Below are 72,089 nucleotides of genomic sequence, written 5' to 3' on the forward strand. Positions count from 1 at the left end.
ATCCGGGTACTTTTTGCTTACACTTTTATGAGTAGGCCTATACGTACTTCTCTTGTCTCGTACTATAGGAAAGTGTGCTATTTCGGATGCAGCCAAGCACGTTAGGTCACATGCTGTCTAGGTTCCAGTGAGTTTGTTTTAGACGACTACAAAATATATAATCAATTAATTTTTTATATATATATATATTTAATTGCACATCCAAATGTGTTTTCTAAAGTGTTTGGTCATTTGTATTGCACATTTTGTAAAAAAAAAATATTTAAAGACCAAAAAAATGTGTGGGTCATGGCATGCGTAAATGATAAAGTCCATTTAGGCGATTCATATTTTCTATGTAGCTGACAGGCAGTTTATTAGGATTTTTTCCTGATTTTTAGGTTGATGTTATTAAGTTTTATAGAAGACAGAGAGAAAATGAGCTTTACCTCTTCTAGAAAGTATTTATGAGTGATAAGGATGATAGTAAGAAAGGATAAAGTTGAGGATCAAGGAGTAGAAGCAGAGAGGGTGATGATGGTAGAGATGAAGAATATAAGTCATAGATTTTGTGAAAGTCAGGCATTTGCAGATTTATTATAAAGTTCATACAGTACACGGTTGATAGCGCTGAAGTACATAGTGTGCCATTTAGGACAATGACAACTTAAGACCATTTTCACTACTTTTCAGATAGTAAAAAAATGCATTTAAATGTGTGTGAAGTTTCAGACGATTTGCCAAAAATAATTTACCCTAATAGGACAAATTCAAATACATGTACAATATAAAGTCATTTATTTTTTCTAGCTGTGATTTCTTAATTAGTCCCATAGTGTTTAATTTACTTCACAGGTTACACAAAATTAACGAAGACATTTTTTATGTTATTTTTCTCCACATAGGCTGTTATAATTCCCCATACAGTGCTGCATGTATTTTTACCCAATGGTCGTTTTATGTGTTTATCTTTCTTATTTTTAATTACTTTAAAATAGTCTTGTGTTTTTTTTTATTTTTTATTTTTTTTTTTATTGCACTGTAATTTGTTGACAGACCAACAGTAAAATACAGTCCAATCTCTTGCAATCAATAAAGAAATATGTGTAACTTTGTACTTTTGAAATACGCCATATACTGTAGGAAAAGTGTAGCCTTGTGCCTATCATTGCCATCAAAACCGAAGCCAGTTGACATCAGAAAAATACTGACAGAGTAGGCTACACTGTTTGTGAACAATGAGACAGAGACTGGAGATTCTTATGGCACTGATACATGGTCATTGGCATAAATATTTACTTTTGAGAGATGAACTAAGGATTTTGAGCATGTTACAGACTTTTGCAGATAATCCATTGTGCGGTGTTGTTTGTACAAATTGTTTTAAAAAATGCACTCTCTGGAAGAGTCACTAATAAAAACTGTTGAAAATCAATCAGTTTGCGGTTGCCAGTGGGGGACTAGTTCACCACAGATGTCCGGTTAGAGACATAAAGAAGCAGCATGAAAGTTCTTTGTAGCTTTATTTTCTCCACAATAATCCCATACAGCTTCAATCAAGGTTTAGCACGTAAGTGCAAATGATTACATGCGTAGTTCCATGAGTATGTGTGGTCTAAACAAAACATACAAGATAATAATCAATATAACAGAAACACAATTCAATAACAAGATAAATACATACAATATGATGTAGCAGAAATGCTTCCATGAACCATTAGCAACATCATGTGAATACGTGAACACAAATCAAATCACTACTTCTGTGTGAAGTATCCTTAAACAAGGAATATATAAACAAACACAATCAAACAGTTAACATAAGTTAAATACATAAACCAACTTACTTTCTTAGCATATACGCACACATCAAATGGCAAGAAAGCATCAAGTCCGTTTGCTACATTCACTCTATGCAGAGCCATTTAATATCAAGGCTAATCAATGCCACCTGCTGGAGATGGGCGGAGCCTAGTGTCTTTCCATTGCTGCTTTGACAGCGTGCTCTGACATTGGCTGATTGCTAGAACAAGTCTCACAGACACAAATCCAAATACATTTACAATGGGCCTTTTTAACAGCCGCCCCCAGATTTCTAAAGAATAAAGAAATCTGCCCATTATAAAAAGGTCAAAGTCCAATTTTAGTCTGGAATCCCAGGCAGCTGTATAACCTTAGCCACAGGTCGCACATAAAACTTGTCCTTAATTCTCACTTCAACAGTCCTGACTTTACCATCCACCCCAGGGAATACTTGCGAGATCTGACCAGTGGGCCACAAGGCCCTGGGAAATTGAGGGTCCACAATCATAACTGTAGTTCCAACCTTGATTTCAGGTGACTCTCGCTGCCACTTGCTACGAGTCTGAAGACCAGGCTAATAGAACTTGATAAACCGCTTCCAAAAGTGATCTGCTAGGACTTGGCTGTGACGCCAACGACGTCGACTCAATAGTTCACTTTGAGGGTATATCACTTGAGGAAGGGACGAATCAGGTCGACCCATAAGCAATGAATTAGGAGTAATAGGAATTGGATCAAAGGCATTAGAGGAGGTATACCCAAGGGGTTTAGAATTTAAGATCCCTTCGATCTCAACGAGTGTAGTGAGAAGAGTTTCCTCGGGTATAGGCTGAGTTCCCAGAGTGACTTGTAGAGCTTGTTTCAGGGAACGAATCTCCCGTTCCCAACACCCACCAAAATGTGGGGCATGAGGTGGGTTGAAACGGAAGATAATCTGCTGACCGGCAAGCTGTTCCTTAAGCTCGGGAACTAGTTCATCAAATGCCTGTTGTAACTCCCTTTCCCCTCCTTTAAAATTCGTACCTTGATCACATAAAACTTCCAGAGGCTTCCCACGTCGGGATACAAATCGCCTGAGGGCCATAAGGAAGGAGTCTGTATCAAGTCTGGGAAGGAGGTCGATGTACACCGCACGAGTCGTCATGCACTTGAACAGAATACCCCAGCGCTTCTCATTTCTGCGTCCAATTTTAACTAGATATGGCCCGAAACAGTCAATACCAGTAGAATGAAAGGCGGGTTTGAAGAGACGTAGTCTGGCTGGAGGCAGATCTGCCATTCTGGGTATCTGTGGGTTTTTACGAAACTTCTGACACACTAGACAATCTTTGCGCTGGTAACGTCGGATTGCTTCCCTACCCCGAAGGATCCAGTATTTTCTGCGCATTTCTGCCAGTACTCTCTCAGGTCCTGGGTGAAGCAGCTTGGTATCATAGTCCTTAATGAGAAGGGTAGTGACAGGATGATGGGAATCAAGCACAATAGGATGCATCAACCCAGGCTCAATCTCTTCACAGCGGCGAAGACGACCTCCTACCCTAAGGAGGTGACTTACACAGTCAAGATCAGGGGCCAGGCTAAGAAGCCGGCTGTTGCTATTCAGTTGTTTCCCTGCTGTAAGTTGTGCCATATCAGAAGGAAAACTTTCCCATTGGGCTTGCTGAAGGATAGCTATCTCCGCTTGTTGAAAGTCTTTAGCAGATAGATTCGTCCCATTTTTCTTGAGAGATTCTGTAGTGGCTGTCAGTAATTCTTGAAAAGTCAGAAATTTCCTTGGATCGGGCATGGACAAACAATGTGCAGTATTAGTCAGACCACAGAATGTGGAGTTTCTTAGTTCTTCACTGTCAACAAGAGAGGATGGGGGTGTAACCGGCCACTGATCAGATGAGAGACTAAGGAATGGGGGCCCTGTATTCCAACGACTTTGTGGCCCTAGTTCTGCCAGCCTTTTCCCTCGGGTGATATCATCTGCCGGGTTCCTATCCGAAGGCACATAGCGCCATTCACAGTGGCTGGTAAGGTCCTGAATCTCTGTCACCCTTGTACCAACGAAAACCTTGAATCGACAGGATTCGGATCTAATCCAGGTCAAAACCGTGGTGGCATCAGTCCAAATGAAAACTTGTCGAATAGGCAAAGTCAATTCCTTCTGAAGAGTCTTGGCCACTTGCGCACCTGTCAGGGCCGCACATAGTTCTAGACGAGGGATTGACAGCCGTTTCTTTGGAGCCACTCTGGATCTGGCCACTATGAATGTGATCTCCACTTCTCCCTGCCGGTCTTCTGTTCGAAGATATGCGACCGACCCATAAGCTGACTCAGACGCGTCACAGAAGATATGGATATCTCGCTGGCTGGAAAGAGCATCCTTTGGTGCAGTACAGTAGCATCTGGGTAGGACTATCTTTTGCAAGTCACTGAGTTCCTCTGTCCATCTGTTCCATGCATTCACCAAATCTTCAGGTAACTTGGGATCATCCCAATCTCTTCTTTTATCCCATAATCGCTGCACAATCATCTTTGCACGTGTGGTGTACGGGATGATGTAGCCAAGAGGATCATATTGACTGGCGAGCACTTTATATATATTGCGCATAGTAACTTCTTGGCATTTTACAGCACAGAGCTTATAAGACAAAGTATCATTCTGACAGTTCCACTGCAATCCAAGCACTGATTCACAGTTTGAGGCATTACCCTTGGCAATCCATTGCTCAGCACTGCCCGATCTGGATGCCGCTGGTAAGTGACTGATGGTGGAAGGCGCATTACTGGCCCATTGCCTGAGTTCGAATCCTCCATCTGCTAAGTTACTCTGCAACTGGTCTACCATGAGCCTTGCTTCATCTACAGAAGGCAGACTTTGCAGGTAATTGTCAACATAAAATGCCTTCAGTACAGCATCCTGTAACTTTCCACCTGACTGACAACTTTCCAAGATATGCTTCTGTAAGGCAAAGGCGGCGCAACATGGGCTACTAGTGGTTCCAAAGGGGAGAACTTGCCATTCATAGACTCTGGGCTGCACTTCTCTTTCTTGCTCTCTCCATAAGAAACGGAGAAGGGGTCGATCTTCAGCAAGGAGTCTTATCTGGTGGAACATTCCTTTAATGTCGCTACTGATGGCGATAGAATGTTCTCTAAATCTTAGTAGCACCGCCAGTAAGGAGGAAGTCAGTGTAGGTCCTGGATGCAACAGTTCATTGAGGTTGTTTCCTTGAAACCTGAATGAACAGTTGAAGACCACTCGATGTTTCCCGTTATGTTCAACCATATGGTGTGGGATATACCAACTTACTGGAGTGTCTTCTGCTCCTGACTGTAGTTCAACAATGTAACCTGCCTCCTCCAGTCGTTTAATCTCAGCCCGGTAGATAGCTGCTTGCTCCGGAGACTTACCGAGACGACGCTCTAGGCTTCTTAGATGAGGCATTACTGCTGTCTTAGGTGCATGAAGTGAGGGCATATTTTGAACTCTGAGCAGTGGGGTAGCATATCGCTGAATCCCATCGACTTTAACTCTGACAGTTTTTTGCTCCAGTAGTTTTAATGACTGCTGGTCTTGTACTGATCTAGTACTCATCTTCTCATCCCTCCAAGGAAGGACATCCATCTGCCAGAGTCGTTCAACTTGTTCATGCAGAGTAACAGAAGGTGACAAACTTGTGAACAGACATTGTTGCTCTGTGAGGCGATGATGTAGAGCCTGAACTGGTCCTTGCAAAGTCCACCCCAGGAGAGTTCTAATCACTGCTGGTCCTCCTGGTGGGCCCAAACGAACTGGTTCTACTGGAGTAATTAGATGAGGGTAGTCCGATCCAATGAGCAAAACTGGATGACCAGCTTTAATCTCTTGGAGGGGCAGTCCTTTAAGGTGACGGTACCTTTTCCGTAAAGCCTTAACAGGATGACAGTGCACTCCCAGCCCCAGCTCTGGCGCAGTGAAAGCTCCGCTAATTGGATATACCTTGTCTGGCTGACAGGCTGGTGAAAGGTTGAAGGATACAGCCGCCCCATGCAGGACCTTTAACTCTTGTCTGACTGTGCGCAGGGGTAAGTCCTCCGGCTTACCTCTCAATTTCAGCTGGCTAGCCGCAGTGTGCAGTAAAATGCTCCTTTCGGAGCCATCATCAAGAATGGCGTAAGCTTTCATGGATCGATCTCCATTTCTCAGAATGACTTTACATATTTTCAACAGTACCTTCCTACTTCCTGGGGGCTTGTCAATGAATAACACATCCTTGGCGGCCTCACCCCTGATAGGGTTAGCAGATGGGTCCTCTCCATCTATGGTTTTCTCCCTACCCCGTGCATTAACTTCATGAAGAACAAGTAAGTGACGCCCATTACATGCTTTACAGCGCATCTTAAGATTACACTCTGCTGATCTATGGCCCCGTCCACAGCGCCAACATCTCTTGTTGCCCTTAATCCAATTTTGCCTCTGAAATTTGGAGAGTTGAGAGAAATTGTCGCAGTTATTCAAAGAGTGTTTGTTATTATCACAGTAAGGGCAATAAGGGTTTGCCAGGGTGGTCTTAACTGTGACAAATGATGGAGGTGCTGAAGGGTATTTCTCAGTGCCGAGCAGAACTTCTGTCCCTTTGTGGAATGATTTTACCTTCCTTGGTGGTTCCCAAGATGACTTGAATGAGTACCCTCTACCAGAGTGGCTTGCATATCTTGTGGAATCTTCTTGCACTTGGATTTCATATTCTAACCAGTCTGAGAAGTCAAGGAGGGTAGGAATCTTTATACCTAATGGATAGATGAATCTTCTGAAACTGCTCTGCAGATCATGTGGCAATTTAGTCAGAAGTCTGGACACATGAGATCCACATTTCAATTCTACTTTTCCAGGCTTACCTAATTGTCGCAACATTCCCACCAAGGATCTCACCCTCAGAGCATACATTCGGAAGGTTTTGCTATCTCCAGTGTTGATGCTTGGTCCCTCCATCAATTCCACTATGCGCTGCAACGCCATCTGATGTGGCTGGCCATACTGCTTATTGAGGGCACCCATGGTTTTGGAGTAAGGATGTCTTGAACTGCTGTAAGATTCAGCAATTAGCTGAGCTTCTTCAAGCTTGAGATGTTCTAGCAGAATATGGAATTTGAAGCGCTCTGTGGAATCGATTGGCAGAATGTTTTCCAAAGCAATCTTAAGGCGTGCAAACTCTCTAGGGTTTGGATGAATCAGGTCAGGAATGGTAGGAGTAGGTCCACGATATACTCTTTCAACCGATGAACTTGGAGAGTGGTGATGACTTCTACCCCTTGATGATAGCTCGTACCGTGGCCTGAACGAAGCTTGTGGAGAGGGAGATCGGACATGACTTGTTCGAACCATGTTGACTTCAGGTCTTCCATCTTGACCTCTATTAATCTGTCTGTCAACTGGTGGGCTGGTGTTAGCCTTTTGGTGCCTGGATGAGCGCAGGTGTAGGTTTCTCATGCCATCATCAACAGAAGAGGAATAGCTTTCGTGACTGCTTGAATCCTCTGAGCTTTCCGAACTTTCCGTTGTTCTACTATATTGCAATGCTTCATGAGATGCCTGGGCATGCTTTACATTTGATACCTGCTCAATTCCTCTTGGCCTTCGTGGGGCTGGTACTGGGTTAGGGCGGTCTCGGGTCTTTGACCGACCAGATACAGGAAGTGGAGATAATATCTCAGGAAGTTGCGACTGCTGATTTTTCCAACTTAGCAATTGTTTCACCTCATCTCCTAATTGAGACATCTGTGACGTAAACTTACTGTTGGCCTGCTTAAGATCATCTCTCTCATCATTCAGCTGCTGAACCGTGGCAATCAGGTCTCGGTGGAGTTTCCTTAAATCAGCATTTTCCTCCCGCAGGGCATCCATTTGCTGGTCCCACTGATCCGTTACATACCACTGTTGCGGAAGATGATAATCACTTTGATGTGCTGTTGCCTGTGGGGTGTCCATCCTGACATCCTCGTCGACAGAGGCAGCACAAGAAGATTTATGAGAATAGTTAGGTGGTGATAAGGATCTATGTAGGTTATACCCAGTCAAATCATAATCCTGCAAACGTGCTGGGAAAGATGACTGTCTTCTGGGCCGCACAACAGGGACTTCAGCTGAAATCTGCTTCTCCATAACTGTGGGAAACTCTGGCTCCGGCTCGAAGGACCATAATAAAAACTGTTGAAAATCAATCAGTTTGCGGTTGCCAGTGGGGGACTAGTTCACCACAGATGTCCGGTTAGAGACATGAAGAAGCAGCATGAAAGTTCTTTGTAGCTTTATTTTCTCCACAATAATCCCATACAGCTTCAATCAAGGTTTAGCACGTAAGTGCAAATGATTACATGCGTAGTTCCATGAGTATGTGTGGTCTAAACAAAACATACAAGATAATAATCAATATAACAGAAACACAATTCAATAACAAGATAAATACATACAATATGATGTAGCAGAAATGCTTCCATGAACCATTAGCAACATCATGTGAATACGTGAACACAAATCAAATCACTACTTCTGTGTGAAGTATCCTTAAACAAGGAATATATAAACAAACACAATCAAACAGTTAACATAAGTTAAATACATAAACCAACTTACTTTCTTAGCATATACGCACACATCAAATGGCAAGAAAGCATCAAGTCCGTTTGCTACATTCACTCTATGCAGAGCCATTTAATATCAAGGCTAATCAATGCCACCTGCTGGAGATGGGCGGAGCCTAGTGTCTTTCCATTGCTGCTTTGACAGCGTGCTCTGACATTGGCTGATTGCTAGAACAAGTCTCACAGACACAAATCCAAATACATTTACAATGGGCCTTTTTAACAGTCACTGTGCCTTTAATTTTTTTTTGTGGCCATATAGCGGGGCTTGGAGTCAAAAGGTTGAGAACCACTGCTCTGTGGTTTTGATTGGAAAACCGTAATCAACTCACGCACAATGTAAAAGTGTCCCTCAACACTGTTGGAACAAAACACAGCAACACATACATTTGTAGTCAACAAATCTAAAAGTCCAGACAGAATTAACATCAGTACATAGTCTCCATGACCATGGGATAAAGGGTCTGTTTGCTGGTACGGGGTGTGACCAGAGATGAACGAAGGTGCTGTGATAGTTGTAAGCTCCTTTTGCTCTTGTTAGTCATCTGGCTTTTTGAGTACATCTGGCAAAAGTAAGTGATTGTGGAAAAAAATATTTGCCGGTATTTGGACGAGACCAGGTTGTAAAGGATGGGATTGATCACAGAACTCACATAGAAAAGTACATTTGTCACCATGTAGAAGTAATGGTAGAAATCATAAAGTGCACTGTGGGGGGAAACAAAACCAAGGTTACAAAATTGGCAAATTATTTTAAAAGCAAATATAATTTTTTGCAGATATAGTTATATGCAAATGCAAAACTCACTTTGTCCACTCTGTTACATAGCAGTACATCAGTCGGCGACAGTGATAAGGAAACCAACATAAAACAAAAGCAAAAACAATCCCACCTGATAACAGAGAAAAAAACATATGGCAATGAACTATTGAAACCAAGAAATTAAAGGTTTTACCCCTGACTAAAATGTGTACTCACATGAAATGAAAATGACAATTGGGTAGCAAAACATATACTATAATATTATTAATTATACAACAGTTCTGGCCCTGATATCTGACTGGAGAGTTGATATCCACTTTATTTTGCAACACGGAGGTAAGCTATTTTTGTGAATAGGCCAATATGAGATTTCCAATTCATTAGCCGCTATAGGTAGGCTAACTAGAAGAATAACAAAGAAGTGCACTAAATGGTAAAGCTATTTACGCTACAAAACCAATGTTTATAATTACGACAGTACATTCAAAAGAAATACCAGTTTGCAATATCAAGCAACATAACAAGCTTTTTGTACAGCTAAGATGACACCAGAACTCTCGCACGTTGAAGTTACAAATGGCCGCTCTTAGTGGATAGAGTGCAACAGTGTCTGCCCACTTTTTCAGCAGCCTTGGTTATGAAAGTATTTTTTTCCTTTGGGACTTTTGGATCACAACATTACAAACTCTGATATGAAGAAAAAAGTATTTGAAAATCAGACAAAAAGACAAAGGTAAAAGACAATCCCATGAAGCACTGCAAATTAAAAAGGACAGATTTAATGATTGTGTTTATAGAAAAAAATCTCTGATTGGTTTAAATGAGGAACATATTGAATTTAGGCTTTTTTTTACATAATGATGTTTTATTAACAAAGTTCAAGAGGAGCATGTTCAAATAATTAACCTAAATAACATGGGAGGAGCTCATTCTGTTAATCAACTCAATTAGCATCAGATACAGAAGACTGACCTCTGTTCTAAGACAGTTTTCCAGCATTCCTCCAAGAACCAATGAGGTTTATTCTCATTATGATATGACGCTTTTCCACTGCATGGTATAGTACGGCACAGTTCGGTACGGCACACTTTGGCGCTTTTCCACTGCATGGTACGGTACGGCTCGGTTCGGTTCACTTTGTGGCGCTTTTCCACTGCATGGTACGGTACGGCTCGGTTCGGTTCACTTTGTGGCGCTTTTCCACTGCATGGTACGATGCGGTATGGCTCGCTTCGGCTCGCTTTAAATGGTACCACCTCTGTTGAGGTAACAAGCATACCGTACCGATACTAAAATGTGACTTGAAAACACTGCAGATCACTGATTGGTCAGACTGAATCGTCACTACCAGCGTCATTGTATTTGTGACGCGAGACATCAAACCCGCTAGATTTAAATAGCCAGTAACAGCCACCGCTGTAGCACCTGTTTTTAAACTACTTTCTTGACGAAAAAAAAAGAAATCCCCTCGATAGGCTTAGGCTCCATTGTTCCTGTTTTGTGCGTTTAAAATGTGGCGCGTTTACGATGATCATGTGGCGCGTTTACGATGATCTGGTCATGGCAGTAATGGCGGCGCAATTATAACGATCAGTCTATAATCCCACCCACTTTGAAGCGGTATTAACTGCAGTGGAAAAGCAAACCGAGCTAAAGCGAACCGAGCCACGCCGTGCCTTGCCGTGCCGTGCCGAACCGAGCCGAACCGTACCATGCAGTGGAAAAGCGCCATTACGCAGCACGTTTGAGCTTCAGCAAGAACCAATGGGGTTTATTTTCGTGTGTTACGCAGCAAGTTTGAGCTTCTGCAAGAACCAATGACATTTATTCTCATGTGTTACACAGCACGTTTGATTTTCACCAAGAACCAATGAGGTTTATTCTCGTGTGTTACGCAGCACGTTTCAGCATCCGCAAGAACCAATGAGGTTCATTCTCTTGTGTTACGCAGCACATTTGAATTTCCGCAAGAGGTTTGTTCTCGCGCATCAAGCAGGTTCGGTTGAGCTTATTTTTTAATGTTCGCTGATCATTTATGTGAATTATATGTGAATAAATGCCTAAATTCAATCTGTTCATCATACAAAGCAATTGAGTCTCTTCAGAAAAGTTTGACTAAACCGCTCAATTCATATCATTTTTTTAGCAATCTCTTTATGTAGCCTTAAAGTGTCAGTTGCATAGGGGTCTATGGTGGGATAAAAAGCTCGCCGATTTCATCAAAAAGATCTTCTTGTGTTCCAAAGATGAATGAAAGCATGCTTCAAAACAAGCATAAAAGGTATTGAGAGCATCAGGAAGAGATGGATTGGCAATTCAGTGTCTCTACTGCTGTAGTCTGTGATGGCCTTGATGCCCGCCCACATGCTCTGGGGTAGAAAAAATGACCCTGTATCTTTACAGCAAATGCAGCTTTGGCTTTTTTAATGCCTGCTGTCAATTTACCGCTCTGAGCGTGACTGCATCACCAGACCTGAACGCAGAGTCCCAGGCTCTCAGAAGAGATCTGACCTCAGGATTCAGCCAAGGTTTCTGGTGGAGGTAACATCATTCACACACTTACTAATATAGCTGGTGACAGATGATGCATATTCATCCAAATACATGTCCCAGAGTTCGTTGTTGCTTCCTTGAAAATCTGCCAGTCAGTATAAGCAAGGCAATCCTGGAATACAGATGCAGCATCATGCTGCCACACAGTAATTGTCCTTTGTGTTGGTTTCATTGTCTTCAGCACAAGGCTTTAGGAAGGGACAAGCACAATGAAAATATGATCAGAGAGTCTGAGGTGGGGGCGGGGGAGCGGGGGTAGCTCTGTATAACTCCGCATCTGTTTGTGTACACCTGGTGTGTTATCTCCTCGGGTCACGACGGTGACATGCTGGTAAAACCCAGGTGTTGTATCCGTCAAATTGACGTTATAAAAGTCTCCCACAATCACAAAAAATGCCTCAAGGTGTTTATTTTGGAAAGAGCAGATGCTATCATGTACCTCGCTGAACACCAGTGTTGGTCAAGTTACTTGAAAATAGTAATTAGTTACTGATTACTGATTACTTCTCCAAGAAAGTAATCCAGTTACTTTACTGATTACTTATTTTCAAAAGTAATTAGTTACTTTACTAGTTACTTTACTAGTTACTTAAAAACATGATGCACAACCTGAATATGCTATAAAAGCAGACCTTTCAGCCTAATTCTATTCTTTCTGCATATTCCATCATCTAAAATTGAATCAAATTAAACATTCTCTTTTTTAAAACTTGTTTAATTAGTTTCAATATTTTAACTTTATGCACATTGCATCAACCAAAAATTTAATTAAATGCAACAGTCTCAGACTTGAAGAAAAATGTTGAACATTTAACCAATTTCTGCAGTCCACCATATTTTAACGAAATACACAAAGTCCTTCTTCTGTTAACTTATATTTCTGCATATTCCAGCATATAAAATGCCAATATTTTTTTGTAAAATCCTCTATTCGATTAGATTAAAATAAAATACAGCAATAAACTAATTAAAATGAAAGTCTCTCATTACTGTATTCCAAATTATTAACAGTTACGTCTTTTAACATTAAAGAGCAGATTCGTTTTGTTTTTGTAAATAGTCAGACATGTTTTTACCATTTCATTGAGTTTTCCTTTGTAGAAAGCTTTTGTTTAAAGTGAATTTCGTTTTGTATAAATTGTATCTTAATTTTAATAAATATTGCATCAACCAATTGCATGTAGCCTATTTAATAAATAAAAAGCAAATATAGCAGACAATATAATAACCGTGACATTGAGGCGGTAGCGCGCCGCGTTCACTTGCATTGCATTGTTAAAAGCCTTTCTTTAAAGTGAATTTCGTTTTGTATAAATTCAATTCTTTTAGTAACTTATTTTAATAAATGTTTCATCAACCATTTGCATGTATTTAACGAATACAAGGCAAATATAGCAGACAATAACCGTGACATGGAGGAGCCGGCGCGCCACGTTCACTTTCACTTTCATTGTTAACTAGAGCGCGCACCTCATAAATGAATGAAACTCAGCGTAGGCCTATGTCTCATGATACATTAGCATTAAATATCTTTGCTGCATCCTTTCTAGAACAGACTAGGGCTTTCTCGCGGCTCGCATCAGCATTTACGGATGATGAGTTTTGTGATGCGGTTGCGGATTAAATAAATAATACCCCATTCGCGCAGCTCTATCGATAACAACATTGAACACTAGGCTACACAAATAGTATTTTTTTATTTTATTTAGGCGATTAATTTTCCATAGTGACATATGGTGCCGGATCCAATAAAAAAGGTTCAGTATCCAACGTCGGGCGTGTTCCGGCTCAAATTAAGCCACGACTCACGAGACAGTCTAACGAAACAAAATCACAGTAACGCAGTAACGCAGCCTCCTTACGGGGAAGTAACAGTAATCTAATTACTGTTTTTGCAATTGTAATCCCTTACTTTACTCGTTACTTGAAAAAAGTAATGGGATTACAGTAACGCGTTACTTCTAACGCGTTACTGCCCATCACTGCTGAACACCTCTAGCTTTAGCGTTTAGTGGAATGCAGACAGCTACAATATACACCGCAGTATACCTCTGTGTTAAATAGTGTGGCCGGCATTTGATAAATGTTCAACTGCTTCAGAGCAGTGGCTGCTAATGATAGATTAATTACCAACCGTTGTTGAGAAATACTCAGAGTTTTTTCCCGATAGATAATTCTGATCGGCTCTGAAAAGCATGCCCTTAATCTGAAAGGCTGAGTCCGGTATGTTGCTGTTCAGCAACGTTTCATTCAGTAAAAGTACACAGCAGTTCCTCATCTTCTGGTGTACACTCATATGCATCCGCAATAAGTCAGTTTTATTGTCCAGTGCATGAACTTTGGCTAGAAAGAGTATTGGAATCGCTGGTCTGTTGCGGTTAGCTTTTAGCTTAGCTAGTAGGCCAGCTCAATGGCCCCTCTTTTGCTTCCGTGTGCATCGCTTCCCTTTGCCTCTCAGCCGCTGTGTGTTGCTCCACCATTCCGCTAACCTCAGTAGTCTCAGTAGTCTAACGCCATATTTGGGATTTTTATCAAAGACTTTTATCAAAGACTTTGTCGTGTGCTGATTGCAGCAGCAAAAAAATGTGACAGAACACAGAACGGATTTAAACATAAAATGGACCTACTTGTCCACCTGCTCTGCTTGGAGCAGAAGCATCAGGACTTTTCAGGACTTTTCTGAGAGTGCCTCACCATCTTCCATGATCTCTCCCTGCGTGTGTGTGTGTGTGTGTGTGTGTTTGGACTAGCTTAAATGAGCAGTGTAAGGCATGCCTTAAGATTGGAGTGGGGGCTATTGAATTGTGTATCTGCGTTCACCGTCAGCCTCGCTGAGGAGGACATCACCAACCCCACTCTGGACCCAGACCCGCCTCCCACACCTTGCATGGAACCTATGCCAGAGCCAATCGTGGACATGGAGCCTGAGCATGCCACGATGCCTATGACCCAGCTGACATCAAAGCATATCATTACCTCGGAGCCTGAGCCTAACGAAGAATCTGATCAGGTTTGTGAACCGGCAACAACCTCTGTGCTAGTGGGTGTGCTCGTGGAGTATGAGGGAATGGAAGGAAGCCCCACCCACACTCCCGCTGCTGAGTGTCAGCTACATCCAAGTCTCCTGTGTCAATGATGGTCCCACCCAGCTTCCCTCTCCTGCTTCCTCTACCTACAGTAAGCCAGACAGTCCTTCAGCCCTGCCTCTGTTGACTTCCTTCAGTCCCTTGGCAGCTCATCTGTTGGCCCCGCCCTGCAACTTGGATCTACCTCGGGTCTTCCGGTCTCCGTCTCCACCTCAGTCCACCAGCACCCTGACTCCACCTTGGCCACTTGTCACTGCGGCTCCACATTGGCCACCAAGACCTACGGTGTTGCCCGGTCTCTGTGTCTCCTCGGCTCCACCTGGGTCTCCAAATCTCCTTGCTCCACCATGGGTAGTCAGATCGCTGACTTCACCCTTTACCGGTTCCTCCTTGGGCCTTCATCTTGGCTGTACTCTAAGTCATCATTTGGATCCTCCCTCCATCTCCTCCCTGGCTCCTCCCTCCATTATCTCCACCATGCTGTTCCCCTATGCAAGCTCCTCCCATCTTCTGTCTGTTTCTGACTCTGCGCCCTCCTCCAGAGCCCCCACCCTCCCTCCGCTGGACTATGTTATTAGTTTTGGCTCGAGTAAGCACCTTCTTGGGGAGCAGGCAGCAGGAGATACCAGGGCCACCAGACACAAAACCTTGAGCTACTAACAAACATCAGACACTTTCAGTTAAAGAGTAGTTAAACTCTATAATTACTAAACATTTAGGTAAAGTCATGTATTTATTTTACTTACGTAGGACTTTGACGCTATGGCGTAGGGAACGCTCACGGTTTGTCTCTGTTGTGACATCTGAAGGCGTTGAACAGTGTAAGTCATGATGGGTCATTCTCTGGAGCTTATGTCCAATCAGGGCATTCATCACAGCGATCACCAGCATTGGCACAACAAAAGAGAGAAGGGCATTGACCTGTAAGGAAAAACAATTATAGTGAAATAGGAACTATTCAAAATGTGAGGACGGAAACATTAAGGTTAAGCCATAAAGCCACTCATTAAGAAACCACAATTAGATCCAAATAACCTAGCAAATTACAGACCCATTTCAAATCTTCCATTTATGTCTAAAATACTAGAAAAAGTTGTGTCCGCTCAACTGTGCTCTTTCTTGCAAGAAAACGATATCTATGAAAAATTTCAGTCAGGATTCAGGCCACATCATAGCACAGAAACTGCGCTGGTTAAAATTACAAATGATTTACTTTTAGCTTCTGACCAAGGCTGTATCTCAATACTAGTTTTACTCGATCTTAGTGCTGCGTTCAACACTATAGATCACACAATACTCTTAGATTGACTTGAAAATTACACTGGTGTTCAGGGACAGGCATTAAGCTGGTTTAGATCGTACCTATCAGACCGTTACCATTTTGTCCATTTAAATGGGGAAAAATCAAAGATAACGTCAGTAAATTATGGAGTGCCGCAGGGATCTGTATTAGGCCCTCTGCTATTCTCAATTTATATGCTGCCACTTGGTAATATTATAAGAAAACATGGAATAAGTTTCCACTGTTATGCTGATGACACTCAATTATATATTTCATCAAGACCAGATGATAACACTAAATTATCTAAAATGACAGAGTGCGTTAAAGATATAAAATATTGGATGACGTGTAATTTTCTTCTATTAAATTCAGATAAAACGGAGGTATTACTGATTGGTCCAAAAAACTGCCCACAAAACCTCTTACAATACAACCTTAATCTAGATGGATGTCCTGTTACTTTATCCTCTACAGTAAAAGACCTGGGTGTTATACTAGACCGCAACTTGTCTTTTGAAAATCATATTTCAAATGTCACAAGAACAGCCTTTTTCCACCTTAGAAACTTTGCTAAGCTACGTAATATGCTATCAGTTTCTGATGCAGAAAAGTTAGTTCATGCATTCATGACCTCGAGACTAGATTACTGTAATGCTCTATTAGCTGGTTGTCCTGCATCCTCAATAAACAAGCTACAGTTAGTCCAAAATGCAGCTGCTAGAGTTCTTACTAGGTCAAGAAAATATGATCATATAACACCAATTTTATCATCTCTACACTGGTTACCTATTAAGTTCCGTATCAATTAAGTATTGTTACTGACCTATAAAGCCCTAAATGGTTTAGCTCCTGTGTATTTAAGAGATCTTCTATCGCCATATAATCCATCGCGCTCTTTAAGATCGCTAAATTCGAGGCTTCTGGTCGTACCTAGGATAACTAAGTCCACTAAAGGAGGGAGGGCGTTTTCACATCTAGCTCCTAAACTCTGGAATAGCCTTCCTGATATTGTACGAGGTTCAGACTCGCTCTCCCAGTTTAAAACTAGATTAAAGACGCATCTCTTTAGCCAAGCATTCACATGATGCATCTCATACCTTTTATACTACAGTTAAATCAGATCAAATGCATTCATATTATGAACAGCAGCTACGCTAATTATTTCCCATCTGCCTTTTTTGTTGTTATCTCGGGACGCCAAATAGAGTTCGTCAGCTCCAGTTATGTATCCAGCCTCTCATGGAGACTTCAGATGCCCCAACGCCTGTGAGACGACTCGACGCCTGTGAAGAGACGACCCAACGCCGGCGATATGTTATGCCCTAAATTTTATGATTAACTAACTGTATTTTTGTATGTATATTTTTGAAATGCATTTTCTGTAAAGCTGCTTTGAAACAATATGTATTGTGAAAAGCGCTATACAAATAAACTTGAATTGAATTGAATTGAATAAAGATTATTTCCCAAGGGAGATAAATCCTTTCCCTGGCCCTAATAGTTTCTACACACCTGAACCAAAGTAAAACAAAAAACCTATCTATGGTTTGGTCAATTAGTGCAGTCTCATTTTGCTCTATTTTGTCTGCTTGGCTCTTTACTGTGTCTGATTTGATTGATTGATTGATTGATTGATTCATTCATTGATTGATTCATTGATTCATTCATTCATTCATTCATTCATTCATTCATTCGCTCTGAGGTTTAAGGTTTCCTCTTATACTTCCTCCCTCCCTATACAAATACAGGGTGATTTACTGTAGAGCATTTTTAGCAGCTAGTATTCTGAAATGAGCTTGCATGTGAAAAATATATGTTCAGTATACACATATGTTGTTATATCTAAAGAGACATTTTAATAGAGCTGCTTTTTTTTTTTTTTTTTTGCTCAGCAGATTCAATTCAAGCTGTTTAAGTTAAATCCCAAGTGACAGTTTTGAGGGCTCATGGTACTGTCTTTGGCATGCCATGCAGCAGCCTTCTATGTATCACTAACTCTCTCAGACATTATGGTCATGTTAACTACTTTATACTCGGGGCTTTACTGGATCATCTGTCATTGTAGACTTGATCAGATAAATCAAACCTGACATATAGACAAATGGCAAAGAGATCAATTGAAATCTACTATGTTTAATGTAAATAAATAATAACATATCTGCCTCCAAGTAAAAGGCTAAACTGTAATTAAAAAATATATATTTCTAATTATTTATGTTGCCATTATTTGTTATGATAGCAGCACTCAAGCTGACATAAGTTATAACTCAACAAAACCTCATGTTCTCCAGCATGATTTGAGAGAGATCTAGGGCCACTTGCGCTTTAGTAGAATCAATAACATTTGACCATCTGTACAAAAGAGTTCACATGACAAGTGTTACAAATTTGTTTAATTGCAAATAATGCAAAATCCTAAATATTTATTCTTTATTTAATATTATTCTGAATAATATTATTCTGAACTGTTCAGTTTATTTCTAGGTTTAAATGAAAAATAAATTCCATATTTTATCATTGTATTGATTGACCATATTACTTTCATGGCATTTACATGGCACTCCAGGTACCAAGATGTAAAAAAATCTGATATTGCCAATAGCTACAATGGACTACAAATGTACAGTTAGACCCCCATGAAAGTAATTGTATCAGACTGCTAATAATCTTTCTACTGTATTGTTCGTGCCATTTAAAGTAGCACCGACACAAATGTAATGAACTAATATGGGCCATTCAGGGTGAAATAGCTTTATGCCCACCTGTAGAACAGTTTTGGCGGTGTTGTTGGAGGCTACGGTGGTGCAGATGCTCTCTTCACCTACGTAAATTTGCCCCATTGTCAAAAGCATCGGTGAGGCGAGAATGAGCGACGCGCACCAGAGCGCGCAGATGAGTCTCCTTGTGCGCCCGCGGGACATCTGACTCTTGGCTTTGAACGGGTGGCACAGCGCCATGTAACGCTCCACGCTCAGACTCACAATGTTGAACGCCGTCGCGTACGAGCAGCCGTCCCGCAGAAAGTAATAGCCCCTGCAAGCCACCTCACCGAAAGCCCACGGATGGTGAACCCAGATGAAGTTGTACAGCTCCACCGGCATACACAGCACCAGAATGAGCAGGTCCGACACCGCGAGACTGGCGAGGTGATAATGGACGGTCCCTTGGAGATGTTTGATGGATCTCCTCTGGAGGGATATGTAGAGGGTCATGGTGTTGCCGATTAAACCGACTGCAAACAGCACAGCGTAGATCAACGTCACGAGCACTTTGGAATAAATATCCGTGTTCACATCCAAATCATCCACCGGCGGGGAATCTGTCCGGTTGTCCAGAACACGATTAGTCCAAAGTTTTGTCATCAGATTCGTTTCATTTGATGTCATTTCTCAAACCGCTTGGCATAAAACACTGAATAATTGCGTCCGTTTTGAATGTGAAGCTGCGATGAGCATCACTGCTTTATATGGAATAGGGGCGCGCGGGACTCCCTCGCCTGCTGACGTGTGAATAAAAAAAAAACATGTTTATTATTTACCTATTATGACACTCAACGACATAACACACATTTAAAATCGTTTTACTAATGTCAGTGCATATAACTAAATATTTAACCAAGTGGATTTTTTGTTCAATGCACAAGTGATTTACAAAATACTTATATTTTATAATTATAATTTATACAATAACATTTAAATAATAATCATTATTAAATCTTAATATAAATATTAATTATATATAAAAATATATTAAATATTCTGTTAAATTATAAAACATTAAACAAATCAGTAAATACATAGGCTATATTAACTTAGTAATAATAAAAAAAATTAGTATTTAATTATTAGGCTATAATAATTTTATTTTACAGAACAGTATAATAATACTAATATTTATGGATGTTGCATTCAATGTTAAACCATAAAGCTCTAGAGCTTAAAAGAAGACCTTAAAGCTTATTTTTCTTTGATGACTGATCAAAATCTCAATACCTGTGCACATAGTGTGTGACAACATGCCTTGCTATAGGTCATCGTGTTAAACCAACTGTATCTTTCTGAGCAATAATTATGGAAATGTTCTAAAAAATAAAATTGCAGACGATTTTATAGAATGTAGTGTACAGAATTAGCCATATAAGAAAAAATATTGGTCAAAAAAGTGTAACAGCTCCTCCAGTAATGTTGACAATATAGGCATAAAACACGTTCAGTGATTTCGTTACACAGTTACCCACTGATCTATGCATGTGGGGCATCTTGTCTTGCTGCCTCCTCCATGTGTCATGTGATTCTTTTGCATAGGGATATTGTTACTGCCAATAGGACTGCACCTCTGGCATTAAACCCGTCTGAAACTGTACGCTTGACTAGACAAACCATGTGCTGATGGTGTAAAAGAGTTTCTTTGAGATTTGAATCAACGCAGCATTTTCACGTTCAAAACTGGGCTTAAATTATTTAACACCAGTGGTGTTGCTTAACTTCAGGGCTTGCCAAAGACAATTTCAGTTTCTCCTTGTCTACATTTAAACAACCACCCTATTCTGCTCTTTTTTCAGTTGCATTTCTAATACTCAGCTGACAAATAAGTATTGTTTTTTATGCACTGAGCTTGTAGTATGACTACAGGCTGCAGACTTAAGCATGCACATCACACATAATATTATTTTCAACTCAAATTTGACTAATTTAGAGGAATATTCCAGGTTCAATACAAGTTTAGCTCAGCACTTGTGACATGTTGACTACCGTCGATTGCTACTGGTAGTGCTATTGGTAGTTAAAAGAGATGGAACATCTCATAAAATAAGATATTTTGAGAAATATCTATAATGACAGTCCATTGACCATTGACTGTCATTCTATACACAAATTTTAGACTTATATAACTTTTTTATTTATTTATTTATTATATATATATTTTATGTTCCATCGATGAAATAGTAGTTTTTATGACAGATTTCTTTTGGGGTGAACAATTTTTTTGTGTGTGGCTAAATACAATTAATGAAATACATTAATTGGTTGAGAGATAAAGTACAGGAAAACATTTGAGGATTTGCTGTGGCTTGTCATGGGGAAAAAAAACTTTGTTACAAGTACAGCTGTATGCAATGCATGCATCAATGATGTTGTAAAGGTTATTTAGCTGAAGTAAACGTGTTATGAGAAATCTGTCAGAAATTGTCAAGTGTAACAGATAGACATAATATATAATTGCATAATAAAGGACAAGAGATCAGGAGAAATGAGAAATGTAAGTTTATTTTCCTGGTTTCTATTGTTTATCTTTTATCTTGATTCAGTTTGTATTTCTGTTCTTGTCTTGAAACCACACATTATGAACTCCCTGCTCATCTGCTATGTTCTTCCTGCTTCAATGGATTAATAAAGTGGTCAAATGGAATTGTACTACTGGACTCTGTTCTTACAGACACCCCTGCTGGAATCAAGCCAGACATTTCCTCTTTAAGCCTAACCTCCCTTTCACAGACAGACGGATAAATAGACACATTACTGATGAAAGGCTGAAAGAACCTCATATACTTTGATCTCCTGAGATACGTACAATAGAGAGACACTCTCAAAAAAGCTGTCACTGGGGCTGCACCCTTTCAAAAGCTACACCTTTTTACCTAAAGAGTGCTTATTTGTACCGTAAATGATCAGTGTAGTAGAGTCTAGAGGTACAAATCGTACATATTATAACCTTTTTAATGGGTACGGTCCCAGTGACAGTGACAGTGCACATACAGGCATCTGTCTTAGCCACAGAGTGAAGATGAGGGAAAGCTTCTTTACCTTCTATCTTTCCTTGCGTTTGTTTCCTCTCCCCCACTTCCTTCCCTTTATTCTTCCTATCCCTCCGTTCACTCAGAATGATTATATAAAAATATAATATTCTGTGTCATGGCAATTGAATTATGTTTGGTATTATTTGAAATGTCTCAGTGCTCACCGGTACCAGTCTCACGTCCATAGAAATAGACCAAAGGTAATACAAGTTAGAGTTTAGAGATACTTAGCATACTGCAGAGCGTGTGCACTTATAGGGTCTCCATCCAAATTACCCTGTTCCTCAATGGGGTGTGAACTCTTCAGGTCTATGATTCTACTGAATGCAAGTTCCAGTTGTTATTTCCAGTGCTGGGTAGTAACTGATTACATGTAATCTGGATTATGTAATAAGACTCCCAAAATTAAGAACTTGTAATTAGATAATTTTAATTTTAAAATACTCGTAATCAGACTACTACGAATTAACGTATTTAATTAATTACTGTACATGATTACATGTTCCCTTTTGATACGGCTCACTCACATTGGGTACATTTCTAATGCTTATGGTAAAAACTTTTCCCAGAATACTGAAGCCTCATTGGTTCACGTCTGTGCACCTGCGCCTCGGGCGGGGACGTCTATTTAAGTTGCACTGAAAGCCATTTTCATCAGAATTTTCTCTTTCAAGTGCGAGGATCATCTCGCTGACTCTGAAGAGAAGAAAGAAGCCTTCTGCTCGGCACCGAGAACAAGCCTCAAGCAGTGGATTTACAGCGCCTTGACAGCTGCAGCTGATTCAGCACTTCTCCCCTGTGGCCATCCGGCGAATATTTAAGAGCACATTTTTTACATCTAAAAGGCTGCACTCATGGAGACCAGCTGCTCTCAGTGCAAGAGCATGAGTCTCACACTGATGCGTTCACTATCTTTTCTTTAAAGATAGTGATTCCGTCTCGCACACTCTCCCGTTTTCTTCCCCTCTCGAGCAAAGACGGAAGAAACAACGAAGCCACGGTGCAGAGCAACGGACTGCAGTGAGCTCACGTCGGCCCAGCGCCCACGTGCCTCACTCTCCTTTCAACGTATCGAATCACCAGTGCTCTTCACCAGTGAAGACTGGCATGCGAGCGGCATGGCTTCTTTTTGTTGACAGTGTGTCTTTGGCTGCTTCTGAGGCAGAGGACTGGCCAAACCTTGACGATTTTCGTGCTTCTCCGTGCCATGGATAAGAGAGGTCCTGACCCGGCAATGACCAAACTGGTGGTCCTCGAGTGGCACCTTTGGTTAAATTTTATGGAGATCAAGGACGCTGACAAGACAGCCCTCCTCAACTCCCCAGTCTCTCCCTCTGGCCTATTTGGTTCTGCAGTGGATGGCTGAGCGTTGTACAGCAGCCCAGAAGTCATCGCAGGTGATACTCTACTTCCTGCCGAAGCGGGTCAGTTCTTCCACCCTACACTAATAATCAAATAAAGCCACTCACTCCAGTTTGCTCGCACATACCTCCACCCCTCTTACCCGCTTCAGGGATGTGATTCACACGTCGGTTTCGTTCAAAGGGAACTGTGGAGGAAGTTTCCATGGCCCATAGTGAGTCAGGCTTTCACAGCCGCTACTTTCTCGTTCCAAAGAAGGATGGCAGCATCATACCCATCCTTGATTTGAGATGTCTGAACTGTGCTCTGATAATATGGCCGTTGAAAATGTAAAAATTAAAACAAATCCTCTTGCTGGTTGATTGTTTTTTATCAGTGGATCAGAAAGATGCATACTTTCATATCCAGATATCATACCCCTCATTACAGACCATTCTTGAGATTTGCGTTCCAGTGGGTGGCTTACCAACCTACAGTCCTACCATTCGGACTGTCCCTAGCTCCGCACTCCGCACTCCGCACTTGCTCCTTAGCCATGTAAGAAAAAATGATGTGGATGTCGAAGATCTCAAAAATGAAGTTTTTTACAGCATAGCAGTGGCAAGGTACACGAAACACCTTGGGTTCACCGGCGTCAGAATGAACCCAGAACATCCAAATCTCAAACCCTTTATTCTGTTACAGTCCACCACTCTCAATGTAAATTAAGTTGCCCCCATTGTAACAGCTGTGGTCTGTATGTTAATGAAGCCGAGACAACCATTCCCATTCCACAATCGACTACCATTTGTTCAGGATGCAATCAACCCAAATGGTCAACTCCCAATGCAAATGAAATCAGAACAGCAAAAGGTCTAGGTGATACAATCCATCTGAAGTGATCACATCTTTGATCTTCTGTCAAAACAGAACGGTCAAATGTTTAAGGTGACAACCTATTTGAAGTCCCTGTAATCAAAATGGTTGTTGGTTGCCCTCTGTGACACTATTTACATATTACTGAGATTGAATGTAATTGTCTCTATATGATAATTAAACTCTTTTAAGTGAAGGAACATTTTGATATATATATATATTGGAGTGGAAGTTGTTGGGAACAGACCATAATTTCTTATAGCCACTTGGAAAGTCTGGGGTTCAGGATCAATCTAAGCAAGAGCTTACTGTCCCCAAGTCAACACATCTCGTTCCAGCCCAAATGCGGGCCTGGATTTTGCAGGAGCGCTTCCAGAAGGAAAGTAGTTGTGACGGAAGCATTCAAGACAGGTTGGGGCGCCCCATGCGATGGCTGGCCAGCCTTCGGCTCCTGGACAGAGCTAATGGCGAACTGGCACATCAACTGCCTAGAGATGATGGCAGTGCTTCTGGCTTAAGAGAGTTCCAGTTAGAGATCAAGGGGTACCATGTCCTAAGGATGCATTAGCCCACAGGTGGCCTTCTCTGCGCCTTTAAGCCTTTCCTCCGGTAGCTCTGCTCCCTCAGGTCATCAGCCGAATCAGGGAGGAAAGATGTTCGATTTTACTTGTGGCACCACTCTGGCAAAACCAAACGTGGTTCCCAGGGATGGTTCAGCTGCTTTCAGCAGCCCCAGGGACCTCCTTTCCCAGGCGGTAGGGTCAATTTGGCATCCCCAACAGAGTTGTGGAGTTACCATCTATAGTCTCTCGACAGGAGCCTTCACGTTTTTCCAGAGAGATCATGAATACGATCTCTGAAGATAGGACACCTTCTACCAGGCACCTATATGCCATATTTTTTTCCAGTTTGTGTTTAGCCCGGGATGTAGACCCTATATCTTATGAAATCACAGTAATACTGACCCCGTCCACGTTCAAGATATATGTGGAAGCTAATGCAGCATACCACGCTCCTATAGCTGGCCAGTTGATTGGGAAAAATTACCTGGTGGTCAAGTTTCTCAGAGGGGCCAGGAAGCTGAACCCAGTTGACTGGGAAAAATTACCTGGTGGTCAATTTTCTCAGAGGAGCCAGGAAGCTGAACCCACCTCACCCCAGCACGGTTCCATCCTTGGACCTGTCCACAGTCCTAAGGACACTCAGAGGCCCTCCGGTTGAGCCATTACCAATGGCCAACCTTTGGCTTCTCTCGCTAAAGACTGCCCTTCTGCTGGCTCTGGCTTGGTGATTTGCAGGCTCTTTCAGTGGAGGAATCCTGCCTCGAGTTTGGGCATAATGACAGCAAGGTTGTCCAAGGCCGAGACAAGGCTATGTGCCCAAGGTGCTTTCCACGCCCTTTAGAGCACAGGTTATAACACTCGCGTCTCTCCCCTCTACTGAGGATGAGCAGACGCCACACCCAATTTGCCCGGTTCGGGCCCTTAGGGTGTACATTGAGCGCTCTAGCCAGTTCCGACAGTCAGAGCAGCTATTTGTCTGCTCGAAGGGGCTGCCAGTCATGAAGTAGAGGCTATCCCATTGGATACAAGTTTTACAAGTCTGGCTTACAAGTCCTTGGACTTGCAGTACCCTATTGGAGTGAGGGCCCACTCTACCAGAGGAATGACCTCTTCTTGGGCTTGGTCTAGTGGAATGTCCATTGCTGACATCTGTGCAGTGGCCAGCTGGTCCTCGCTGTCCATCTTTACAAGACATCCCTGCTCCTCAGGCATGGATTTTGTCTGCTTAACCAGGCCTGGCTTGAGCCCATCGTGTTGGAAAAACGTTTCAAGTTCCCTATCTCTCATGTAGCCTCACATGGGGCCCTTGTCACCAAGCGCCCCGGGCTACAGGCTCACAGGACGGCCTTCCGTTATGCGCTAGAGGCACTGTGCTATTGAATTACGTTCCAATAAGCATCAAAAACTGATGCAATGTGAGTAAACCATTGAAAGGAAACGTTTCAGTTACTAGTGTAACCGTGGTTCCCTGATCACGAGAACGAGCATTGCATGGCTTGCTGTGCTACTACGCGACAGTAGTATTTGCAGCACTGATGAAGATGTTTTCTAAATCTGCTGGTGCTTTTTCTATTTGCATGTGTTTTCTTCAGTTGCTGCATGTTGAGCTCTCTGTACATAAAGGACAAGAAGCTACTCAATGTTAAAGAGAGGGGGTAAAGGGAAATTCTTACCCCTAAATAGACTTTATTCGTTATCTTTGGATTATAGCTCCATACGTCCTTTAGATTTGACCCAGTTGATAAAAAAAACTACCATGCATGCATGGAGAAAAAAGTCATGGTTCAGGGAGAGCACACACAAGTTGTTTAACATGTTTCAACTGTCCCTTTGTGAAAACTGGACTCCTTGTTTACTCCTTAAGTTTTAGAATTTTGAAAATCGTAAAAAGTTATGTAGAAAAAATATGAAACATGTATTTGTTAATATTTGTAGGTCACTAATCAAAATGTTTGCAAAATGTGTGATATATGCGAAGTCATGTGTATGTTAAGGTCAGATTTAATTCTGTCATTAAAGCAAAACTGGGACATGCCAAATACACACCAGGACATTCTAAAATGTATTTTTTTTCAAAGGTTCAAAAATGTAATGCTAATAAAACAAATTGTAATGAAAAGTATTGTTACTAATAGCATACTTAAATGTATTACACCATTACATACTGTTACATGTGTGAGTTTGAGTCAGTATAATGTCAGCCATCCAAACCTCACAACTCTAAGGGCCCTATCTTGCACCCAGCGCAATTGACTTCGAACACCGACGCATGTATCATTCCTATTTTGCACCCGCGCACAGCGGACTTTTCCCTCCACAGACGCATGTCGGTAAATTAGGGAATGAATTTGCGCTCACGGGGGCGGTTCAGCGCAAAGAAGAGGCGTGTTCCGGCGCAAAATTTCCCTGGTGCTATTTTCCAGTTTTAGAAAGCAATTGCGCCACTGACCAGGAAAAAAACTGTCTAAAGACAGTGGCGCGTTGCGCGTTAGTGATATGGTATTTTAAGGGCACGTGCTCTGCCATAATGTGGTGTGTGAACGCGCATCCACTTTGATTCTCTAATAATTATAAACAGACGCAGCAGTTTTCATTTTTGCAAATCATACATTATTACAAGGATAAATATTAACACACGAGGGAAATTATTGTTGTGCCCGTGAAGATGTGAAAAAATCTAGATTAGGCTGTATACATTTACCCAAATTATACGCCTGTTTAACCGTAGCTGATTTGGGTGGGTTTCTCCCATCATCCCCAATGTCACTTCTCTGTGTTATACGGCCCTGACGAGAGCGTCAGTCTCCTCGGCTGTGAACCGCTCCTGGCGTGTGCCTGGCAAATCCGCCGTTATAATAGCGATCCGCCATGGAACAAGCGCGCCGGCTCTTAAAGGGTATGTGAGAGGACGCTCTGATTGGTTTATTTCACGTTATGCCCAAACCACACCTATGAATAATGAAGCTACTTCAGACCAACCCATTTTAGATTTGTGCCAGGCGCAAGAGTCATTTATCCCGCCGGGAAAATAGCAACAGCGCCGGGATCCGCCCACAAAGTTACTTGCGCTTTGCGCTTTGACACTTTAGCGTTTCAGATCGTTAAAATAGGGCCGTAAGTATTACCTGACACCAAGTTAGGGAAGTTTTGAAGGTGCTCTTTATTACAGGTTAAAAACAAGCATTTGTGTTTACATTATTACACTTAAGTGTTAATGCTATATAGCATTTAATTTGATACATATTTAAATTACTCTTTTTATTCTCAAAATTCACATAGTATCTTAAAGGACAAGTTCGGTATTTTACACTTAAAGCCCTGTTTACAGATCGTATCTGATGAAATAGAACGGTTAAGATTAAAATTTGGACACATGCTGCTGTCGCGAGAATTTTAGGTTTATTTAGCTTTTGTGGACCTATTTTGCCAAACGTGTCACACCCGTGATTCTTCCGTTGAGAGCTTGAATAATAGACACTCCAGTGGCGGAGTAATACCGCACCTCACACAGCACATTCAATACAAGTCATGGAGTTGGACAAAAACTACGATAAAACCTGTTGGAAAGCATCTTTTTCAGCGATTTTTTTTGGGACCGTATCAGTGAACACCCCTGACCACTCGGTGAGTTTCACGTCTTTGTAAACGAAAGTTTAATGTGTTTTAGGAAGGAATCTTCCAGTGCACATAGACTGCCATTGTGGGGGTGAGGGGGGAAAGCGAAAATTCTCGCAACAGCAGCATCTATCCAAAGTTTAATCTTAACCGTTCTATTTCATCAGATACGATCTGTAAACAGGGCTTTAAGTGTAAAATACCGAACTTGTCCTTTAATTCAGACTGAACCTCAGAATAGATCTCCATTCTCATACATTTCTCCAAGATTGTGGTAAAAAAAATAGTAAAGGCAACAAACACAGAGTTTAAAAGTTCACATCCTATCCACCTTATTTTGCAACTCAAAATAAGCTATTTTCTGTGATTGTGCAAGACTTAATCGGGATAATTGGTTAATCCGCTTCTAGGTAAATAGAACTATTTGCGCTACAAATCAGTGTGTTTACGATAAAAGGTTAAAATAATGTGATAACAAATAGCCTACAAGTTTGCAATATAAAGCTCTTGTACAGCTAAAATAACTGGAAGCGGATAAGACCGGATGCCTTGCACATTAAAGTAATTAATGGTAGCATCTGCTCTTATGTTAAAAATAAAGTGGGTACACAAAGACTAAAGTCTAAGTCTAAGTCTTACTAATGGTTTGGGTGTAATTCTGAATAGATGTTTGAAAGTATGCGGTAGTGTTCTTTTGTGGTTGGAATATTATGATGTAAGATTTTGGTATAAAATAGCTAAAGAGAATTCCATTTATACTGGATATCTGGGCCATTGCATTCAAAAGGATGATATATTTGCTTTTGAAAGAGTGGGATGCTGTAAAATAAACAATCCATGTTAGATAGTACAAAATGAGACTGAAGGTTATTGATTTGGCCTCATTGTAATTTTTCGGCAGATCTCTTCCCAAGTAGGAAAACAGGAGACACAGGACACCAAGAAACCAACCTAAAAACACAACTATGGTTAATGTTATAGTGTCCCCCCTTTCACAGATGAGCATAATTTGGTCCTTATAAGTCCATGAGTCAGCGATTGGTTTGACAGGAGAGACAGTCATCCATATCACACAAGAAATTAAATGAATGGCAGAAGAAAATGCAATGAAGAGCCACTGTCCATTGTGCTTTACCCAAAGGCTGTGCACCTTAGGGAACTGAGCCGCCATTTTAAAAACACAAATAATTTGAAAGGAACGGACAGTTAAACAGGAAATACACACAGTGAAGAAAAATGCAAATATGGCATTTCTCAGGAGGCAAAGGGCAAATGTGGGTTTTCCAAAGAAAAAGAATGCACTTATGCTAGACAAAATCAAAGACGTCAACATCAGGAAACACATGCTACCACCAGCAGACCTCACCACTGGTGTGTTGAAATTGTAGGAGAAAAGGCCAAATATGGCCATGAGTAAAATAATTATGCATATGGCAGAAACCATGACTGCAATTGAGGGGATTTCTGTGAACTGAAGATAGACAACAGAACGGGTTTTACAAGTTGTGGTGTCTTCATCATACCATTCACTCTCTGCACATGGAAAACAGGTATAGGGGTCCCCTGAAAAAGAGTAAAATTATATAAACGTTTAAAATACCATTTTGCCAAAACCCATAAGCATGTGAAAAGAAATACAGTAGGACCTATACTTAAGCATACTTTAAAAAAAAAAATTAACCTTTAAAAGAATATACGTACAGTTTTTTATTCGCTTTAGTACTTTTCAGGTGTAAATAATAAAAAATATTAGTACAAAAATCCAAACTGTTCACACTGCTAGTCATTCTTTCAAAACAGCTATTCACCTTATTCCTGACGATCTTACTGCGTTTTGAATTATGGGTGGCACTTCCGGTTTGGGGGAACTTCCATTCAAAATGACTGAAACAAATTATTTCAAATCATAATGTTGCCGTAGCTGATCCGTCAGTTTGACTGAATGAGCTGTCAATTTCACCGTGACATTTTATAACAAGAACATCTATGGCAAGTCTTTTCAGTCGCTGCATTCTTTTCCTCATGATTATTTTATGTTTTCGTTTTGAATTCTGCTGTAATAGTATAAAAAAGGACAACATACTGCACATTTGTGGTCTGTTCTCCTGATTTAATGTACGATTTATCCCATTAATAATTTTCTCTTCAAATCCACGTAACTTTACAGGTTTGTTTTCACAGGGAAATATAATTTTATGATTAAAGGGATAGTTCACTTTGAAATTAAATTTTGGTATGTTTTAGCTTACCTCAAGGGCATCCAAGATGTAGGTGTCTTTTTTTCCGCAGTAGTTTCAATTTTGATATTTTTAGGTCAAACCGTTTAGGCAACGTATGTTACATAATGCAGATATATTACTAGAGTGATATTTGACCTGTCCGTTATTTCTGTGGAAAGAATCACGTTTTGGGGTTATTAATGGTCTGTTGAAAGTACCTAGTTGATGCTTTTACACTTTTAAATGTCCTTTTAATGTTCAATGGTTGAAGGGTGAGTAGAATAATGTTATCTCATTGTGACAATTTTAAACGTATTATTACGTTCATAGGCCGAGCTTTTCACTGATTGTTTACAGCTTAACGGAAGTTACACCAATAATTTGACGCAAAGCTTCATGGGGCGTAAGAATAAGGTGGATACATGTTTTCTTTCCAAATATTTGTTTCACAACACAAGATCATTGTAGACTAATATGTAATGAGAACATTTGGTTTCATCACTAGAACAGAACAGTTTCACAACTTTCAAAAAAGTCATTTTTAACAATCAGTTTATTCAGTTGCAAATTATGCAAGTGTTAGCTTATGTCTGTTTCTGGGTTTGAGTTTTGTTTGAGTTGTTAGCCTATTAGTTTTGCACTGTTCCCAGTTCAGTTTCCTTTGTCTCTGACATCTGTTGCCATTGTGTTTGATTTGCCATCATGTGTCTCACCTGTGCCTGTTTCAAGACAACCTTAAGTGAAATGCTTGAGTTTATATAGATTAAAAAGGAATAATTGCTTGCGAATAGATCCAACTTTTTTATTTCCGTTTGTTTGCAACCCCAGCGTGACAGTAAGACACGTTTCAAATCAAACTGGTTGCTGAAGATTTTGCAGTAATACAGTTGTATGAAAAAAAAAATCCATAATGTTCATAATATCTATTCAGTGTGTAATGAAAAGGTGTGAATAAGATGTGGTATGGCCATGCGGTTTAGTGCTATGTAGTTGGTTGCCAATATTGTGAATGCTCTCACTGTACCAGAGTAAGTGAGTGGAGTAGCACCAATTTCCCCTCCTCTTTCTGAACCTTCAATAATTACTCCACATTACTGACATACTCTGCACTGTGGCCAATATATATATATATATATATATATATATATATATATATATATATATATATATATATAGTGACTTTCTATTGCATGTGAAAAGACAGATGCTACAGTTTGAGCTGACTCACAAATGTGCTCGACTACAACAACTCTCCCTCTTCTCAACATGGACTGCATTCCCGGGGGCAGGGTTTATGTAAATTTTAGGGTTGGTGATGTCACTAACCCATGAGTAATGTCGTGTAGTCCATACCAGCCGTTTGTTGTAGTCCTTAAAAAACGGAATTTGCAAAGCGTAAATCCGCCTTACCTTGTGGGTATATAAGGAAGAACGCTGGCAACATGCAGATATGTTTCTTCGCTGAGGAGCCGAGACTGAACTTAGGCGTTTCCAGCGGTACAGCAGAAGTGGCAGGGTGACGTAACGTCTCCGTTCCTTACTCAGGGAACGAGGGTTACATACGGAACCGAGACGCTCCCTTTCGTAGTCACTAAGAGTTACGTTGTGACGACGAATGGGGTTCCTAGTCTAATTACGCCACCTCGGCTGTCTTCCAGTGCCTTGCGTAAGTCTGAGCTCCCTGTCGTGAGACTAGCACGGACAAAGGACTCCTACTTAACACAGGAATATCAAGGTACACTGGGAAGCATATCTCAGTGGAAATATGCAATTATTGCCTGCCCGAAGGGGGGGACTTAAAAATACACATATGACCCGGGAGGGGGATGCATATGGATAAACACTGGGGTGTCCAGCCCGCAGGGTGGAATGTTTCACCCCCAGGGGTGGCAAGGTGGCTTGCCAAGGGAAAGACACATGCTCAGAGAGGCTTACAGTGGAAATACACATGTGGGGGGTCCATGCACACAGCAGCACCTAGCCAAGCGCGAAAGCTGCCGGTGGCATAACTCTGGCGTTGATGTCAACAGTGCTGGAGGAACTCACGGCTTCTCGGGGAAGCTCACCTTAGGAGAATATCGCACATATCCAGTCCGTGGAGTGGAATGGTGAGCAAGCGAAGACACCTGAGCAGGTCCTAGTACTGGCTGGTTGAAGCGAGCACATGGGTAGAAACTGGCTCCACTCGGAGATGATAGAATCTCGTGAATGTGTTGGGTGTCGCCCAGCTTGCAGCTCTGCAGATGTCTGTTAGCGAGGAGCCATGCGCTAGAGCCCAAGAGGAAGCCACACTCCGGGTGGAGTGGGCCTTCACACCAAGGGGGCACGGTCGACCTTGCTGCTGGTATGCCACTATCCAGTTAGACAACCTTTGCTTGGAGAGAGCCTTTCCCTTCAGCTTCCCACCATAACAGACAAAGAGCTGGTCTGAGGTCCTGAAACACTGCGTTCTGTCTACGTAGGCACGGAGGGCACGTACTGGACAGAGCAAAGCTAAGACTGGGTCTGCCTCCTCCGAGGGCAGCGCTTGCAGGTTCACCTCCTGGTCTCAAAGGGGAGTGGTGGGAACCTTGGGCACATATCCAAGCCAGGGTCTCAGGTTCATGTGAGAGTAGGCCGGCCCGAATTCCAGGCACGCTTCGTCAAAGGAAAATGCCTGCAGGTCGTCCCATACCCTCTTAATGGAGGCCAACGCAACCAGGAGCGCTGTCTTCATTGACAGGAACTTAAGCTCCACTGATTGCAGAGCCTCAAAGGGAGCACTCTTCAGGGCAGTTAAAACCACTGAGAGGTCCCAAGAGGGAATGAGAGGAGGGCGAGGAGGATTCAGTCTCCTCGCTCCTCTCAGGAACCTGATGATCAGGTCGTGCTTTCCTACGGACTTACCTTCGACTGCGTCGTGATGTGCGGCGATAGCAGCAACATACACTTTCAGGGTGGAGGGAGACAGCCTTCGCTCCAACCCTTCTTGCAGGAAGGAAAGCACGACACTGATCGGGCAATTTCTGGGGTCTTCTTGGTGAGAAGAGCACCAGTTGGCAAAGAGGTTCCACTTCAACGCATAGGCATGTCTTGAGGACGATGCTCTAGTGGAAGTGATGGTAGTCACCACCGCTGGTGGTAGGGTACTCAAACCTGCCTTGTCCCTTCCAGGAGCCACACGTTGAGGTTCCAAAGATCGGGACGAGGGTGCCATAGGGTGCCCCGTCACTGAGAAAGGAGGTCCTTCCTCAGAGGGGGTCCGTGCAAGGCGGCTCACTGGGGGAAACGCATACTTGCGGAGGCCCCACGGCCAGCTGTGCGCCAGTGCATCCGTGCCGAGCATGCCCTCGGACAGGGAATGAAACAGGTCACAGTGAGACGAGTCGTTGGAGGCAAACAGATCTATCTGTGCGTCCCTGAACTGATCCCAATTCAGCTGAACCATCTGGGGATGGAGTCGCCATTCTCCAGAGAGAGGCTGAAGCCGTCAGAGCTCGTTGGCTGTACAGTTCAGGTCTCCGGGGTGAAGGTCTGACGGCAGGCCGGAGTAACTGGTACTCGGAGCATGCCGTGTTGCCATGCCCACCTCGGGACTCGATCACGAAGCCAAAGCTGAAGCGGTCTCATATGAAGCAATCTGAGCGGCGTTGCTGCGGCTGCGAATGCCATATGCCCCAGGAGCCTCTGAACTAGTTTAAGTGGAAACGCACTCTTGCCCTCGAACTGTCTCAGGCAAGCCAGCAGTGACTGCGCACACTTGCTCGTAAGCTGCGCGCACATGGCGACCGAGTCGATTTCCATACCGAGAAAAGAGATCCTCTGCATGGGGCAAAGTTTGCTCTTCTCCCAGTTGACCCGAAGCACTAGGTCCCTGTGTTTGCAAAACTGATTTCGAGAGTGAGCTAGGATCAGCCAATCGTCAAGATAGTTCAGGATGCGAACCCCGTCTTCCCGTAGTGGAACAAGGGCTGCCTTGACGAACTTCGTGAAGACGCGAAGAGACAGGGTTAGCCCGAATGGGAGATCCGCGTACTGGTATGCCCGCCCCTCGAAAGCAAAAGGGGGACGAGAGTGGTGAGGCCCGTGAGCGGCGAGCACTGTCATCCGAGAACTCTGTGACTGAGGATGGCGAGAGTGGCGGGACACGAGGGTGGCGCGCACTGTCGGCCGGGAACTCTGTGTGCTTAGAGATGGGAATGACAGTTATTTTGAAGAAAAGGTTCTCCACTGGCCCTCCACCGGGGGAAGGAGTGGCCCTGCAACCACCTCCTGGAAAGAACCGAACTCCGTAACGGGAGCGCCGTTACTGAGCCGGCGGCTGAGTGGCAGCAGCTGGCCGCGGGGTCAGAGCCTCAGTGTGCTTCTGGGTAGCCGAGAACTATGGGCAGAGTCCTTGACCGCGCCCCCGAAGAGGCCAGCCAAGTCTTTCCTGGACCAAATATGTGGACATCCCCTGGTGGGTCGCCACGTCGGTGGTGAACACTCCACGGGGGTACCCCAGTGTACCCACTGGCCACAACCTCATCGAGGGTAGTGAAGGCGGAAGAGGTCACTGAGTAGTTGTGGGAAGTCAAGGGAGTGAGATCTCATGACCTCTTCATACACGTCCGGGAAGAAAGGAATCGGGGGCAGGCCGACGGGTGTCGGTGCGTCCCCAAAAACCGATCATCAAGCCTTAAGCGCTCGGGACATGGCGGAGGGTTCCACACAAGCCCAATGCTCTCGACTGCCTAGGAAAGAATGGCACAAAGTTCTGGATCAGACTCGGGCAATTCAGGCACACCCGAAGAAAGAAGCACACCCAATGTGAAGAGGGGTGTGTGGACAGAGGATAATTTGTCGGGTTTGTTTCACAACAGCAGCCTCAGATCACCCTGGCCACCAGCCGAAGTATCCCCTCTCTACCCCCGGAGAGGATAGATCGGGGTGTGGATGAGGGGACTCTCTCTCCGAGGAGTTCATTGAGTCTCGATCGTTACATTGCGATGGTCATGTTCCCGCAATGAGAACATGACGCATCCACGAATGCTGTCTGAGCGTTTGCCCAAACACATCAAACAGCGTCCTTGCCCATCAGCTGATTTAATCTGTGTATCGCACCCAGAAATACACGGGCGAACGTCTTTAAAAAAACGCACCACATGCAGCTCTTTTAGAGAGGATAAAACACAAACAGCAGTGTTAAAGCGCACAGGGAGAGACACACGACTGGCAGACCACTGCGCAGATCGGCAGGCAATGTGAAGCTCGCTGGAAATTCACCAACACCTTAAGAGTAGCTTGTCTCGAAGAATGAACAGAGATGATCTCAGAATGGCTTGTGGAGTGAAAAATGCTCTTGGCTCCGAAGCAAAAACATATCTGCATGTTGCCAGCGTTCTTCCTTATATACTCGAGAGGTAAGGCGGAGTTGCGCTTTGTAAATTCCGCAGACCTATGGCATTTATTTGCCATTGGCTCGTTTTTAAATTCTCGAAGATGATAGGCTTTCTAAGCGAAACTCCATTCGTCGTCACAACGTAACTTGTAGTGACTACGAAAGGGAACTAAAGTTAGAATAGTGGAATCATACTCAACCACCCCTTTAAGTACCAAGGTGTCATTGACCACATCCTAAGGTACTTACGAGAATAATTCACATAGCTGTTATGCTGGCATTTTTTACATGTAAAACAGCAACTATGAAAACCTTCAGGTTGCCTTGAAAATCCCTCCTTGCACTCAGCAGAGCAGTTTGAGAAAGGAACCTTTAAAGAATAAGAAAATGTGTCATTAAAGTTACAGTTTTTCTTAATTGATTTTATACAAACATTTAACTTAACCATCTGAACACTGTTTTTTCCATAAACAAATGACAAAATACTAATTACATAATTCGTTTAAACACACACAAATTTCTCAGATCTTGATTTCAAACATGAAAAAGCATTGACCTTCGGAGAAATTTGCTAAATTGACTTGAATCTATCTATAAAGCTAGCCTATGTTTAGATAAAGGCTTATCAAATTAAGACTTACAGAACCACTGTTATGCCAGGGCAGAAGAGAGTTGTTGATTGTAAAAGTAATTTCTGGATTTGTATCATATGTGCCCACCATCTCAAACTGTGGAGGATTTACATCAGTGTGCCAGAGCACAACTGCATAGTTGATGGGTGGATCATAATTATCATCATATTTCACCTGACGACCATTGAGTGAAAAATCCAACTTCCTTATTTCTCCCAGAAGCTGTTGTTTAATAATTTATTATTGTATAATAATTAAATATGCAACTTCATTATTTAATGAATAAAAAAAAAAATACTACAATAATGTGATATATTGATTCAACTTGTTATAAATTAAAATGAATTATCTTACCATGTATGGCTTTACCACTGTGTTTTTGCGGCATCCATTCATGTCGCACTGCAGTACCTTATGCAGTGCATGAGCTGTGGTGTATATGGCAGAATAGATGGCAAAAGAGGATGTGGGATTTTCATTTATAATCTCCTCTGCGGTCAACAATGTGCAGTAATCACAAACTTGATTACATGTCTTACTCTTACTCTGGATCTCACTCTCATCATTATGGGTGACACCAGTTGATCTCCTGTCTTTATAGACAAATTCATTAAATCCAGGCAATGACAACAATCTCTCCGTAATACCAATGATTGTGCCAATTTTCCCAATTCCTGGCTCTCTGGGAAGCTGTTGATTCATAGCCCATGCTTGACTTGCAATCCATACTTTGTCTTGGATGTTGTTTGCTATGGCTGCTTTGATAATTTTGCTTGCATATTGTGGCAGAGCAAAAACCACAATGACTTTGCTATTGAGCATATCAATCTTTTGAAGTGTTAGACTGTAGTTTGCATTTAGGCTTAGACTCTCTTGATAGGCCACACAAATGCCAGTATTCCTTATATATATGTTAAACAGCTTTAGTCCGTCTGAACCGTAATCACCTTGGCTACCAAGAAAGGCAACCCAGTTCCATCCAAACCATTGAATGATGTGAATAATCATTTCTATCAGGTTTTTGTTGCTAGGGGTTGTTCTTACAAAAGCAGGATACTTAAGTTTGTTGCTTAATGCATAGTTAGAAGCTCCATAATTCACCTTTGAAAAACAAAAAACACTAAATTATAAACAATTCATTAGCATTATATTGTATATAATAAATTAGTAGTCCTGAACAAAGGGCAGTAAGTACATGTGTAAGTATTTTGTTATATAAACTGTATACAAATAAGCATGACTTACTATAGGTATAAGGTCCATTGTGAATAGTGGTGCAATAGAAATAGCTTGTGTGCTTTCAAATGGCCCTGTTAAAGCAATCACTTTAGGCTGATAGTAGTTCAGTATTTCTTTAGGTTTTATTGACCCATTCTTTGAAATAAAACTTAAAACAGAATGGAAATTCTTTGTATCAGAACAATGGTCAAAAATGTCATAGCCCAAAGAAACATTGGGCAGAAGAGTGGTGGAGTTATTAATCTCCTCAACGGCAAACCTCATTACTTGCAACATCTGATAGCCAGATCTTGAGGAACTGTGCCTTGAAAACATCAATTAAGAAGTTAATAGCATACAATTGAATTTTCACTTCATAAATTTGACTTTGAGCAAATGCTGCTTTGATTTACAATATTGCATATTTACATATAACACATTGACATAATTGACATTTAAGGTTATATTGCATATGACCTAACTGATAAAGTAAAAAAACCTGACTGATCCTTGCTTACCTGAAACATTCAGTGGTCTCTGGGGAGAACTGGGGTGTTGCTTGTTCAATTTCATGTAAAGTGAAAAGGCCACCCAATAAGTAATCTCCTTCCAAGCTGAACTCAGATTTTGAGCAAGAAACTTTGAAAAAGAAACAATTAGTAAAGCCCACAAGGAAAATGTAAATGCTACTGAGAGACATTGTTTAAGATTGCCTGTTGGATGAAGCAGATGTGCAGAGGCTATAGTCGTTTGAGAATCAGGCTTATATTCTTGAGTTAATTTTCTTAGAACACATTTCAATTTGCTTAAACCATTCAGCGATACAAACGTCCATTTCCATATCTAAACTCACAAAGCATATGTCAGTCAGTTATTAAATAGAGCATTACACCACATTCATGACACATTTTTCAAACTGTATCCTTCTGAACTCTCAGCAGGGGATTATGGTTGGATTATCACTAAGGGCCTTTTCACATATCGCGTCTTTTGCGCGCTCAAGTTCGTTATTTCAAATGCGCTCGTTTTTCCCAAGATCAAGCTCTCATTTTTTATCCTTGCTGTAACGGAGAGCGCGGCTGATGGTTGCTTAGCAACGACAGACGCCTCCGGAGCGCAACCGCCCTAGTGCTTTGGAAAAAAGAGGACGCGGCGCGCCTAGCGTTTTCTACGCGTTTTTAGGCGCAATATGTGAACAGGCCCTAAGGATTAAAAAAATTTAGAAAAACAGTCTTTGAAAAACAGTCTCTATCAATCGATCTACGAACCGCCGATCCAAATGCGCTGGACCATATGAGATTCTACACAGTTCAGCGCATTTGGATAGGCGGTTCGTAGATCGATTGATAGAGACTGTTTTTCAAAGATGGCTTCTGCCTGTATTCGCGAAGTTGACTGTATGTATAAAATATCTTCTTATTAAACTGTCTGGACACTTACACAGTTCTCAATGCTTCGGTTTGCATGTAGGGACCCTCATTATGCTACCGTGTTAGTGTGGGGCTATTTTGAGCCTTGTTAGTGGTATTAACAAGCGATTTTTATTTGTCATTACTCAATGCCCCATATACTAGCGTTATACTAGCGCTATAGGCTAAACTGTTTTTAGAGATAAAACTATTTACATTCGATAATCATGAAAACAAATCTCAGATAACGGTTGACTAGGTAACAATGTGTAATTAGACCAGAAGGTTCATTTTGCGCCGGAGTTCTCCTTTAATGCTCTCCCTGGAGGCTGAAAACCAATGCTGAATTCATAGATGTTGAATGGCCATAGCAACATTGTTGCTGTTCACATACTTTACATTTTTAAATTTGCTTAACCCAGTTCCGTCATAAATTTGAATGTTTTTGCATATCTGACATTATACTAGATGTGTCACCCCACAAGTGTCACATTAATCCACCAGTGTTACTTCATAACACAAACCTCTAAGAAGTCATATGAGAACTGTGTAGCAGTTCTAGACATCCCTCTAGGAGTAATGGGTAGATGAACATGTGTGACAGGTTAAAGGAATACTTACTGTACTGTTATAGGTTAAAAGGTTTTAGTAAGAAATAGGATGTGAGTATCTTGAAATAGGATGTGAGTATCTTAAAATATGTTATAAGTTAAAAGGTTTTAGTAAATAAATAGGATGTGAGTATCTTAAAATATGTAAGGTTAAAAAGCTCATGCGTTCAGTATTAGTAATAAGGATTTATACAGTTCATATAATTGTGTTAAAAAGTCAAAATCTGACATGTGTACAAAGGGTAACAATTATAAGACGAATATGTAAATGTTATATTGATTACTTCATTTTGTAGTGCCTAATTTACGGGTAAAAAGTGTTGATCTGTGATCGCCAAAGTGATCTTAATCTATGCGCCCGTGATTGATTGCTTTTGTCTTCCAACCCTTTTCTCCGGGGAAATCGCGGTCTTTTCCTCATAACACTAAAGTTTTCAGTGAGGAAACCTAACCGTATCACTCTCGTGATTATTTCTCCCCTTTTTCAGGTACGTTATTGGTATAAAAGTAAATGTAATAAGGTGTTAACATGTCAAGAGTGTTGAAGGTGTGTTTTAGTAACATTTTTAATAAGTTAGAGTTAAGTTTGCAGAGTGTAATAAGTGCGTGTGTGAACGGAGCCCCTGCTCGGATACAGAGAAAAATAGCTTCATACCGAGGGTAACCGCCATTTTATGTCAATTGTGAATAAACAGATACGCAGTTAATAATCTATTTTGCTGTGTTATTTGTATAATGTGTTTTAAGCACTTTATTGACATTTTTGGTAAATGTAGTTATGTTTTACTGAGCTAAAGCTACTTTGTGCTTGATTGACAGCTAAAGTTATATTGACAAAATGAGTATATGTTCCAGTGAATGCTAGAGTATGCTTTTGTCACTTGAATAAGCCATATACCCTACAAAACTATATACCCTACAAAACTACTATTTGCTGTAGATCTGTTGATCTGTCAAATGTATTATTGTAAAAGATGTGGATCTGTTGATTTGTAAAATGTATTATTGTTGCAAACAGATAACACTAAAGTTTTCAGTGAGGAAACCTAACCGTATCACTCTCGTGATTATTTCTCCCCTTTTTCAGGGGTGTAACATTTTGGAGGCACCGCTGGGATTGCTGTTCAGATGTCCAGTGCACATACTGGTCGCTTAATTCCGAGCCAGCTAAATCCCCCCAATAACAACCCGGGCAGGAAGGAAAGTGTTGCTGTTCAGGGACCTGGATCCTGGTGGTTAAGTACGTGTCAACTGAGGCCATTAAGAGATCATCAGAGACAGTAAAGACCATCTGGTTGAAGTCCTGCACGGTAAAAGTTTCTCCTGTCCTGTCAACATGACAACCACATTGGAAGAGCTACAGGGAGAGTTAGTAGGGAAATTGCACACCCTGACTAAAGACGAGTTACTAGAGATATGTGATTTTCTTGGCATATCAGGTGAACAGAGAAGAAATGTCCAAGACAAATCCCGCATTTCATTGATGACTCTTATCATGATGTTCATTGAAAGAGAGGAATTGTCAGAGTTCGAAGATGACGGCATGTCGGAATTGTTACTACTTCAAGACAAAATGGCGGAGATGATCAGTGGCATGAATAACAAAACAGAGCAAACTGAACATGATATGGAACCAACAGAAACACACCGCAGAACAGAGGAACCAGCTGTAACTCCACAACAAGGAGCGAAAACTGAGCAGGTTACTGCAGTCAATGCAATGATCAGTGATTCTCTGCGCCAGCCCCAAACCCCTGTCCATCCTCAGGTGAGCATGCAGCCCTCACCCAGCGCTCAGCCACAGCTCAGTCAATACTGGCGCAAAGAGTTTAAAATTTCTGGGCAGATAGGTGAACCGGGCCAGAGAGAGAAACTGATTTTTTCCAGCCTTGCCCATCAGATTGAGAATGGACTCAACAGAGGTTATCCTGAGGTAGAGATTGTAGATGCAGTAATCAGGGCTATTTCTCCAGGCTCACAGCTCCGCAGCTACTTGGAAGGCAAACCCCAGCTAACTCTTCGCACACTTAGATGCATCCTGCGTTCCCACTTTCAAGAGAAGAGCGCGACAGAACTTTACAAACAGCTAACTTCAGAATCACAGCATTGCAAGGAGACCCCTCAAAGCTTCCTGATGCGCGTCTTCGATTTGAGGCAGAAAGTACTGTTTGCATCCCAGGAGTCAGAATCAGGACTTAAGTATGACCCGGCGCTGGTCCAGCGTATGTGTTTACACACAGTCCTTACGGGTCTCCAGAGTGACAGTATCAGGATAGACATGCAGCCTCTTCTGCTAGATAGTGAAACATCAGATGAGGTTTTGCTAGAGAAGCTTAACATTGCTTGTGCTAATGAAATAGAAAGACGAAACAAAAAGCGGTTTAATGCCACACAGCCTGCTACAACTGTCAGTGTAGTCCAGTCAGAAGATACGCCATCTGCAAAGTGTTCTGTGAAGGAAGTCAAAGCGAAGATACCCGCAGAACTCTTAACAGAGTTAGCTGAACTTAAGACGGGTGTAGCTTCTCTAAAAGGTCTCAGTGCAGAGAAAGCTCAGATTAAGGAGACATTACAGCAGCCTATGTTTCAGTCACAGCCTTATGCTTATGCCCCACCTCCAGTTAGGAGGCCAGATAGGGAACCCCAGCCACCTCTTCCCCAGCAGCAGTATTACAGCAACTACAGACAGCCCCAAGCACCACCTGACCCTGCACAGCATCAATATGCACCTAACTGGTATACAAACCGCTCTGCTCAAGCTACAAGGAGGTGTTTTATCTGTCAGCAGGCCAGAACCGATGAACGCTGCACACACTGCTTCCGATGTGGGAGTGGAGAACATTTTCAAGCTGGATGTAAAATCCGGGGAGTCAGACCATCAAGAGAGGCCCCTTTAAACGGGAAAGGGTTACCGCTGAGGGACGAGTGTTAACCATAGCTATCGAAAAGTCCCAGAAATGTGCAAATTGTGCCAGAGAAGATTTAATTGAGAACCTGAAACAATGTTCATCATGTAAAGAAACACTGTATTGTTCCAAAACATGTCAAAACCAGCATTGGACCAAACATATGGAAAAATGCACTGACCAGAAAATTGACTCTACCAGTGAAAAGCTTTTCTGCACAGAGGAAAATGCCCACTCTTTGCCATCTCTAGCACAGGTTTGCCACCCCCATAAGGTCACCTCGTTAGTCGGCAGACAGTGTCTTGTTGAGTGTCACCTGAATCACCAACACCTCCAAGCTCTATGGGACACAGGCTCTCAGGTTTCAGTCATTGATGAACGATGGAAAGAGGAATCCCTCCCAAACGCAAGGCTGAGGGATGTTTCAGAAATCCTGGACTCACCTGATGATCTAAGATTGACTGCAGCAAATGGGACTGAAATGCCGTACCTGGGATGGATTGAGACAACTTTTCGGCTAGCCTCTGAAACTGACCAAACAAAAGAACTGATCATCCCAGTGCTGGTAATGAAAGGCTGTCACCTATCTCATCCCATCATAGGTTTCAATGTTATCGAGCACATCCTGGCAATGACCGAAAAGACTAAACGGTACAGTACAGTAAGAAAAGCTTTTCCAAGCCTCAAAAGAAACAAGGTGAGCGCTTTTATACAGGCTGTTAGCGCAGAACAGACAGATGAATATGGGGTGAAAATAAAGGAAAAGAAGGCTGCTGTACCAAAACACAGTAGCATTCAGATTGAGTGCCGTGTAGCTTCCCAGCCTTTCAAAACGGACATGACGATGCTTTTTCAGCCAGACCTGAACCCTCAGTGGCCAGATGGACTTGAGTTCTTTGACACATTAGTCAGAGTCAGGAAAGGTGGTTGTCCTGTCATTATGCTTGATGTCTCTAACCCCACTGACCATGACATTGCCCTGCTAGGACGCACAATAATCGGTACAGTACAAACCATTATGACTGTGTTACCTGCCCAAGTCTTTGAAAAAGCTGGCACCTCAGCCACAGTGAATCATACCAGCGTTCGAACCCCATGTAATGTTAGTGAACAGTGGGATCCACCAGTAGGGTTAAGTCACCTAACCGAAGAGCAGAGAGAGGTAGTTAGGCAAATGCTTAGAGAAGAGTGTCACTCCTTCTCCAGATCAGACAATGACATTGGCTGCATTGAACGATTGGAAATGACTATTTCTCTAAAGGACTTGGAACCGGTCAATCGCACATACATGTCAGTGCCCAGGCCACTGTATCAGGAGATGAAAGGTTACCTTCATGACCTCATAGCTCAGGGCTGGGTTAGGAAGTCCAACTCTTCATACTCTTCACCTGTTGTGTGCGTTAGGAAAAAGGACGGGACCCTCCGGTTGTGTATAGATTACAGAGATCTGAACCGAAAGACGCATCCCGACCGCCAGCCTATCCCTCGGGTCCAAGACATCCTGGACAGTTTAGTTGGTAATTCCTGGTTCTCCCTCTTAGATCAGGGAAAAGCGTATCACCAGGGATTTATCTCTGAAGAAAGCAGACCACTGACAGCATTTGTGACCACCTGGGGACTCTATGAGTGGATACGCATGCCATTCGGCCTCATGAACGCTCCTGCAGCTTTTCAGCGTTGTATGGAGGAATGTTTGGAAGGGCTCCGGGATAACATCTGCATTCCTTATCTGGACGACACACTAGTTTTCAGTAAGACTTTCGACAGCCATGTGAATGATGTGCGTAAAGTTTTGCAGCGCCTCAGAGAGTATGGCATCAAACTCAAGCCAAGTAAGTGTGACCTCTGTAAGCCCCAGGTCCGTTATTTGGGAAGAATCGTGTCTGCAGAGGGCAGCAAAGTTGACCCAGCCAATTTTGAAGCAGTAAGAGCATTGAAAGAAATCAAACCAGAGACGGTGGGCCAGCTCAGGAAAATGCTTGGTTTACTCACTTATTACAGACAGTACATCAAAGACTTCTCTAGGAAGGCCAGCTGTCTGTATGACCTCCTGAAAGCAGAGAAAGTACCTGACCACCCACGGAAAACTAAAACAAAGAAAATAAGTCACGTTGTGCCCTCAAACAAGCCAATCCTGTGGAGTGACCAGCACCAACAGTCACTTGAACAGTTGATTGAATGTTTGCTTAACCCACCAGTCTTAGGTTTCCCTAATTTCACTCAGCCATTTGTTGTACACACTGATGCGTCACACCAAGGCTTGGGAGCAGTTCTCTATCAAAAGCAAGATGGGAAGCTTAGGGTCATTGCTTATGGCTCTCGAACATTAACAGCAGCTGAGAAGAACTATCACTATCACTCTGGCAAGCTAGAATTTCTAGCTCTAAAATGGGCAATCACTGATAAGTTCCGTGATTATTTATACTATGCTCCGACATTTACTGCGTACAGCGATAACAATTCGCTCAGCTACATACTGTCTACTGCAAAACTGAACGCAACCACTTCCAGGTGGGTGGCAGAATTAGCTGATTTCCACTTTACAATCAAGTACAGGCCGGGCAGAGAGAACAGTGATGCAGATGCTTTATCAAGGATGCCACTGGATGTAGAGTCACTGATGAGAGAATGTTCTGAAGAGCTTCCACCAGACACTATTACTGCCACGATACAAGCAGTTGAGGTACAGAAAGAGTATGTTGCAACTTGGTCACTCTCAGCTGCATCTATGTCCGTATCAGTTGAAGGTGAGACAACCGCTGCATCCATCAGCTCGATTCCAAAAGGTGAGATAAGAGAAGCACAAAAATCTGATCCGGTCATCCGTCCTGTGCTCGATTTCAAACTATCTGGTTCCAAACCACCAGTTAAGGAGCAAAAAGAATCCAGTCCAAAGATAAAATGCCTATTCCGAGAATGGGACAAATTGACAATCGATAGTGTTGGCATTCTGTACAGACTCACTACAGCCCGCAAGCAGTTAGTTCTACCAGAGCAGTACAAAGGTAAAGTGATGAAAGAGTTACACGATAACATGGGCCACCAAGGTACTGACCGCACTGTATCACTAGTCCGTGACCGCTTCTTCTGGCCATATATGCAATCTGACATTGAGCACTATGTGACTAAAACTTGTAGCTGTGTCAAACAGAAAAAGCCAAGCCATGAAATAAGAGCTCCTCTGACAAACATTGTGACAACACAGCCATTTGAACTGGTATGCATAGACTTCCTCCATCTTGACAGATGCAAAGGCAGATATGAGTACATCCTCGTTATTGTTGATCATTTTACACGTTTCACGCAAGCCTATGCCACCACGTCAAAGTCAGGAAAAACTGCTGCAAATCTCATCTTCAATGACTTTGCCCTGAAGTTTGGGTTCCCCGTCCGCATCCACCATGACCAAGGGGGAGAATTCGAAAATCAGTTGTTCCATCAGCTAAAGAAACTCAGTGGCATGGCGGGGTCCAGAACAACACCCTATCACCCAATGGGTAATGGTCAAGTGGAACGTATGAACAGAACCTTGTTGCAAATGTTAAAGACACTAACTGAGAGACAAAAGTCAAATTGGAAAGAGTCTCTGTACAAACTAGTTTATGCATATAACTGCACCCGTTGCGAAGTGACTGGCTATTCACCCTTTTATCTTCTGTTTGGGAGATCACCCAGGCTTCCAGTTGATATGTTCTTTGGATTGTGCACAGAGGCAGGTGTCAGTAACCAGCGAGACTACGTGGAGAAATGGAAACAAGGGATGGAGGAAGCATACGCCATTGCAAATGAAAATGCTCAGCAAAGTGCTGAAAGAAGTAAGAAGTACTATGACACCAAAGTTAGGAGTGCAGTGCTACAGCCTGGCGAGCGAGTTCTGATTAAAAACCTTACACCAAGAGGAGGACCCGGTAAACTCCGTAACTATTGGGAAGATACAATTCACACAGTAGTGAGACAAATGGGTTCAGACCTGCCGATTTATGAAGTGAGACCAGAAAAGGGTAGGGGACGCTCCAGAGTTCTGCACAGAAATCTGCTCATGTCCTGTGACCACTTACCTTTTGAGACACAACCAGAAATGACTAACGAGGATAAAAGTAAGAAAAAAAGACATCAGCCTGCATCACAGTCTCTTGACTCTGATGAAGACAGCGGGGATGAATATGATCTTCATCATGAGCCGCTACAAGTCCCCACATACATTGAATCAGCGAGAGAGTCGGAACACAGGCCTCCACCACTGAAAGAGACAGTTGTAGTGCCAGTTCTTGACATGCTACCAGCACAGTTCCTTGTTGAGAAGCAGTTGGAGGGGACAACAACCGTTAAAGGCTTACCTGCTGAAGAGATGAACTTGCCTGCTGAGGAAATGAACTTGCCTGATGAAAATCTGTTTGATGATCGTCCACCAAGGGCCTTTCCTTCATTAACTACTGTTGCTGAACCTGAGGACCCAGCCTACCAGCGGCCACAAAGAGAAAGACACCCTCCAAGACGGATCACCTATGATCAGCTTGGTAGCCCTTCCTTGTACAGTATCCAGCCACAACCACAGTTGTTCTCTGTCTACCCTGCACCAGGACTGGTTCCGTGGTTGCCATCACCACACCAATATTACCTCCAGCCACCCTGCATGTATGAACTTCAGCAAGCATAACGCTATAGAGATGACAGGTTTGACTGATTTTACAGACTGTTGCGAGAGACAATTTGCAGACTATGCATACAGATCATTGAGCCTGATGGACTGTTGATCAATAGAGAAATGAGTTCTCAATGAGAAAGGACTGCTTATGGACTGTTTATACAGCTGGTCAACAGATATGGACTGTGGATAATGCGTTGACTTAATTTGAGCTGTGACTTTTGACCTCTGCTCAAGTACTGGCTCATATAAGATGATTTTCTAGGTCCAGAGCTTAAGAGACTGTTTAAAATGAATGTTGGTAATGTCGGGACGACATTTATTTTGTCGGGGAGAATGTGACAGGTTAAAGGAATACTTACTGTACTGTTATAGGTTAAAAGGTTTTAGTAAGAAATAGGATGTGAGTATCTTGAAATAGGATGTGAGTATCTTAAAATATGTTATAAGTTAAAAGGTTTTAGTAAATAAATAGGATGTGAGTATCTTAAAATATGTAAGGTTAAAAAGCTCATGCGTTCAGTATTAGTAATAAGGATTTATACAGTTCATATAATTGTGTTAAAAAGTCAAAATCTGACATGTGTACAAAGGGTAACAATTATAAGACGAATATGTAAACGTTATATTGATTACTTCATTTTGTAGTGCCTAATTTACGGGTAAAAAGTGTTGATCTGTGATCGCCAAAGTGATCTTAATCTATGCGCCCGTGATTGATTGCTTTTGTCTTCCAACCCTTTTCTCCGGGGAAATCGCGGTCTTTTCCTCATAACACTAAAGTTTTCAGTGAGGAAACCTAACCGTATCACTCTCGTGATTATTTCTCCCCTTTTTCAGGTACGTTATTGGTATAAAAGTAAATGTAATAAGGTGTTAACATGTCAAGAGTGTTGAAGGTGTGTTTTAGTAACATTTTGAGTAAGTTAGAGTTAAGTTTGCAGAGTGTAATAAGTGCGTGTGTGAACGGAGCCCCTGCTCGGATACAGAGAAAAATAGCTTCATACCGAGGGTAACCGCCATTTTATGTCAATTGTGAATGAACAGATACGCAGTTAATAATCTATTTTGCTGTGTTATTTGTATAATGTGTTTTAAGCACTTTATTGACATTTTTGGTAAATGTAGTTATGTTTTACTGAGCTAAAGCTACTTTGTGCTTGATTGACAGCTAAAGTTATATTGACAAAATGAGTATATGTTCCAGTGAATGCTAGAGTATGCTTTTGTCACTTGAATAAGCCATATACCCTACAAAACTATATACCCTACAAAACTACTATTTGCTGTAGATCTGTTGATCTGTCAAATGTATTATTGTAAAAGATGTGGATCTGTTGATTTGTAAAATGTATTATTGTTGCAAACAGATAACACTAAAGTTTTCAGTGAGGAAACCTAACCGTATCACTCTCGTGATTATTTCTCCCCTTTTTCAGGGGTGTAACACATGCACAATTCAAAAGTAAATCAAGAGTTTTTAATAAGAAAGCAGAAACCCGACGGTATCAACATAACAACTACCAGACAAAGAAACTAAGCCTAAAATACACAGGTCAAGTCACCTTCATTTATATAGCGCTTTTAACAATATACCGGTAGATGGTGTAGGTATGTTCTTTGAATATATATGTGCACAGGCGTGTATTCTTTCTTTACAAATTTACCTAAACAAATTACTTGCCTGTTTTTAAAAATTCATAATACAGATTTTTTTATTTCTCTTGGCCAAGACCAGAGAGCTGTGTAAGGACATCAGGGATACAATTGTAGACCTTTATTCGGGGAAGGGCTACAGGACAATAGACAAGCAGCTTGGTGAGAAGGCAACAACTGCAAGAGTGCAAAGAGCAGCAGTTTTTAATTCCAGAGGAACAGCACCAGTATTTAGTAGTTGGGTGATGAGAAGTGAAATCAGCAGTGAAATAACAGGTGCAAATTTTTTTTAAGTAAGGGCTCTTTTTTTATCTCAAGAGGCTCAAGGGTTGAGAGTCTGAGACCCGAGTTCTAGTCCCGGCTCTGACCATTTAAAATTCATACAATGTGATTTTCTGGATTTTTGTTTTAGATTCCGTCTCTCACAGTTGAAGTATACAAATTACAGACCTCTACATGCTTTGTAACCTGCAAAATCGGCAGTGTATCAAATACGTGTTCTCCCCACTGTATGTTGTGTAGCCTATTTTTATTTGCGCCACTTTGGCCTTATTGTCTGCCATTCTTTTTTTTATTTCATATTTTGTTACCTTGTAAGGCTTTGTTTTTAAAATAGGGAAATTAGTTTGGCTGCAACGCTCAGTCACTTGCAAAATAGTAAAACCAACATGAAAGAGAATCGTGATTTTCCTGAAAAAAATCGTGATATAATTTTCCCCATATCGCCCATGCAGTGATGACAGAACCAAGCTAATATTGTCATACTTACTGGTTCTGCATCTGTCATTGAGAACATATGTCATAACTTAGATATATTTTTAAGATGGAAAAATGCAGTTTTACAGATGCTAGAAATGTGGCTTTCAAATGACAGTTCGTATCAAAGAGCACACCCAGGTTCCTAACCGACGACGTAGACAGAGCAGCCTTCAAGTGTTAGACGGTATTCTAGCTTATTATGTGTGGGGGTTTTTGCTCCAATAATTAGAATCTGTGTTTTTTTTAGAATTAAGTAGTAGGAAAAACAAATTATTATTGGGACATTGATCCCAAGCACACCAGCAAATCTAATCTAACAGAATGACTGAAAAAGAAAAAAAATCAAGGTGTTGTACTGACCCAGTCAAAGTCCAAACCTCAACCCCATTGAAATGCTGTGGCAGGACCTTAAGAGAGCTGTGCATAAACAGATGCCCATGAACCTCAATGAACTGAAGCTGTTCTATACGTTGCAAAGAATAGTTCCAAAATTTCTCCACAACGATGTGAGACCGATAAAGTCAGAAAATGATTACTTCAAGTTATTGCTGCTAAAGTTGCAATTAAATCATATAGTCCATGAGCCAGGGCCCCAAATTTGGTCCATCTGTATCATCTGGGGGGACAAAGTCTCATAGGGATTTTTGGCAAGGTATACACCCCTAGTGTAGAAAAATCACGATAGCAGTGCAGGGGTGGTAGCGAAATCACTTTTTTCAGCTCATGAAGTTACTAACCCCCTAAGATAAATTCTGTTTTTGAAATCTGGTGTATATCTGGTTAGGCTCATGCTAGGGATATTGTCAATATTCTATAATATGGTGCTTGGCATCGTTGGAAAGGGGACCTTTTAGGCTTTCATTTAAGCCCAGGACTGAATCTGTCTGACAAACACAGAGGTCACATGACTTCTTTAAACCAGAAATGACACACATTTTTTTCACAATTTCCGCCTAAACTGTATGCTTTCTTTTATCCCTGTGGCATGAAAGAACACCACGCACACAAAACTCAACAACTTCAATACTCAAGGCACTCTGATGACTCAGAAAATGTATAATATACCCATACTATTTATTAGTGCTGTCAAAGTTAACGCGTTAATTAGGCGTTAACGCAACATCATATTAACCATAGACAGTATGATATTAACGGCGCTATTTTTTTTAACGCGCGATTAACCCCTAGTTGGAGAAATGGAGATACACAGTGTTGCCAACTTAGTTTTGCAGACACCTTTAGCGATTTTTTTCTCTTCAAAAAAGCGCCCTAACCTTTAGTTTCTGAGAATCGCCGGTGCTCTCCCAGCACGCGCGCATATCTCTCTCTCTCTCTCTCTCTCTCTCTCTCTCTCTCTCTCTCTCTCTCTCTCTCTCTCTCTCTCTGCGCGTCTTGCTTCTCTAATTTTACATGCACGTATAGCAGAAATCACAGCACAGATATTGTCTTTATCCTATGTGTATTTGATTTCATCAGACGACGGCTCGATTATCAGGATTGTTGGGCAGATTAACATCTTGGAAGGGAGAGCTGGTTATGTTTAATGGGTCGCGTTTCAGTCACTATTTCATATTCATTCCGTTGTTTGACAACAGAAACAGTAAAATATAGCCTACCAATGAACACTGTTTTATTGAGAATTTAGCTTCATCAAAATGGGCACAGAGAGAGACAAACTAATGTAATAATAAATAATAAATGTAATTTAGCATTTTCAGAAGAGCATGCCCTGTCATGCAAAAATCTAAACATGTTTGTTTTAGTAAATTGCTCAGTTTAAAGAAAGAGAAGTAATGGGAACCTGGTATTTCTTTCTTCTTTCTTCATGTGTCTAATAGACATGAACAAGTTCTTTGGAAAACATCTATGACCTTTGAAACATGTCTCGTCTTCATGCTCTATGTTGACTATGGTTTCAATAATAAACATACATTTGCATAAAGCATCCATATTTATCCATGCCCATAATGATTAGAGTATTACAAACTTGAAAAGTATTAATTTAAGGTACATTTAGAACAAATAAAAAATGTGTGATTAATCGCGAGTTAACTCATGGCAAGCATGCGATTAATCGCGATTAAATTTTTTAATCGATTGACAGCCCTACTATTTATTTATGAGAGCTTTAAATTAGACTTGTGCAGCCAGCACAAGTCTTCAAAATAGAATAGAGCCAAAAGAATGGACAAATAGAATACCCTATTAGTCCAGGGCCAAATGGCCTATTTATTCATGTACAGTTGTAATAATATAAAAAGTAATTGTTTCAAGTGTTGTCAACATAACACTTCTAAGTGGTTTAACAAAATGTTTCTATCATGTATTTTGATATTCACCCACTTTCAGTTATAGGCCGGGAGCCAGGTCCACTCCTCAGGATGTTTTTTGCTATCTTTTTTTCACTATTATTTCCTATTATCTTATACCTTGGGCCATCACAAGTTGATAATGACCACCCCCAGCTCGGCCCCGGTTGGTCTCAGGGGCCAAAAAACTTTTGACGGAATGATGTAATTGTGAACATTAAGGTACTGCAGCTACATAAATGGTCATATAACCCAAACATTTAGCATGGTGTATCCTGATACATTGGGAAAACTAGCAGAAAAAGATTCTGGGGATTGCTGCCTTTTTGCTGTCAAATATCACCCTCAACATACCCCAAAAGATAAAAAAATATCTTTCCGCCTGACAAATTGTCATCAAAAGTATAGGAGCTTCAGATAGATCTTATGTCCGGCCCACAGGAGGGTCTGACATCTTTTGGTCCTGAGTACAGGTTAAAAGTATATCTAAATTACGCCATATGCTCTCATTGACAAATGTGGAACAATTAGTTCATGCGTTCATGACCTCAAGGATAGATTATTGTAATGCTCTACTGGGTGGTTGCCCTGCAAATGTTTTATATATTTAAGCCGGTAGGAAATTTACTAAATATCTTAATGTAACATGATATTTACTTAATATCCTAATAATTTTTGGCATAAAAGAAAAATCTATAATTTTGAACCATACAATGTATTGTTGGCTTTTGCCACAAATATACCCATGCGACTTGTGACTGGTTTTGTGATCCAGGGTCACATTTATTAAAGTCCACAAAGATGACTTGTGTGCAGTCTGTTATCAAAAAGCCAACCTTCAATAGAGTAAACGTTAGTAACCTTCTGTACAGGTAAAGATTCTTTACAGCCAAATGGTGAAACTTAAATACAGCTCAAACATAAAATAGAAAACATTTATTTGGTTCTTAGATCTTTTTGCTGCTTATCCATGCTGCTACTTTGACGACTGGTCATGTTAGTGTATTGTATTAGTGTAGAATATAAACTCTCAATCATCATTTTCCTCCTCTTCCTCATCTTCACCTATATTCGTATGGATTTCATCGGTCAAGTCATCTTCATCTGTTTCATTTTCTGCCAAGACATCAACGAGGGCTTTGGGACATCATCCATGATGTCGCCCTGAAACCATAGTGGTTCTAGCTTGCCTGTGTGTTTATGTGAAATCCATGGTCGAGAGGGCTTGGGATTTCCGGGTAGTGCGCCCTCTTCCAGATGCACACTTTAAAGTTTACTCTTTTCATGTGCTGTAAGAGGACCCTCTTGCAAGGTGGGAAGGTTGAGAGGTCAGCGGAGAGACCATGTCGAAGCTCAAGGCTTGAGCCACACATCTTCTTGACTTTAATCTCTCTTGCCTCATCGGCTTTTCTTTTCATTGGGCTGATCCACATCATGGATAAGCAGCAAAAAGGTCTAAGAACCAAAGAATTGGTTCTATTTGGTTCTATTTTATGTTTGAGCTGTATTTTAGTTTCGCCATTTGTCTGTAAATAATGTTTACAGAAGGGTACTAACGTTTACTCTATTGAAGGTCTGCTTTTAGATAACAGACTGCACACTAGTCATCTTTATTCCTTGTGTTGCGAAGATGGATGGATGGACATTTGGTTAATTGATTTTGTGTGATTGTACCCTGTTGCACCCTGACCCCAGTCCACCTAGGGGCATAACATTACTGAATAAACATCACTTCATGTGCAAAAAAAATATGCTTAATCCCATATCTGGAATGGCAATGCTTGAAAGTTCTGTTTTCTCCGATTTGGGGTACAGGGGAGAACTTTGGTTATACCAGCTGTAATCCACTAGACAGAAAGGTAATCTTGGTCTTAAATTGAAGCTTATAAACTTGGGAAGTTTTTCATGTACATTTGAGGCAGTGATATGTATAATAAAATGCTTAGAAATGATCACTTTCTCTGATGACAGCCGCCATGTGTTGGAGTCTAAAAAAAAAAACCCAGTAGCATAAACATTCCCACTCTTCTTTCTAGAATGACGCTCTGCCACTTAACTCTCCGCTGATAACTTATTTCATATGAATGAACGGCTGCCTCAAATGCTCACACCATGAGAGGAAGCCTAAGCTATAAACATAGTTTAACAACTAGAATGAGCGGTGGCACACCTCGTTCTATCTTACATATGACAACAAGGGAAGCCATCACATATTCACAAAAGAAGCCCATACAACTGGTGCTTCTCTCTATCGTTCTAGCCACCTTTCTTTTTTTCAGCACGAGGGGGACCTGAGCCGTGAGGTCCAGACGCCGAGCCCTCTTCTCCCGAGAAGAGGGCCAGATGAGACCGGAGCGTTCTCAAAAAAAAAACGCTCGCAAACTGCATATGACAGAAAACGCACGGCTCGTGTGTGTTACCCGGCATCAAATATCTTGAGCACGTGTCTGCACACTTCTGAAAGCAATCAGCCTTCTCAGTGCATTTCATAATTACCTGATTTTCAAGCGCTTACAGACAGAACAGTCCCTGAAGATGAAAAGATGATTAGCATGTTTGCAAGTTGCCCTTATATACTTCCAGGTTAACGCACTATAATGATTCATGGGTTGTCGCCACAATTTGATTGTGATTTCAGACACCTGTCTTTATTGTATTGAGGCGTTCCCCTTAGCGTCAATCGACGCAGTGCGAGTTCCCTTTTGTAAGGGAACCATAGAATTCAAAAGGGTGTACTTTCTTTTTCACATGACTGTAAGACTGTGAGGGTAAGACTCAGGGCCCTATCTTACACCCGGCGCAATGCAGCGGCAAGTGCGACAGAAGTGTTTTTGCTAGTTTCAGCCTGACGCAGTTATCATTTTCACGTCCTGCGCCACTGTGACGTAGAGGCGGAGACGGTCGAATCCATTTGCAGATATTTATTAAAGGTGATGACAAACAGAGAATAGTAAGACAGGAACTCAAAAGATGTAAAGGGTAATCCAGAATCGAAGTCAAACAGGCAAAGTTCAGAGGCAGGCAGCAAAGGTTCACAAAACGAGTTCAGAGTCCAAGTTCAAACACACGAGATCAAATCCAAGCACAAAGAAAACAAGGCTTACACACTGAGACAGAGGTTGGGTAAAACAATACTTCACAAATGACACAGACCAGAACAGTCCAGATAAAGGGTAGCTGAGGGTGCACAGGTGAGGCTGATGAAAGCATAATTAGGTGATTAGGGAATAACGAGCATTGAGGATAATGGGAAATGAAGTCCTAGTATGCAGGAGAGAGGGATCTAGTGAAACCAGGAGGAGGCGTTGTCGTGCGTTCTGTGACAGCCACGTTGTTTAAATAGCAAATGCATTTGCACCCATTTGTGCACCCATGGGCGTGCTGGTCTGAAAATGAGGTGTGTTCAGGCGCATTACTTGGCGCTTTGCTATTATGAGGCAAGTGAAATAGACTGCTCCATTGACCAACAAAAACCTGGTCAAAATTCAATATTTGCGATATTTGTTTTGTTATTTAAAGGGAAGCTTTGTATCAGTAGAAAACCTGTAGTATTTTCAAATTACCGTGCTTCCATCCCTCATATCCCCCGAGACGAGAGATTTTCTTTTTTTGTCTGTAAAAAATCTTACGATGACGGAGGACGAAGAGTCATCGGAGACTCTTTTGGCCAGAGGCTAAACACTACAGCCAGTTTAAGGCGCTAGATCCGCATGTTTTCAACCCGCCCATAGAGGGTGGGATCTCACTCACAGAATGTACAAATAGTGTCAGCCATCATTTTTTGGAAGCTAAGCTAACACGTTCTTATTCTGTGGAGAAAGCGGAGTAGTAGGGGTTACCATCCTCTTTTTCCCGGACATGTCCGGTCGTCGAGATCCAGGATTCGACTTTTACTTTCTGCAGTCGCCATTCATTGTTTACATGCACACCTTTTGTTTAAATCTAACTGATTTCATTCCGATTGGTGAATTTGAATGTAGTGTTTATATGAATGCTAAACAAGTGATCGGTTGATGTGCGTTTTAACATTGCTAAGAAAATTCCTGCTCCTCCGTGAGAGATAGCCTACGAGACCTCACAGGTGGCGCTCATCAGTAATCACGGCACCGGCCTCGCGTCGTTCTCCCGCGGCCCTAGCCTTGTCCTGCTCGCCACAGTAAACATGATGAATGGCGACTGTAGAACGTAAAAGCCGAATCCTGGACATTTGGGCGATCTCAAATTCCCGGGCAGACTCGTCACGGAGACTCGCTAGTAGCCTAGCCTTGTTTAACTGCGCTCTTACCGGTAGGCGTGGCTTGGGAGTGGCCTCCTAGGGCAGCGAAGGAAGTGCATTCTGGGAGTTGTTGTCTTTCATCCCCATAAGCCAAAAATATTTTTTCTGGCTTTTCTCAGTTTAGAAGGCTCCAAATTCAAAAATAATTTCAAATTTCTACTACATAAATGACCCATTTTAAATACACAATCTTTCCAGAGGTGAAGTATCCCTTTAAAGAGCGTGTTAGTAATGTGCGCCTAGGTGAGTCCACAACGCGCATACACTGCTTATTAAACACACAGGAACGCACAGCAGCACAAACATGCCAAATATTTAAAATAAAATATTATTTTTGTGTACATAAAAATATGGTGGAATCCGGCTTGTCCCGTAGATGGTCTGCTCGCGTGCTTTAACCTCGCGCACAAGCAGTTCCGTTTGCACTCTGGAGACGCGTTCGGTCTTTCCACTATCAAATTTTGCCATGCAAATAGCGAATCCGCCATGGCGCGAGCACAACTGACATTTAAAGGGAATGGAAGATGAGACTATGATTGGTTTATTGCATGTTACGCCCACCTATGAGTAATGTAGCTACTTCAGACTAACCCATTTTAGATTTGCGCCGAGATCCGCCCCCAAAGTTACTTGCGTTTCGCGTTTGATACTTGAGTTTCAGATCATTAAAATAGGGCCCTCAGTGTCTTGTCATGAGGGGACCCGATCAGACGGGTTGACGCCCCTGAACTTTTGAAATCGGATCATAAAGTGCAAGTTATCTTTTCCATGTAAACAACAAAAACGCAAATTTGTGAAAACAGTGACTGTCATGTGCATGTATATTACGTTTTCAGTCTAATGGTGCGTGATGTTTCTTGTTTCCTGGCATGCATTGCATGCATAACGTTTTAGTCATTTTTACAGATCCTTGTAAAGGGATCATTTTGACAACGTTATCGTCTGTATGCGAAGAAAGCAAAGGGAAACGTTTCAGTTTTTAGTACATCGTTGTTGTGTAAAAGTGCCCTTACAGTCCTGTAGTGTGAGCTTGCCCTTGGTCCGGTGGATTGCGGCGAAGATTCCCTCATTTTGTTTTCATATCCATATTAATTACACATCCAGAGCAATAGAAAGAACTCACTTGAGCTCACTGTGAAACTCATTAAACTCATGTCAATAGGATTGCATCTTACAACAAAATAGCAATAACTGAAACATGATGAAAACAAATGAACTCTTAGTTAAATCAAATTCTTCTACATCTTTAGAAGCAGATATTGGTGCATTACTACCAACAACCAATGGGATAGATAGATAGATAGATAGATAGATAGATAGATAGATAGATAGATAGATAGATAGATAGATAGATAGATAGATAGATAGATAGATAGATAGATAGATTTCCATATCTAAACTCACAAAGTTTGCATCAATCAGTTAGGTAGAGCATTACGCCACATCACAAACAACAGAAGATGCTAAATAATTCAAACTCTTCAAAAAAACTGCTTGCAACCATACAAAGTTTCAGTTGGATGTTACAGTTATAATCAGTTATACAATTATAATTCACATATTTGGTAACCCATTATATAAATGGTTCTCTTTACACATTCAGTTGACTATGGGGCTGTTTACACTTGGCCACTAATTGAATTTTCTGTGATCGGATAGGTTATCAATACCCTCCTAAACGCATTTGAGATGGATTTAAATCTAATCGCTCAAACCCCACCAGGAGGTGGTTTGGGCCGCATTCCAGATGAAACTGGACAAGTGTAAATGCATCTGGTTTTTGAAACAGTGCAAAAAATAAACATATGAGAGCGTGCTTTAGGTTATATGTCATGTTATAGCCAGATATGACTATCACCGCAGATGAGCAGCTGAGCGATCTATTCATCAAGCCAACGAGCTATCTTACCATTGATGTTGCCGCTGTCTCCTATTGTGCTCGTTGATTTTGAAATTAGCTTATGATCAATAAAATGCAGCTCATATCTGTTGCTTTCGGTGATGTGAACTCCATTAAATCTGCATAGCCTATAGCGTGGGAATTGAAGATCGGATATCCGTTTGGCAAAATATAAAACACTTATGTGGCCATGTGTAAATGGAATCGTTTTGATAAATCAGATAGCTATCTGATCAGTAAAAACGCATTAAGTGACCAGGTGTAAACAGATCCCATAAGTAATGTTTTACCTACATTTCAAATAACTCTTGAGAGTATTAGTAGAATATATATTTTTTTATCAGATTGTCACCCTTCCCCCCAAAAAAATATATACACAAAGGGTAATGGACTAACAAGACACAGCTGGTAGCAATCGGATTACGGTAATTAACTAAACTAAAAGGGTCTGCAAACATAACATAACCTTGGAGAACAAGAGTCCAAGGCCTGGAGAACATCCAGAATGAGCCAGATAGCACCATGTTGGAGCAGGGAACCAAGATGTATCACTAGATGGCAGTGTTATGTAAAGTGTTTAAGAGGACATGGTGCAGATGAACAACAGTCTGACATGTTGTGTGGTGAGACAAGAGATGCAAGTAATCCACTTGTAAAAGGCTCTTTATTTGGGTTGCAACACGAGACAAACATAACATGGTACCAGAACTGTGAGTTGTTTTAAAAAGAAAAGGCAAGAAGGATTGTGAAGTTGATTATAGGACTTTAAATGGATATTTCACCCAAAAATGAAAATTAGCCCATGATTTACTCATCCTCAAGTAATCCTAGGTGTATATGACATTCTTCTTTCCGACTAATACAATCGGAGTTATATATATAAAAAAAATGTCCTGGCTCCTCCAAGCTTTATAATGGCAGTGAATGGTCCTATATTTTTTGAAGTCCATCAAAGTGCATCCATCCATAATAAAAGTGCTCCAAGCGGCTTTGGGGGGTTAATAAAGGCCTTCTGAAGTGAAGCGATGCGTTCGTGTGAGAAAAATATCCATATTTAAAACTTTATCGACTAAAATAACTAGCTTCTGGCAGACGGCCGACGCAAATTGACTTACGCCAAAAGAGTAACACTTGAAGATGTATGACGTAGGATGTATTAGCGTAAGCTTCACGGTTCAAACAAACAGGGCTGGGCAACAAACTCAAGCTCCTCCGACATTTCTCTTTAAAAATTATTGGGCTTCAAATTTTCTCCAGCCATTCACTCATTTGGATAAGCTTGGACAAGCTTGGATTAGCCAGATATTATATAGCCGAATGTAAAATAAAGCTGTTCTTTCCTATATATTTTTTTGTCAGGCAATATGAATAGCTATGATATAGGCCTAGTGAATGACTAAAAAATTGTATAGGCCTATGTGGAAAATTATCTGAATTGAGAGTGTTCGGGAACCGGATAAACTAAAGCTCTGTAATAGTGAGTATTAAGTAATAAGCACAAGAAAGAAATTAACTTAAAATGGTCAAACTAAATTATGGAGAAAGCAAAAAAGTCGGGGTCTGAAAAGTCGCTAAAAATAGCAACAAAGGCACTAAGTTGGCAACACAGCGGTGGCTTCCCGCACATGCGCGATTCATCGCGGAGGGGTGAACATCTTCTGCTCTGACTGCAGCTGGGAGCGGCTGCTGCGCGAGGACTCAGATAAAGTCGTTAGATTTGTCGCTAGTTGCTTTTTTGAAAATGTGTCGTTAGAGGGGTCTGAATATAGCGACAAAGGCGCTAAGTTGGCAACACTGGCAAAGGAAGATATTTGCGTTTAAAGAAAAGGACTGCAACAAACGGCTGGTAGGAACTACACGAAATTCCTCTCGGTTAGTGAAATCAGCAACACTAAAATGTACATAAACCCGCCCCCGGGAACACGCAGACCATGTTGAGAAGAGGAAGAGTTGTTATAATCAGTATATATGGGGATGATTAGGAGACCATGAGGATGGACAGAGGCCAATGGGCAAATTTTGCCAGAATGCCGACCAACCTCTGGCCGGGGTTAAACCCCTACTTTTTTTTTTAAGGGACATCCTGGGATTTTTAATGACCAGAGAGTCAAGGACCTTGGTTTTAACGCCTTCAGTGGGCAACCAGTCTTGGGCTACAGGGTGAAATTACTGCTGATATTATAAACTGTTACACGTGAGTTTGAATTGACAGTTAGTATGAAATCAAACATATAAGACTGCTGATCCAAACTTCACAAATATATGGCCTGGTTTCAAAGACAGGACTTAGATTAAGGCAGGATTAGACCTTAGTTCAATTAGGATATTTAAGTAGCTTTTATAAACATGCCATAGAAAAAAAACATTATTGTTGTGCATGTAGAGACAATGGCGTTGACATATTTTAAGATATGTCAGTGCAAGTTGCTTTCAGTTAAAACAGCTCAAACATGCATTTTAGTCTGCGTGTCACAGTGTCTGGTTTGAGTTCCCTGGGTCACCACTAGATGTCCTCCTTCCCCACAGTGTTTGTCACATTCTGAACTACATTCCCCACGATCCTTGTTCTTCATTACACTCAGCTGTCCCTTGTCATTAATAATTGCACTCAGCCAATTCCCCATTAGCATTGTCATTTCCCTGTGTATATAACCCTGTCTGTTTTAGTATGTGTCACGGAGTCCTTGTCTATTATCATGCCACTTCCGAGTGCTGTTTTCTTGGCTGTTCTTGTTTTGTTTCTTGTTTGGATTGCTGTTATGGTTTTGACCCCTGCCTGGACTGTTTGTGAGTATGGATTTTCCCATTAAACTGCTTGTGGATCTAACCCCTGTTTCCGTGTGTGGATTGTGACAGAAGGACTCCGTCACACATAGATCCAGCGGTATGGATTTCCGTGGCTCTTCCCCAACCCCCGAGGGGGAGAGTTCGCAAGCTAGAGAGGCTCCACCTCGTATGACATTATTTGAATGCTTTGTTTTGTGGAATCGCATCACTGAGGAGAGTGCTGCGCTCCTTGTGGATTCCAGGGAGAAAGCGGCATCCACTCACTCGCGAAAACGGCGAAGGAGGAAGACTTCCTGCCTCCCCAATGGTCCGGAGGCCATCCCCTCCGAGCAGCCGCTGTCGTCCCGGAGGCCGTCCCCTCCGAGCAGCCGCTGTCGTCCCGGAGGCCGTCCCCTCCGAGCAGGCCGCTGTCGTCCCGGAGGCCGTCCCCTCCGAGCAGGCCGCTATTGTCCCGGAGGCCGTCCCCTCCGAGCAGGCCGCTGTCGTCCCGGAGGCCAGCCCCTCCGAGCAGGCAGCTGTCGTCCCGGAGGCCGTCCCCTCCGAGCAGGCCGCTGTCGTCCCGGAGTCCGTCCCCTCCGAGCAGGCCGCTGTCGTCCCGGAGGCCGTCCCCTCCGAGCAGGCCGCTGTCGTCCCGGAGTCCGTCCCCTCCGAGCAGGCCGCTGTCGTCCCGGAGGCCGTCCCCTCCGAGCAGGCCGCTGTCGTCCCGGAGGCCGGCCCCTCCGAGCAGGCCGCTGTCGTCCCGGAGGTCGTCCCCTCCGAGCAGCCGCTGTCGTCCCGGAGGTCGTCCCCTCCGAGCAGCCCGCTGTCTAGTGCTGTAGCGGCGCGTCGACGATTCGACGTGAAAATTACGTCGACGTCATATTTTTCCGTCGACACTTCTTTATTATTTTTTTGCACCGTTCCCAGAGGTACAGCTCGACACACACACGTGGGAGACCGAAATTAATAGTATCATAATTCAGTACGCTAGACTAGTTCGCCAATGTCAATTAACGGAGCCAAGCAATGTCCAGGCCAGGGTTTTTATTAATCGAGCAACAGAAAAAGAATTGTTATATTAGTCGACTAATCGATAAAATAATCGCCCAACTAATCGTTTTATTAACAATCGTTTACCCCAGCCCTACCGCTGTCGTCCCGGAGGCCAGCCCCTCCGAGCAGCCCGCTGTCGTCCCTGAGATCGTCTCGGAGCCGCCCACCATCAGTCCTGCCACGGCCAAGAGAGCGGTCTTCCTCTTTTATGGAGTGGTGGTACTGCATGCGTGGAGGAGGCACAGCACGTCTGCCGAGCCTGAGCTTCACGTCACGTCACGTCTGCCGAGCCTGAGCTTCACGTCACGTCACGTCTGCCGAGCCTGAGCTTCACGTCACGTCACGTCTGCCGAGCCTGAGCTTCACGTCACGTCACGTCTGCCAAGCCTGAGCTTCACGTCACGTCACGTCTGCCGAGCCTGAGCTTCACGTCACGTCACGTCTGCCGAGCCTGAGCTTCACGTCACGTCACGTCTGCCGAGCCTGAGCTTCACGTCACGTCACGTCTGCCGAGCCTGAGCTTCACGTCACGTCACGTCTGCCCAGCGGCGCCCTGTTTGAGCGAACCATTTGACTTCGACGGGAGTTAACACGTGTGACAAAGATGACATTACAGTAATTATTGCAGTGAAAGCAAGTAAAGTTTTATTGTCCCTGCTTTACATTACATTGTTACATTACATAGTGTTGATGCAAGCATGTAAACAAAATCTTTTTAAATATCTAAATTACTCTTTTTATTCTCAAAACTCACATTGTATCTTAATGCAGATTGAGCTCCAGAATAGATTCCCTACTTTGCTTATGTGTTTCTGTAACATTGTGGTAACATAATAGTAAAGATTCTAAGCCACTAACACAGAGTTTAAGAGTTCACATCCTATCCACCTTATTTTGCAACTCGAAAGTAAGCTAATCTCTGTGAATGTGTGAGACATCTGATTCATTAGCCTCTATAGGTAAATAGTACACTTTTTGTTTAAAAAGTAAACAAAAAGAATAACAAAGTGTAGTAAACAGTAAAACGATTTGTGCTACAAATCAGTGTGTTTATGATTATGATAATAGATTCAGATATGATAACAAATTCCAGTACAAAGGACTGTTTTTGTGCAGCTAAAATAACTGGAAGCGGATGAGACCTGAAGCTTTGCACATTCAAGTTATAAATAGCAGCATCTGCTCTTTTGTTGAAAAAATAAGGTATATTAGACTAATGTCTAAGTCCTACTAATGGTTTGGGTGTAATTCTGAATAGATGTTTGAAAGTATGCGGGAGTGTTCTTTTGTGGTTGGAATATTATGATGTAAGATTTTGGTATGAAATAGCTAAAGAGAATACCATTTATACTAGATATCTGGGCTATTGCATTCAAAAGGGTGACATACTCGCTTTTGACAGAGAGGTATGCTGTGAAGTACACAATCCAGCTAAGATAGTACAAAATTAGACTAAAGGTTATTGGTTTGGCCTCATTGTAATTTTTCGGCAGATCTCTTCCCATGTAAGAAAACAGGAGACACAGGAAACCAAGAAACCAACCTATGAACACAACTATGGTTAATGTTATAGAATTCCCCATTTCACAGGTGAGCAAAATTTTTTCTTTAAAAGTCCATGAGTCAGCGAAGGGTTTGTCAGGAGAGACAGTCATCCATATCACAAAAGAAATTAAATGAATGGCAGAAGAAAATGCGATAAAGAGCCACTGTCCATTGTGCTTTACCCAAAGACTGTGCACCTTAGGGAACTGAGCTGCCATTTTAAAAACACAAATAATTTGAAAGGAACGGACAGTCAAACAGGAAATACAGACAGTGAAGAAAAATGTAAATATGACATTTCTCAGGAGGCAATGTGCAAATGTGGGTTTTCCAAAGAAAAAGAATACACTTATGCTAGACATGAGCAAACATATCAACATAAGAAGACACATGCTACCACCAGCAGACTTCACCACTGGTGTGTTGTAATTGTAGGAGAAAAGGCAAAATATGGCAATGAGTAAAATAATTATGCATATGGCAGAAACCATGACAGCGATGGAGAAGATTTCTGTGAACTGAAGATAGACAACAGAACGTGTCTTACATTTTGTGCTGCCTTCATCAGACCATTCATTCTCTGCACATGGAAAACAGGTATAGGGGTCCCCTGAAAAACAGTAAAATAATATGAATGTTTAGTAATAGTGTCTTCCAAAAGCTTTGTGAAAAAGAAGTACAGTACACTTCAGCATACTTTTAAATACGGTACTTATTACACTAATAATTTAAAAGAATATACTTAGCTTTAGTACTATTTTCACAAGTTTTCATTTTCTAACGTCTTAGTACAAAAATACAAACTGTTCCACACAGCTAGTCATTCACTTGAAATCTGTATGTTTCTTTCCACATGCTAATTGTTTCAAAACACAGCCGTTCTTAGTTTATTTTAACAAAATAACTCAGGATAGACAGAACAATGGCGTAAACGCAACATTAACAGACAACTGAACAGAACAAAACACAGGGCAAACAAAGGAGCTAATGAGATGATTAACTTGTTGAAATTCTGCAGCAGAGCAATGACATCTCAGATCATTATCTAGTCTTGATACTCCATTTAGCCAAGGTTGCAAAGCCGACTCCGTGTAACAAATATGTTAGAACTATCACTTCTGCAACTAAAGATTGCTTTATTAATAATATTCCTGATCAGTTTCATCTCCTCAGCATCCCAGATAGCTTAGAAGAACTCGATATTGCGACAGAAACTTTTGACTCAATCTTTTCCGCTGCTGTTCACTCTGTACATGCTACTCTTAGGAGATATCATTAGGAAACATGGAACTAGCTTTCACTGTTATGCCGATGATACTCAGCTGTATATTTTTTCATCACCTAACGAAATTAGTTAATGCGTTCATGACCTCAAGGCTAGATTATTGTAATGCTCTACTTGGGGGTTGCCCTGCACGCTTAATAAACAAACTACAGCTAGTTCACAACGCAGCAGCTCGAGTTCTTACCAGAACCAGGAAGTATGACCATATTAGCCCCGTTCTGTCAACACTGCATTGGCTCCCTATTAAACATCGTATACATTTTAAAATATTGCTGATCACTTACAAAGCACTAAATGGTTTAGCTCTGCAGTACTTGAGCGAGCTCTTAACGCATTATAGTCCTTCACGTCTATTGCAATCTCAAAATTCCGGCCAGTTAATAATACCTAGAATATCAAACTCGACTGCTGGCGGTAGATCCTTTTACTATTTAGCTCCAAAACTTTGGAACAGTCTTCCTACCATTGTCCAGGAAGCAGACACACTCTGCCAGTTCAAAGCTAGATTAAAGACACATCTCTTTGACCTAGCATTCACATAATACACTATAGACTTCTATAATTCAATGTTAGGCTGCATAGATTAGGTCAGCCGGAACTGGGAACACCTTCCATAAATCCTGATGGACTCGTTACATCATAAGAAGAATGGCATCTACGCTAATTTTAGTGTCTTTGTTTATCCCGAGGTTTTCCCGCAGCCTGCCGGATCCAGGCCGTATCCAGCAGTGGCGGCTGCTGGTCTTTCAAAGAGGGGAAGCTCATTTTCGGCCTACATTAAAAACTTGTCCATTTATTTAAAAGTAAATTCTGCCCTACGTTCTTTTTCAAGAAAATGCACTGTGACCCTGTCGTACCAACTAGGCGTCTTTTCCAGTGACTTGACCAGCGTCTTCTCAATGGCCAGCAAAGCTAGGCTGCTTAAACGACCTTGGCCCATTGTGTTACGTGTGTAGGACTTGAGCCGCTTTAAACAGGAGAAGCTCCTTTCTACACCTGCAGATGTAGCTCCAATTGTTGCCACTAATGAGAACAGTTTGTAAAGCTGAGGCATTGCACTGTCCAACTCCATGTCTTTGAGGAACACCAAGTAATCGCACAGCTTTCCCCTATTACCCTGCAAGTCCTGATCTGAATACAGGACTTGAAGTTCAGACCTCAGTCTCCCTGAATTGAAGTGATGGCCATAACTTTTCAGGACACTTTGGAAGGCCTCCTCTGGAAATTCTTGTCTCATGTCATCAAATTTCCCTGGATTGACTAACTCTAGGAAGAGCATACTTTCCAAATTTGAAAAACGTTGAGGAATCTGCTCCAAGATGTTATCAAGGATGGCCATGTACAGATTTCTGTAGCGCTATTGGGGATCCTGCAATTGGGTCAGACGGCGCTTTCTCATGGGCTCATCTCGTGGGTCTGATGTGAGATCTGCTGTTTTGGCATAAACAGCTTGGAAAGCCCCCTCTGACCTTTTCTCTTTGACAAATGCAAGAAGAGACTCAATTCTTTTCTTGCAGTAAAAAACATCCATCGCCCTCTGTTGGACAACATCAAAGACCACATCAGTCTCAGAGAAGATTTGTTCATATGTGTACAACATGAACACAAACTAAAATTCCTCCAGTTTCCTCAGAAAGCCTTTGGCACAATCCAGTGTATCATCATCCATTGTCGTATCTGCAATGATGTTTTCAAATGTCTGAAGGAGGCCATCATAATTGTTTGCCACAGTGCTCACTATCCGTGATGTGAAATTCCATCGAGTAGGAGCGTTTCTGGGCAACCTTGAACAGCCTGCAGACTCCAGAAAAGACGTCCTCTTTGTGGATTTTGAAAAAAATGTGCCAAACCCAGAGAGTGATGCAAAAAAAAAATCTGCACTCAGGCAAGCATTTAGCCCCCTGTGACAGCACCAGATTCAGTCTGTGTGCATAGCAATGCACAAACATTGCACTGGGGGCTATTACTTTCACTTTGGCCTGCAGACCATTGAGAGCTGAAGCCATGACAGCAGCCCCATCATAGGTCTGTGCCACAAGCTTATCCTTAAAATTGTAAGCCTGCATGTTCTCATTTAAAACATCAAAAACGGACTGAGCATCTCGCCCTCCAGAAACATCAAAAAATCCAATAAAGCGCTCCTGAATTTTACCTGCACTATCCACATAGCGAACAATGACAGAGAGTTGGGCACGGCAGGATATATCAGTTGTTTCATCCACCTGCCATCCAAAAAAGGAGCATCCTGAATTTCATCTCTGATCTGATCAGAAATGGTGGCTGCAAGAGCAGAGATCAAGTCATTTTGAATAGTATGGGACATACCAGAAAACACATTTGAGGACTCAAATTGTGTGGACAGGACAGAGTCATATTTAGATAATGTTTCTGTGAACTCCCTGTAATTCCCCTTGTTGGATGATTCACTACTCTCATCATGTCCCCTAAATGACAGCTCCTGTCGGCCAAGCAAGGATGTTACATCAATAAGGCGGTTTAGAAAGGCTGTTTTGTTTGACTGTTTCATTATGTTTAGTCACTAGAATGCGAGCACCTTCATTGATTGCATGCTCAACCCTGATCCTGCCCATGCAACTTAATCTTGCACATGCACTCACATGTTCATTGCTCTTTTCATGTCTTTTATATGCCCTGTCAAAGTTAGACAGATCTCCAAACCCCACCTTTGACCAAACAACACATCCGTGAGATGGTTTCATCAGGAGGCATGGCCAGCAGTACATTTTATTTGTCACAGCACTTCCAGTCAGCCAGCAAACTTTGTCATACCAGGAGAGCTGAAAAGACCTGTTATTTTTCCCTATCTTTTGCACTAAATCAATCTTAGGTGTTGATCTGCCCTGCTGTTTAATTCGAATTGTTTCCTCGTAAGGAAGACTTTCAAATGGCTTCGCCAAAATCAGGTCAACAATATTAGCACTGTCTGCCATCGTGCGCAGTTTCACGCGTATGACGCTAGCCTAGCCTAACGTACTAATGAATGAATGAACGAATTACAAACGAACGATCTAACATATATATATTAAACTTGGTAAAACTGAAACAAGGAATGTGGTGTATAATTGTGTGAAATGTATGATGCAAATTGGCTAGCAATTTCGCCAAACAAATATCAAGAAATAGGTTGCAGCAGTTTGTCTTTCGACTACACTTGAGAAATCCGCGATGGGACTGAGCGCGAAATAGCTTTGAGTGACTTCTTATTGTACAGATCGCTGTCAGTCAAAAGGAGATGCAGTCTTTCGACAGATCCATCCTCCAATCATCACGCGGAAGCCCGGAGTCCGGGCCAGCCAACTCCTCATTCACCCCCAGAGACGCTGAGCGTCCGTGGGCGGGACATAGTAGCAGCATTTATCCAATCACCATCTAGTTTCGGATCACTGAAAAAAACTGTTCAAAGCAGCCCCATTGAAGTCAATGGACGCTCAGCTTCAACAGGGAAATGCACTGTGACGCTGCGGGAATGTATGAGAAGGAGATCGAGTCAGTCGAGCTACTATATGAAGCTGTTTGTGAACGAACTCGTCTTCGAGATGAACGCATTTTTAGTCAATAAAATGTTTACACAATAGTACATATTTGACCATTATTTTTTTGACATTATAGGGGAAGCTGAGCTTCTGATCTGACGAAGGACCTTCACCTAAACAACGCAGTGCTGAAGTGCCAACTAGTCTCTCCCCTGTGAAGGATCCTTTTACCACTCTACAGATAAAGCGTTGTCGGGATAATTTCGGTTTTGCGTATCTACCCTGAAGTGATAAAATTCTGTCTAAATTGTTTTCTGTTTTGTAGGGAATTACAAACCTGCGCACATATATTCAAATGCGCATAACTATAGAATTAATTTTTAATGCACACGTGAGCGCCATCAGGGTTTCTCACAGGTTCGCACTTGACTTGACAAGACATGCCTGCGCGTTGAAGTGGAACCTCTTCGTCAACTGGTGCTCTTCTCGCTGAGAAGACCCCTGAAATTGCCCGATCAGTGTCGTGCTTTCCTTCCTAAAAGAAGGGTTGGAGCGAAGGCTGTCTCCCTCCACCCTTAAAGTGTATGTTACCGCTATTGCCGCACATCACGACGCAGTCGAAGGTAAGTCCGTGGGAAAGCACGACCTGGTCATCAGGTTCCTGAGAACCAGGTTCCTTCTCCTCTCGTTCCCTTTTGGGACCTCTAAGTGGTTTTAACTGCCCTGCAGAGGCCCTTTGAGCCTCTGCAATCAGTGGAGCTTAAGTTCCTGTCAATTAAGACAGCGCTCCTGGTTGCATTGGTCTCCATTAACAGGGTAGGGAACCTGCAGGCATTTTCCGTTGACGAAGCGTGCCTGGAATTCGGGCCGGCCAATTCTCACGTGATCCTGAGACCCCGGCCTGGATATGTGCCCAAAGTTCCCACCACTCTCTTTTGAGACCAGGTGGTGAACCTGCAAGCGCTGCCCCTGGAGGAGGCATTCCCAGCCTTGGCACTGCTCTGTCCAGTAAGCGACCTCCGTGCTTACATAGACAGAACATAGTGTTTCAGGACCTCAGACCAGGGGCCTCATTTATAAAACTGTGCGTAGGATCCTTACTAAAAGTGTATGTGCGCCCGAAAGCCAAAAATGGCATGCGCAAAAAAATACTCCGACTTATAAAACCGTGCGTACGCCAGAACCTGCGCAGAATTCACTTTATAAATCCCAGTCAGCGGAAGATTGTGCGCACATGTGTCTCCTCCCTGAAATAACCATATATGGAGCTTACAACACGGAGTTTTGCATATCATTTGCATATGATTATTCATCCACGTGATAACATGTTTAAGACATTAGGAAAATATGAAATATGGATGTGCCGTCACATTACATTTATACAAATCATTTAGTAGCCTATCCTTGCCTTGCTTTTGAATAAATAAACCAAATAGTGTAAAATACATTTCAGATAAAGTTTTTCTTTTTAAATAGTATTTTTAATTGATTTATATTTTTAATGGAAACAGATAGACCTTGTTGTGCATTTATATTTGCACAATCTGCTACTATCATGATAAGCAATTATCTCTGTAGTTAAAACATTAAAACACGGCATGCCAAAGGAAAAGTGTTCAAAAGCATTGCATCCACCACAAATATTTATAAGCTATTTATTGAATATATATATTTTTTTTAACTTTTCAGTAAATGTCATGTAAGTGTTTAACTCCATTAATGAGAATGGCATATGTAATCTAAATGTTTATATCAGAAGTAAAACATAGTTTAAATCAATATTTTATTTAAAAGTGTTATTGTGAACATGTACTGTATTGATGATTGGGACTCATAATGAAGATTTACGGTTTTACTTCATCTGCCGTTAGATAGGCTATATGCGTCAGTTTCACTAAACGGCCCAACGCGCTCGCTGGAGCAGACATTTAAGAAGGGATGGATATTTGCTTCAAGTGATAGGCTTGGTGAATGAAATTACATTTGTATTATTTTTCTTTATATGTATCATTTTAATTTCGATTTTCTGTCTAAAAGTGACCAAAAATACATTTAACTCCAGCTCACCATCGGTGTCGCCAAACTGCTCCGTCGCCAAAACTCTCTCTCCAAGCATAGGTTGTCTCACTGATAGTGGACGCCATTGCTTTGGCATACCAGCAGCAAGGTTGCCTGTGCCCCCTTGGTGCAAAGGCTCCACCTGGAGTGGGGCTTCCTCTTGGGCTCTAGCGCATGGCTCCTCGCTAACAGACATCTGCAGAGCTGCAGGCTGGGCGACACCCAACACGTTCGCGAGATTCTACAATCTCCGAGTGGAGCCAGTGTCCTCTCATGTACTCGCTTCAACCAGCCGGTACTAGGACCTGCTCAGGTGTCTTCGCTTGCGATATTCTCCTCAGGTGAGCCTCCCCTAGAAGCCCTGAGTTCCTCCTGCACTGTTGACGTCAACGCCAGAGTTATGTCACCGGCAGCTTTCGCGATTGGCTAGATGCCGCCATGTGCATTGTTCCCCCATTGGGCGACCCCCACATGTGTATTTCCACTGTAAGCCTCTCTGAGCATGTGTCTTTCCCTTGGCAAGCCACCTTGCTACCCCTGGGGTTCAAACATTCCACCCTGCGGGCTGGACAACCCAGTGTTTTTCCATATGCAGCCCCCCTCCAGGTCATATGTGTATTCTGTATGCTATGCAAATTCCGCAGACCCATGGCATTTCTTTGCCATTGGTTCGTTTTTAAATTCTTGAAGATGATAGGCTTTCTAAGCGAAACCCCATTTGTTGTCATTGACGTAACGTCTCCGATCCCTACTCAGGGAAAGAGGGCTACAAACGTAACCAAGACGTTACCACTGTCTTACTGAAAAATCTTTTGTTAATCAGCACTGTGGCCCTATTACCTAAAATTGTGTCCATTAATGCAGATTGTCTGTTGTTCTTACTACTTTGAGTAATGTTGAAAAGGATGTAGCAAGATTTGTTTTTCAAACTTTAATGTTACATCAGTCATTCACATAATGTACACGCTGGTACTGATACTGTATCAGTACCAGCGTGTACATTATGTGAATGACTGATTACTTTTAATTGTGTATCACTGATTACAATGATAGAGTTCTCGAATGTGCACTGCTATAAATTAGCAATATACACATCGGTTTGTTGATGGACATACACTTGTTGATGCTAATGTAGAGGAATTACAGTTGCAACATCTCTTGATGAACGTCAAACTGAGTAACTGAGTCACTGAGAAACATCCTGCTCGAGTCGTCCTTGCGATGGAGGTTCTGGTTGAAAAACTAGCTTTCAATGTTTCATCATCGGACTCACGCTCTTATTGATATGGTAAAATTGACGCCATCATTACTGTCTTTCAGTGTTGTGTGTAACGTAACTACTTTTTCGTGTAAAAAGTAGTGTAACGCGCTACTACTGAAAATTTGGTAACGAAACGTACACTCTTAGAAGAAAAGGTTCTATATAGAACCTTAAAAGGTTCTATATAGAACCTTAAAAGGTTCTATATAGAACCTTAAAAGGTTCTATAGGCGCTTCGTATTTGGAACCCCTAAAAGGTTCTACACTCTTAGAAAAAAAGGGTTCATTGGGGTTCTATATAGAACCATAGGGTTCTTTACTCAACTCCAAAGAACCTTTTATGCTAAAAAGGTTCTATAATGACAAGAAAGAACCCTTTCTTGGGTTCTGTATAGAACCTTTTAGGGGTTCCAAATACGAAGCGCCTATAGAACCTTTTAAGGTTCTATATAGAACCT

General features: G+C 42.0%; 3 protein-coding genes across 4 annotated transcripts in view; all 3 read right to left on the reverse strand.

The window, feature by feature from the left end:
- Nucleotides 1–7,325: 7,325 nt before the first annotated feature.
- LOC307012011 (neurotensin receptor type 1-like) lies at nt 7,326–19,516 on the reverse strand. 2 transcript variants are annotated; one of them, XM_079638174.1, is made up of 5 exons: nt 18,841–19,491; nt 15,543–15,717; nt 9,203–9,287; nt 9,048–9,102; nt 8,626–8,957 (listed from the first exon to the last, which is right to left on the reverse strand). In XM_079638174.1, the coding sequence occupies exons 1-5, from the start codon at nt 19,462–19,464 to the stop codon at nt 8,823–8,825; spliced, it is 1,074 nt and encodes a 357-aa protein (XP_079494300.1). In that variant the 5' UTR covers nt 19,465–19,491; the 3' UTR covers nt 8,626–8,822. The 2 variants fall into 2 exon arrangements, with proteins under 2 accessions (XP_079494299.1, XP_079494300.1); XM_079638173.1 differs by having other exon boundaries at nt 7,326–9,102; nt 18,841–19,516.
- Nucleotides 19,517–28,898: 9,382 nt separating this feature from the next.
- LOC307011700 (taste receptor type 1 member 1-like) lies at nt 28,899–38,398 on the reverse strand (the record flags this gene model as incomplete). The annotated part of the gene is made up of 6 exons (XM_079637673.1): nt 28,899–29,833; nt 36,098–36,218; nt 36,490–36,702; nt 36,835–37,581; nt 37,726–38,023; nt 38,217–38,398. 6 exons carry the CDS (start codon nt 38,396–38,398, stop codon nt 28,899–28,901), a joined length of 2,496 nt encoding a protein of 831 aa, XP_079493799.1.
- Nucleotides 38,399–63,208: 24,810 nt separating this feature from the next.
- LOC307011546 (taste receptor type 1 member 1-like) overlaps nt 63,209–72,089 on the reverse strand; it is a gene marked incomplete at both ends in the record, with an annotated part of 13,862 nt that continues 4,981 nt past the window's right edge. Inside the window, one exon of the mRNA XM_079637341.1 lies at nt 63,209–64,143. Coding sequence (XP_079493467.1) covers nt 63,209–64,143 — 935 coding nt within the window. The remainder of the gene's footprint in view (nt 64,144–72,089) is intronic.

Source organism: Phoxinus phoxinus (assembly GCF_949152265.1).
Source record: "Phoxinus phoxinus genome assembly, chromosome: 15".
Lineage (NCBI taxonomy): Eukaryota > Metazoa > Chordata > Actinopteri > Cypriniformes > Leuciscidae > Phoxinus > Phoxinus phoxinus.

Bases quoted from the DNA above. Each gene is read 5' to 3' on its own strand.
- LOC307012011 (XM_079638173.1), bottom strand. From the start codon at position 19,464: ATGACATCAAATGAAACGAATCTGATGACAAAACTTTGGACTAATCGT. The intron at 9,288-15,542 runs GTAAGTAAAATA...CTCTGTTATCAG, and splicing joins CCATAGCGTCAAAGTCCTAC to GTGGGATTGTTTTTGCTTTT. The intron at 9,103-9,202 runs GTGAGTTTTGCA...TTCCCCCCACAG, and splicing joins TATGTAACAGAGTGGACAAA to TGCACTTTATGATTTCTACC.